The sequence below is a fragment of the Helicoverpa zea genome, unplaced genomic scaffold (genome assembly GCF_022581195.2).
Source record: "Helicoverpa zea isolate HzStark_Cry1AcR unplaced genomic scaffold, ilHelZeax1.1 pri_000117Farrow_1, whole genome shotgun sequence".
NCBI classification, from domain to species: domain Eukaryota; kingdom Metazoa; phylum Arthropoda; class Insecta; order Lepidoptera; family Noctuidae; genus Helicoverpa; species Helicoverpa zea.
Genome location: NW_025899714.1, coordinates 35,564 through 88,156, shown reverse-complemented (window position 1 = coordinate 88,156; position 52,593 = coordinate 35,564). Strand labels below are relative to the sequence as shown.

The window sequence follows — 52,593 nt, the reverse complement described above, 5'->3', positions numbered from 1 at the left end:
CAGGCAATTTTTTGCACTTAGTTTTGATTTCTCGACCAGTTTTATAAATACCTATTATTTTGCTCAATTGGATATCAATTGAAGGTGAACAATCCAGGTACTTAAAAATATATCAATTACTACTTTAAAATTAGTGTTTGAACAGATTCAAAGACAAATAGCATAAGGTCCGGTTCATACGACCGAACATAGCAGTGGCAGTAAATAATATGATAAACTATTGAAGTCGGTACAGGAAACATAGCCTGTGTGATTTGACCAAATACTAGTTGTCTCGCGGTTTCATTTATGTCCCAGGGGAACTTCTTCCCGGAATACTTAGGTGCTTAAGTTCATTGTTCATATATATCGTTGCGCTCACGACTTGCTTTATCGAGTATCATTAATTTTTAACTTGCGTATTTGTTCATTTAGGTTAAGTTTTTTTATTAACATTGTTATTTTATTTTAGTTTCAAAGTTCATATTAGTTTATTTAGTCTAAGTCATGATGTTTTTTGGTAGTCTGTATGGGTTTTAATAGCCTGTAATAAAGAATATTTAATTTAATTTTAATTTAAAAATCGAATCGAGTGGTCGCCGTGTGAACCTGGCTTAAATATACAATACCATTTTTTTATTTATCAAAAACAAGATGTTTACCTAACACCAGTTTTACCGCAACCGAAAATACAAAATTAAATAGGCTTCCCAATTTTTTTCTTCCCATAATATTTTGATGTCCACACATGTTAAATTTCCTTTATTAAATATCGTTCCACGCGCTCGTCCAAGAGTTAGCAAAGCCCAGTGGGGCCCAATAGGGCCAAAGCTTGCTGGGGCTGCGGGATTGTTCCAAAGAGTTAGGCCGGCTATACACTGCTGTCGACCGCCCGAATCAGTTGCAACAGCTCGAGCGGTTCGTGTATGTCTGTTCTGTTACAGCCTTTTTATCGTCCCACTGCTTGGCACAGGCCTTCTCTCACACGGAGAAGGATTGAGCGTTGATCACCACGCTTGCTCAATGCGGGTTGGTGATTTCAGACTTTGTAGTCCAGGTTTCCTCAAGATGTTTTCCTTCACCTTTTTATCAGCAATTGGTGTCCAAGATATACTTAAAAAGTACATACAAACTTAGTTCGTGTATGTGCATTCATAGAACTCTGTAGTTCACTGTGCAGTCGACAGCTTGAAGCTGTCGCCCCTGACTGCTTCAAACGGTCCGTGTATTGCCGGCCTAAGAAGGAGAGTGTGACACTCTCTCACGCTGCACCCACATTGGGAGGGGTCATTAGATGATTTCCTTTTTAAAAAAGATAAAAGCACCTTTCTGTAGTATCACCTGTAAATGTAATTTATATGTATTGTTGAGAAAAACCTTTACATCCTTCAGTCTTCAATTAAAGCAACTTTATTTATTTCACTTAACTGTAAGTTAATTAAGTAAGGGAATTTGAATATAATAGAAAATCTATAACAAGGATTGCGTTACAAATTATAATGTTATTACTATGTGAAAGCTAACCTACAACAATTACATTGTTTGCTCTGATCATTTATTACTCAAAGGACTTCAAGTTTTTTCTTACAAAGTCTAGGAAAACGATAATTATTTTTTATCTGATGACTTGTAAATGAACTGTGCGAAGATTTACTTCCAGGTTTAAGTACATATTTTGCTTTCTTTGTATCAAAATGTTTTTTTTTATACAATTATTATTATAAACAAATCATCGAATAAGTATCTAAAGGGTGTGTTTGAAATGTATAGAAAAACAAAAAAAAAAATGGATCGTAATAAAATTTTAAGTGATTTGACTTTGAGCCTCCGACTTAGGGCTCAATTACTATGCGCGCCGCTGCTCTTTCAATGTGAGTTGAGCCTTCATACGTCATAAAAAGAGATTTTTATTATTTTTTCCCGAAGAAAAAAACAATGTATCCTTTAAATTACCTACTAAAACAGAACACAATCATAAAATACAGGTCAAATAAATGCTATTAAAACATTTTGAGTTTGAGCAAAATTGAGGGGGAGGGGGTCGTTAATGAGAAGCAGGTAGGTACTTCTAAATTTTTTCCTGAATAAGAATCGGTTGAAAGAGGTCTCCAGTGCCTACCCACGATTGTAACATATCGTTTTAGCATAGAAGTAGGTACTTACAATCCATAATACAGCAACAAAAGCAAAGGAAAGTGATGATGTACAGAACTGTCAAATTACTTTAATAAACTTTCAACCTTTATGATAGTAGAAAGTCGATTGGTATTTGACAAATTCGGGAAGGTTGACCTACTGTCTGTGCTGGTCTGTGCTAATCAAAAGTAAGAGACATTTCTTCACACTAAATACTTGAGTTCCTTCTTAGAATAGAGGAAGGTTTTTAAAGATCTTATTGAAACAAAGCCTACTAGATAACACGGATGTTATTTAAATATAATTCTAAAAAGTCAAGGACAGAGGTACCTACAATGTTATGAATATAACCTTAAAAAAATTAAATAAGAAGAAAAATGGTTGTACCATTGAAAATACTGGTTGTATGGGAATAACTACACATAAAACAATGATATGAGACGACGTAGGTAAATGAGTTTTTTTTTAGTTTTAAAGATTATTAAAATAAATAAGTGTTTACAAATAATATACTTAAATGTATTTTAAAGGTTTATATGTATATGTTAAGGGGTCTACACACCAAAGCCGCTGAGCCCGGCGGCACAGCCCGGCGGCCCAACCCTTATTTTGTACAATCATGCCGCCAATACAATCATGCGCCTTATTTTGTACAATCATGCCGCCGGCTTGCGCCCGCGCGGCAAGCCGGCAGGGCAGCATGCCGATGCCGGCGGCATCCCTCTCCACTCACTCAGTCAGTTGCCCGCCGGCTTTCATAGAGTATTTGGCAATTACTAGAACACCACATGCCGCGGCTGTCGAGCCGCCGGCATTGCCGCCGGCAAAGTCGTTCGGCTTGGACATTCTGAAGCCGCCGGGTTAACCCGCCGGCACTAAGCCGCCGGGCTGTGCCGCCGGGTCAGCGGCTTTGGTGTGTAGACCGCTTTAGAACAAAAAGACACTATGTAGGTCCAACGACCGTTTTTTTTTCATTAAGAAATGTCGGTCACTTAAATAAGTTCGTGAGATAGGGTATAAAACAGGAGTTTTTAGTAAAACTAATTAGGTAATCAGATAACTATGTAAGTACATAAATAACATTAAGATTGTAAATTGTGTTTATTTTTAGGGATTTCATTTATTCAAAAAATAAGATAAACGTATTTTTTAACTAGCACTAAGCTAACTATATGTTACAGCCAAAGTGATTAAATATATATTATACATAATGACTGGTCATTGTATATAATACCCAAATTGTGATAGATTAATCACTTTATCTGGATCTAATTCATAGCGGGTCAAAGTTAGCCAATGTAATAAATATGGTATAATCGTCTGACTACTTACTAATTCTTAGAAACGGCTCAAGTTATTATCGACTCTTTTTATGATAAATCATCAAATGATTCCTCCCACTGTGGGAGAGCAGCGTGAGGGACTCAGAGAGCGTGAGGGTGAGCGTGCAGCGTGAGGTCAGACTGTTACTGGGTTAAACCCACGCGTTGCACAACGCGCGCCGCCGAGACGGGTCCGTGTCTCCCAGGAGACGGAAGGCCGATAAGGCACCCGAACTCATTGCACAGGCCCACGTCTACGGTGGTTGGGAGTCGTCTCTCGACCACGCAGAAGGAGACGATGGCATCCCAGTACCTCTCGCCCCAGACCTTGGCTTGAACCAGGGCCGGGCGCGAGAGGTCGCCGCTGCCGACTGCCTCGACGAGGACACGGCGGTGCCCTTCCCGGACAGGGCACACTCCGGGCCGTCCGTACAGTGACCTAGCTTTTTTCGAATTATATTAAGGTCAGCTACCAGGCACTTTAGTTAGTCAAAATGAAATAATAATCTTTACCTACTTGGTTTATTACATTATCTAAGTCTATAGAGATATTATATAAAATTGCTAGTTAATATGATTAATTCTGTGTCAATTATCACTTTATCTAAATTGAGTAAATATTATAAATAATAGCTAGATAATATGTATAATATGCGGACTTATTACTTTGGCTATAACATATATACATTAAAACTTTATTATGTACTTACATTATTTAGCAGTTTGTATTTAGTTAATTAATATAATTATTATAATGACTGATTACATATTGATAGAAAGCATAATTGGAATTGATTAATTAGCTGTTTAATAAGTAAAACAAGAAACTTAAAAAAAAAAACTTAGAACATACAAATGCTCCCAGATCATTCTGACTCCAATTGTACTCATACTACACCAATACTAATACAAAAAACAGGTTATAAATACAAGATCGTCCATAATCAAATTCAGTTGTACTTAAATCTTTCAAGCATAAGGTCTGAACATCTCAAACGAAATAAATATCATAAAAAACCGGATATCTAAGAAAAAAATAATAAAACAATCATTATAATAATTAAACAATAAAATAACGTGTTGTGAGAAAATGGAGATAATGCCTAAGAATCATCTTTTGGAGTTACCTGATGGAGCAATTGAGCATATAAGAAAACTCTATAATTTGGATAAACCGGGCCGCATTGAGGAAGCCATCAAAATTCTGGAAGAGTGGATCCAGAAACAGGATCATATTGTTAAAAAGGATTTTAGTAAGTACAAAAGCAAATTTTTCTAAAAGTTCTCAAAGGGGCTAGTGGGTTAGTAACCAAACGCCGATCGATCTTAAGGTTAAGCAGATGGTCAGTGGATGGGTGACCATCTTGTCATGACAAATTACCCCGTCTTTTCACGAGTCCAGGTTTCCTTAAGATGTTTTCCTTCACTCAATCGTTGGTGTCTAAGATACCTAGGCTAAAAAAGGACTGAAATAGAAAATTTGGTAATTGTCAGACCGGGAATCAAACTTGAGAGGCTGGTGCTTAACTACTAGGTCATTAGGACCTATCAGAAGATATTCTCCATAGTGATATTGCAATTGTAGTACAGTTTTATACTTGGAAGTGTCAAGTTTTTTTTTTCACTGTTTATTTTTAGGACCCCAGCTATGGTCCACTTGGGGTGAACACACTCGTATGGCTGGTTATGTAATATGTAATTATTTCAAAAAAACTCGTTACCAAGAAAATAATCTGGTTTTATTTTGAATAATAATGATTATTTCAAATAATTTACATACAGGATCTATTGAAGTAGGTTTATTTAGAGGTGTAGTTTGTCTGCTAGTCTATATAAAAATTAATCTATTACCTTCCTCAATAAATGCGACTGTTCTATTTATGGGTCAGGCCCAAATCATCTCGAGGGTTTTAGAAACATCACTAAGACACCTGGAGTCTGGAAGTTGGCGGTGTTTTAGCCTGGATAGTTTGTTGTTGTTACAATTTCACTTTGGGTTTAGATTAGGTGATTTATCAACCTCAAATAACTCCGCTGTTGTGGACATGACAAGGTGCTTTGTATTTAGATTTTCTCCTCAAATCATCATCCTCCGAGCCTTTTTCCCTACTATGTCGGGGTCGGCTTCCAGTCTAACCGGATGTAGCTGAATTCCAGTGCATTACAAGGAGTGACTGCCCTATCTGACCTCCTCAAGCCAGTTACCTGGGCAACCCAATACCCCTTAGTTAGACTGGTGTCAGAATTACTGGCTTCTGTCTACCCGTAACGACTGCCAAGGATGTTCAATGACAGCTGGGACCTACAGTTTAACGTGCCATCCGAAACACGGGCATTGGTGTCTAAGATATACTTAGAAAGTACATACAAACTTAGAAAAGATGCATTGGTACATGCTTAACCTGGAATCGAACCCGCGCCCTCATACTCTAGAGGTTAGTTCTTTGCCCACTAGGCCACCACGACTTTTTTCTACGATCTTCTCCTCAGATACTGCCCCACTAATCTTTCGCATGATGATAACCCACATCTTCAATTTTCGTATGACTATTATTGCTTTTAGGTAAAACTTACCTGGAGAAAACATTGATATCGTGCAAGGGTTCCGTAGAGAAGTCTAAGAAGCAAACAGATAGATTGTGTACCCTGAAAACTTTGGTTCCGAAGTTTTTTAACAAATACCATGTCAAGACGGAGTTGCAACATGTTTTGGATTTAGCGTAAGTAATGTCTTTTTTTTTCTTTTAAAATAAAAGTCTGTGCATCAGTTTAGTCATCATCATTCCTTTGTATCTTGCCCTAACTTTATCATTTTCCATACTTTCCTATCTGATGTCATCTCACTAGTAACATTCTTTGCAGCCTTATCGTCTTTTATAGACATCCATACATTGTTTCTAAATCATGAGGTATTGTGCACATCAATATGGTACCTTTTTTTTTCCGACGTCAAAAATCATCAAATGACCCCTCCCGCTGTGGGTTAGCAGCGGAGAGGGAGTGTCAGACTCTTACTGACTAAAAACCGTCGTGTTCCGTCATAGGCCTTTTGTGTACCAGGGCCGCGGTATCTCTTTCGAACAACCCGCAGCCCCGGCAGGCCTTGGCCCTGCTGGGCCCCGCTGGGGTTGCTGACATCTCTTTGAGGAGCGCGTGGAACACGCGCGCCGTCGACACGGGTCTGTCGTCTAAGTAGACAGAGGGACGATGAGCCACCCGAACTAACCGCCCACAGACCCACGCCTACGGTGGCCGGGAGTCATCTCGCGACACCCGGCGCCCATGGTGTCTACCTGGTCCAGCGCGGCGGCCGGGATGAGAGGTGCGAACTCTCTGGCGTTCCGCCTCCTCCTTCTCGAGCATGACCGCTTCGCAGAAGGAGGCGACGGCATCCCATTCCCTCTCGCCCCGGACCATGGCCTGAACCAGGGCTGGACGCGAGAGGTCGCCGCCGCCCAAAGCCTCGACGAGGACCCGGCGGTGCCCCTCCCATGCGGGGCACACCTGGACTGTGTGGTCCACCATGTCCTCGGGGCTGTCCGCACAATGGTGACACCCGAGACATCAATATGGTACCTGCCATGCACATTAAATAAGGCATCGACCGTCTAACAAGTTTGACGGGATTTGTTTACGATCGTCTGATCGGCCAATTCAATGCATGTAATCAAAATACTGATGGAACCAATCATTTCTTCCACAAAATATGTTTTGGTGATGATTTTTTTTGATTATGGAGCCACTGGAAAAGATTTTCACAAGATCAAACCCTAAAGTGTTGTAACAAGATTTCAAAAATTATATGACATTTCAGCTGTTCGTTTGCATTCGTTATTATGAAGTTTCTTTTGGTCTTCCTCACGCCCTGTTCCCAATTTTATTTGGGGTCGGCGCAATATGTCATTCTCTTCCATTTTCCCCTGTCACTCGTCATACTGACACCCACTCCCTTCTATTCATGTCATCTTTCAGGCAATCCATCCATCTTTTCTTAGGTCTTCCTCTTCCTCTCCGTCCATCTACATTCATACTTGAATGAATTTTTAAATTACGAAGTTTCTTTTGATATTAATATTTTATTTATTTTCAGCTCCTTCACACCACTACCAAAAGTAACAAAAGACTTCTACAGGGTTATTATCATCAAAGTCAGTAGCAAGGACTTGACGGCAGAGGCTTTCATGCAGTATTACCAGTACAATATCATCGTGAGTATCATCATCTGCCTAGCCTTTTCCCTACTACGTAGCTTCCAGTTGAACAGAATGCAGTAGAGTACCAGTGTTCTAAATGGAGCTACTACCTTTCTGATCTCCAAAGCCACGTTGCTTCCTAGTCCGACTCTAGCAGACAGAAGGTCTGATAACCAATCTTTCTGGCTTCTTGAGACTGACTTTTAGCAAATGTTGACTTTATCTTGTAACTTCCAATGCATGAACTGATACAGAATGGAGACTGTTTCTAGTCTTAAATATTTTTTTAACGGATTGTGGTCTATCATCAGTATTCTTTCTTTTTCTCTTTTATTTTAAGGATTGCTCTAATGTTTTTAAATATGTTTTCAGCTCACTGAGTACATCAAAGCGCATGATTACGTGAATGGGTTCATAATAATCAGTGACTATAGTCAGGTCAATATATTTGATCTTATGACCAAAATGAATACAGTCGATTTACAGCAGTTTATTACTATTTTGATGGTAAGTATACTTAACTTTATTAAAACTTTATTTAAACCGTATTTTTATTGTTTCTTCAGCGAGAAGACTTTAGGCGTGTTTGACTTCATTGACTTTCCATTTAACTCAAAACTATGAAATATTCATGATATTATTTTGTATTAAAAGTTGATTTCTCTGTAGGCGAAAACAGAGTGAATCGGTTTTCTAATTTTGTCATGACCTACATAAACTTTATACTATGTAGACTGTTAGATAAGTTGGGTATTCCAAAGGAAATGAAAACTATTCAGGTACGTCCTAAATATTAATTATTTATTTTACAGGAAGGATATGGAGCAAGATTGAAGGGCATACACTTACTCACAGAATCAAAAGCTATAGATCTTTTCGTGAAAACCATGAAACAGTTTTTAAGCGAAAAGATTGGAAATAGAATACATGTACATCCAAATATGGATGCTTTACATAAAATAGTACCTAAAGAGATTTTACCCTCTGATTTTGGTGGTGCTGAAAAATCTATTGAAAAGTTGAATGGTAAGAACTATTTGATCATTTATTTTAAGAAATCTAGTAGATTGCGAATTTTATGTCAGCCGATAATTTGATTCAGCTCTTAAACATAATGTATAGCTACCTATCATGCAATATTTTAGGCTCTACATAAGACTTTCTATATAAGACTTTTACAATTCTGCTACCTGTAAGGTATGTAGTATAGTAAATGCCCCTTCATGAGAGTGGTCACCAGAATTTTTCATTTGTTTCTGAGTTCCTGGGTACTGTGTAAATATGGAGGAATGCACTAGCATATCCATGATTCTACCAATTCTGCAAACTTAGATGAGCCAGAGACGCTTTCATCGATTAAACCACGTCGTCGTAGGCATTATGATGATATTAATAATGTGATGATGTGATTAATTATTTTACAGAGGAATGGATACAAGCATTGAGTTCCGAAGAACACGTGGAATATTTGAAGACGATGAGCAAAGCGTGCACGGATGAATCAAGAAGACTTGCAGGGAAATTCAATGAAGAATGTATGGGAATGCCGGGGTCTTTTAGAAATTTAAGTGTAGACTAATTATAAAGAAATTTTATATTAGTAAAATAATTAGAAGTTAAGTTAATTGTGATTTTACATGATGATGATGATGGGGAAGATTAAAATAAAACAGAGATAGGCGATCTGGCATCGGCCATGTTCAAAAGAGTGAACCTTGAAATGAAAAGCGAAATTTAAACCACAAGCATGGATTTATTGTTAAAATTCGTATGATAAAAGTGCTAGAAGTAGTTTTCTTTGAATCCGCAAAAAAGCCTAAAGCTAAAATATTTACCCAGTGGCAACAGATTACTAGTATGCCTAAGAAATCTTTTTTTATACATTTATAAGAACAATGCAATAATTATGAGTTCACACTGTAATATAATGAAATTAAAAATGTCCTTGTATTAACTAGCGTGTTTGTACAATGTCTTTGTGATGGATTAAATTAATTGTGAATAAAGTTTTTTTTTAATATTTGTTTCTCGAACCCACCCAAATTTGAGACTTACAACACTCTACAAGTCCTTTAATAGCTTACTAGAAACTTTTTATTGCCATTCCATAGGTCAACAGTAAATATTAAGAAAGCTGACTAGTTTCCAACTTTATCTATTGCAAATCCAGACGGAATATTTTTTATTTATATATTTGAAATAAACATAACGGGTACTCAGCTGAATCCTGTTAGACTGGAAGCCGACCCCAACGTAGTTAGGAAAAGGCTCGGGAGAGAGAGTGATGATTTGGAATAAACATCTGGAAAGTCTTCTAGACTGCTAAGAAGTCCGACAGTATTTATGTGTCTTCATACTATCTATCCGCACTATCCACCAACTGTATGATTTGCCAGTAGTCAATCTTTTCAACCTTTATGAAATAACAAAATTCTAGTAACCACTGACCCTTGGTGTAATAAATAAAAATAAATAATAGACAAAACAGGTAAAATTTTGGCAGGTAAGAATACGCGCACACTACAAACATTTGGTGGCCCGATAGTTTGTTTGGGCTCATAAATCATTATGGAGATGAATGGTAGTACGCACATTACAAAAAACCGATATCAGACCGACTACAAAAGTTTGAAGATTTTCTTAAAGGGCTTATTACACTTTACTAAATTCAGTCGTCTAAATGATTTAGTCACTAAATTCAGACAAATGTAATCGCATTCAGGAAGATAGGTTTCTAAATTTAGGAAAAAGTACGGCTACTGACTCACTAAATCATTTAGAAATCTAATTAGAGTCGAATTTAGGAAAGTTTGATCGCATTTAGTCGATTTAGTCGGTGTGCAGCACTTTCGGCGAGTGGATGTGTCAATATGTCGCATGCCGTTTGTTATTTGAAAAATTGAGTATTTTGTTTTCTATACTAATATTATAAAGAGGAAAACTTTGTTTGTTTGTTTGTTTGGTTGTAATGAATAGGCTCAAAAACTACTGGACAGTTTTTAAAAATTCTTTCACCATTCGAAAGCTACATTTTACACGAGTAACATAGGCTATATTTTATACGGGCAGTAGTTACCACGGGACGCGGGTGAAACCGCGGGAAAACGGCTAGTTGTATATATGGTGTCACAAGACTTAGTAAAATATCGAACGATCTTGAATCCATTCGAAGATAATTTCTGAAGTCTGCCGGTTCTAAAACACTCATTATATTCATGTTTGTAAATCAAATATTCCTTGACCCACGTCTTTCTTTTCTTTTCCTTTATTTTGATGGACCCAACGGCCACAGCCACGGCGAGGCCAATTTTTTGAATTTTGGAGAGCACTGGAGCCATTTTATTTATAAACGTCCGCCTTTGTTGCGTTTCAGCAGGCAACTGATTTAGTAACTATATTTAGAACAGTGTGATTAGAAGCTTCTAATTTCGTTCTTTTTCTGAATCCTAATTAGGCTACTAAATTTAGTAAAGTGTAATAAGCCCTTAAGAAGAATTATGCCTACCCGAGTCAACTGTCAGCCAACTGTTTAATTTACAGTATGCGGGTACTCTAAATATACAATTAGGTACTAATTTATCAGCTTAATTTTACAGTACCTATATTTTTTTAACTTCTGGTAGAACCCCCAGACTTGTAAAAAATTGTGCAATTAACGTAAACACAGAATAGTCATTTAGCCATTCCACGTATCCTACTCGAAATAATTATGTTTTTAAGGCATTTTAATAATTAATCCATTAATTGTTTTATGATCCTCGTTAAAAAAACGAGATTTTGAAATATCTTAAGAGCATACAGACTAAACAGTCGATCGACAGTTGACCCGATGGTTGGCATATTTTTTGTAAAGAAAATCTTAATTCCATTCCAAGTTTTCAGTCGGTCTGATATCGGTTTTTTGTTACGTGCAGACTACCATTAATTTTTATAATGATTTATGAGACCACCCACTTTAAAATTTTGGCCGACTAAAAGTTGTCAGTGTGCGGGAGCTCTAAATCTACATATGTCTAGACCGGTTTCACAGGACTGCGTATGATAAGTGCAGACACTGGTGCACTTATTATTTTCTCATTCTCAAAGTCCGATGCGACGGCAATCCAAAACGATGGGAGAGAGACCTAGCAACGCAATTAATACTAATGTATTTCTTCTATTTTTTATGTTGTGTATGTTTTGTACTGGGGTTTTTCTTAAGGACAAAATCATGGATAAAAAGTAGGCTAATCAGATTAGCACTTGTTACGCGGCAATATTTACAAAGGACAGCATCCTCAAAACGCCCCCTTGTACCACCAACTTTTCTAACGTGATATGTCCCATTGCTGGGTAAAGGCCTCCTCATTTCCTCTCAACCCTTCGAGTTTTACCACCATCCACATTTTCAGGGACCTATCCCGTAGTCGTTGGCTAGTTTGGGGTATCCATCAGGTGAAAATATTGGCCCAACTCTTTACCAATCTGAATTTTTTAACCGCAATCGAGAGTAGACTAAGAAGTTTCTTACTACTCTACAGTACCTACAAAAATTTTTGGACAGAAACCCACTCAAAACTAGTTCTGAATCATAGATAAGAGACGTTTCGAAAAAAATTTGAATAATTGAAAAAAGGTTATATATACTGGATAATAAATTAATGAGAACTAGTTGAACAAAGAATTTCAATACAAACACAAAACTCTCACGCATTAAGACAAATAAAAAATAAAACTTTAATTAGTGGTGACAAAAATTTGCTTTAAAATGGGATTAAGTACTGAGACAAGTCTTTTAGCATTACCTGATGAGATTATTGAGAAGATAAGAAAGATTTTCAATCTGGATAAACCAGAGAGGCGTGCAGAAGCTGTCAAAATTTTGCAGGAGTGGCTTCAAAAGCAGGATCATATTATCAAGAAGGATTTTAGTAAGTGGTAAATTATTTTAATAGGCTTTTATCTACCTGCATGGATGTTTGTATGATTGTGTGTCTGTATTAAATCTTCGTACTTAGGAACACATAGCTGCCCAAATAGGCTAAATTTTAACACAGGTATTTACGCTTAGAGTATTTTCAAGGCCGTTGATGGTCGGTAGAGTAAATATAACTAGAGGCGTGTCCTAGCTTCAATACTTTCTCATTTCTATTTGGGATAAAAAAAAAATCGATCTCATGACGCTCGGGCTGAGAAAAAGAAGTATGTTCGGTTAGGAGAGAGGATGCAGTTGCTGACTAATTTTAAGTTAATTTTTTTTTTTTTAATATCACTTCACACAAATAACAAAGGTAAGGAAATGGTTGTAGGCTTCTTCTTACCGGGTTGGATATACTACATTCTAAGTACGTTTGATAGTAATAATATATATGATACATTTTAAAGCTAAGCGTCCACTTGTCGGTATCGTACGCAACGGACGTATCGCACGCAACGGATCGTAGTATTATTTATATAGAAACTCAAACAAGTGCGTCCACCTGTCCGCATCGTACGCATCGCACATCTTGTTTGAGTTTCTATATAAATAATACTACGATTCATTGCGTGCGATACGTCCGTTGCGTACGATACCGACAAGTGGACGCTTAGCTTTAAATAATATCTTTCCTGATTTTATTTTCGAGTATAAAGAAAATATAGATGAGTACTTTTTACACAAACTATTTGATATATAAAGGTTTGCTTGTCTTGAAACCAAAATAATGAAGTAAAATGTATACAAAATAAAATAACTACTACTCGTGCATACGTAATTAATTACTATGAATAACACTTACGAAGGTTTGACAAAGCCATACTTTTGATACCGGTCCTCTTAACTTGGTCATTGAATATATTACCATGTTGCTTAACGGGTATCCAACTTTTTGCCAGATTGTATACTCCTAATAAGTAGGTATACAAAACTTGTATATTTCAACTATACATAATTCAAATATACTAGTCTTACCAAGGACTATAGGATTACTAGGGTAACTGCGTTGAAGAGGTCAGCTAGAAAATCGCGCCCTGTAAAAAACTGGTACTCAGGTGCATCCTGTTAGACTCCAACATAGTTGGGAAAAGGCTAGGCAGATGATGATGATTTTGACTATACCGAAAATACTTTGCATTATTTCATCTAATTTAAGTTTTATAAGACAAGTAGATCAGAAAAAGCATTATGTTTTTAACCACTGTTTCTTTGTAATTACAGGTGACGATTATTTAGAAAGAGTGCTAATAACATGCAAGGGTTCCGTAGAAAAGGCGAAAAAGCAGATTGATAGATTGTGTACATTGAAAACTTTTACCGAAGTTCTTTGCTATGACAAATGTCAAGACAGTTTTACCGGAAGATTATTTTGTTGATAAGTAAGTATATATATATATTGTTAAACTAGTTTGTGAAACTTTTATCGTCCCACTGCTGGGCTCCGGCCTCTTCTCACACGGAGAAGGATCAAGCATTAATCACCACGCTTGCTCAATGCGGGTTGGTGATTACAGACTATATGTATAGTCCAGGTTTTCTCAAGATGTTTTCCTTCAACTTTTATCAGCCATTGGTTTTTAAGATATACGTAGGTACTATCTATATTTAAGTACAGGGTGTCTTGTAATCAATTTATACAAAAATGAAACCCGTTTTCCGTTGTCACGGCATAACATGAAAACGGCTTGACCGATTTGGCTGAAAATTAGAGGGGAGGTAACTTAGATCCGGGAGAAGGTTTTAGGATAGTTTTTGTCACTATCCGGCTACAGGACGCGGGTGAAACCGCGGGCGAAAGCTAGTTCGATATATATCCGGAATGAGTTGTCAGAAGGTTCCAAAACCAACAAACTAATATGGATTCAGTAATTTATGAGTTTCTTTTCGATTTTAATTAAATACAATACAATATTTAAATACTACCCGTCTTACCACAAAAACTTTTAAACGTCAGTTTAAGCCTTGTCTAAAAAAATGTCAAATTATGACGTTGACATATGGTTCATTTTGCAGCCACAAAATTTTTAGACAACTGTAAACCAGGCGTTAAAGTTTTTGTAGTAAGGCCATACTAATTTTAAATACACTGTTTTTAATTAGAACCATTTTATGCGATGTGATACCTCACTTATTTAATATGAAGCACATTAATTAAAAGTAAAATTATTATGTTACTATGCAAAATCCATTATTTATTACATTATTCATAATAACAAAGTCACTTTTTCAGAAAAAAAAAAAAAAACAATTTTGTTAGTTTATCATATAGGTACGCATAAGCTCCGAACTGATAAACAGATTTAGATTTTTTTAACTTTTCTTTCAGATTGTTCATCCCCCTACCTCAGCTAACTAAGGATTTGTACAGAGTCATACTTTTAAGCTTTGCTGGAAAACAAATTACTAGCGAAGTACTATGGCATTACTTCCAATTTAGTGTTGTTGTAAGTATATTTTTTTAACCTTTGTCATTAATTTATTTTTGAACATATATTTTACATTTTTAAATATTAAATATAAAAATAAAAAACATTTAAAAATATAAAAAATAGGTTGCCACCGATATCGGGCACGGGGTCCAAGGTACCGGTGGTTAGGGTCCCAGAGACAGAACCTCCTCACAAATTAACCTTAATTTAACCTTATTATTAATCTGTCTTCTATGTCAAAAACTACAGAAACTATTTAAATGATCAGCAGACAGCTATATATTAGTTTGCGTCGTTGGTCTAGTGGTCATAAGCGCGGCTGCTGCGCTTGAGGGCTCGGGTTCGATACCGGGTCGGACCGAAATCGCTTTGTGGGTTTTAGAAACTTTCACAAGCATCCCGTAGTCTGGAAGTTGGTGATTGATACAACCGTGCATCGGAGAGCACGTTAATGTTGGTCCTGCGCTAGATAACTCTCCGGTTTTGTCGGATTTTCTTTCCCATCGGGTTATGAAAATGAAGGAACAGTGAGTGCACTTGTGTCGGCGCCAATGCTTGTGCACTGTAATATGTCTTGCGCAGCTGGCTGATCTCCTTATATGAGAACAACCGCCGTGGCCGAAATCGGCCGTGGACGCCATTATATAGCCTGAGAAAGAACATAGGCTACTTTTTATCCAGGCGCGGGAATTAGTAACCTCACGAGGCAAGTGAAACTGCGGAAAGCAGTCAGTACTATTTAAATCTCAAGGTCACTGCTCGAATTGTTTTGTAAACAAATTAAGCTACCCTTCCGAAATTTAAAGCAACTTTCGCACGGTCGACGGCCATCGGATCTCGACTTCCGCGTGCACCCAATGTCATAATCTGAAAATGATAGAATAATATAAAATAAATGGATGGTTATAAACGTTCGATTAAACAGCTAACCCTTTTAGTGGACAAACGCCATTCAAAAGCCGACTAGTTGAATGTGAATACAGCTAGATTTGTTTGTTCAACAATTACAACTAGGATACTGGTTTACTCCCGCTGTGGATGCAGTGTCTGACATTCCCTGTGTCAGACTCTTACTGACTAAAACCAACCATGTTCCTTCTTAAGACCTTTATGTACCAGGGCCACGGTAACTCTTTCGAACAATCCCGCAGCCCCGGAGTGTGACGTGGTGACGTCGCGGCGCGTCGCTTTGGATCTCTTTGCATTCGCGATTTGCTCATGCAGGACATGCCCTTAGGATTTTTTTTTTACCGTCAATATTTCTCAAGGTGGATGTGTGATTTTAGACTTTCAAATCCAGGTTTCTCAAGATGTTTTCCTTCACTTTTACTCTAATACGACTGGACCGATTTCAAGGTAATTTGTTAGAAGTACGGGATGTATTTATGTTAATGTTATTTCTTCTTCTTTCAGCTTAGCGAATATATGAAACTGAATGATTATTTACATGGTATCATTATAATATATGACTTCAGGCATGTAAATTTATTTGATTTGGTGACCAAACTGAATACAGTGGAGTTGCAACAGTTTGTCAGCATTCTTGTTGTAAGTATTAAAACAATTATATTGTCATAAAAATATTATTTACTTTAATTTCAAAGTTACTAAAATATATTGAAGGCCTACATGCTGTATAGGTTTCCTTATTCCGTCACTGCTTAAAAAAAAAAACAACTTTTGATAATTGCTTTAGCCATTGTTCCAAAAATGATTTTTTTTATTGATAAACTGTAGGTACATTACATTTTAAAATAAATTAAATCTATATTTACATAATTTCTTCCATAGTTCAAAATATACTTGTTTTCTCCATGGATCTTTGTTTTTCCACAAAATTGTACTTTCAACCGACTTCCTAAAAAGGAAATCCTCAATTTAAATCCAATCATCATCATCATATCAGCCAATTGCCGTCTACTGCTGAACATAGGTCTCCCAAAACAATCATCCAATAAAATATCTAATTAAATTCTTTCATATTTTCAGGAAGGATTTGGTGCAAGATTAAAAAGCATACAAGTAATAACCGAATCAAAAGCCATAGAAATATTAATTAACATAGTTAAACAAGTTGTTAGCGAGAAAATCGGTAAACGATTTGTAGTGCAAAACAGCTTAGAAGGACTTTATAAAGTAGTCCCAAAAGAAATTCTACCAGTAGAATATGGTGGCGATGAAAGATCCGCACATAAGTTGCAAGGTAAGAAAGATTGTGTAAAGAGAATTAGAACTTCGAGAAATATTAACAAGCAAAAAAAATATGTTAACTTCACTCCAGAAGTTGTTCTATTAGGTTTCTGCTGTGTTTATTTTACCACCAACTGCCACACACAGATCCCGGCTTTTTTTTTAAAGAAATCGATTAACTACATAAGTAGGATAAAAAATAATTATAGTGCACTCTCTATTACTTCACTCCCATAGTCAAATGTCAATACGGCGAAACCAGAGAAATATCAGAATCTCGTCTCTTCTTTTTTTAAATGGAAAATCATCAGATGGTCAGAGTCAGATGACCACTCTGATTGCAGCGTGAGAGAGTATGAAAATTTTACTGACTAAAACCCACATTTGTTGTAAGTGCCAGAGAATCGGCAACTCTTTGAACAATCCTGACAAAAACTAACAAAGCATCAAATAAATAATTATAATTAAACATTTCTTAATTACAGAGGAAATAATTGAAGAACTATCGATGGAAAGACACGTGAAATACATGGAGATGATGAGCAATGCCTGCACTGATGAAACGAAGCGACACGCCGGGAAGTTCAATGAAGAATATATGGGCATGCCAGGGTCTTTTAGAAATTTAAGTGTAGACTAATTATAGATAAATAATATATAAATTAAATAAGTAATATTCTATGTTATTTGGCATGAAAATGTGAAAATATTCGTTCAATTAAAAATAAGGGCGATGTTAGACTATTTTTTCTACGCGTACATGCGCTCGTCTCGGCTTATTATCACGCTTTGAGCTTAAAATATTAGAGTTACATACGGTTTCTTAAATTAGTTGTGAGAAGTAAATGCTGGCAGTTATAAGCATCAACGCTCGTACGAAATGCAGGTGTGTCAAAAGTGGAGCTATTATGAATTACAAACTTATAAAAACTGATGTATATGGCTTTGTTATATGCATGTCTGAAATTGCTCTTAAATATGATTTTATGCTCAGATAAATGAATGAGATTGTATGCAAGATTTTGACGATAAAGAGGCAAATAGGTTACATATTTAAGATCCTTATCTATTTTATCTTTAATCGTTTATTCTGGACTAGCTTCTGCCCGCGACTTCGTACGCGGATCCTGTCCCTTATGCCAGCGACTACGGGGTCAGCAAAATCAAAGATCTGAATAGTCTGATATTGAATTTTAAGGGCCCGTTGACTTGGAAACAACGGAATACGCATAACCATTGGAAACGTTCCATGTATTTAATTTTTGTACTTTAACGGCAAAAGCACAGCAGACTAAACAAAACGCTGAGAACTGAACCGCAATAGACGTGACCATAGGGATAAAAGTGGTGATTCTAATTAGTCCGCATTTAAGTTGTGAGTGGCAAAAATATTAGGTACACGTATTATTACGTAAAAAAACATTAAATAGATGACAAAGTCGTGGTGACTTAGTGGAAGTCGTGGTGGTTTAGTGGGTAGAGAACCAATCTCTCGAGTATGAGCGTGCGTCTTTGATTCCAGGTCTGGCAAGTGCCTGCCAATGCAACTTTTCTAAGTTCGTATGTACTTTCTACGTATATTTTGGATACCAATGACAGTTATTTGGAGGGGATGTTAAACTGTAGGTTCCGGCTGTCATTGAACATTCTTGGCAGTCGTTATGGGTAGTCAGAAGCCAGTAAGTCTTACCAAGGGGTGTTGGGTTGAGCGGGTAACCGGGTTGTGGAGGTCAGATAGGCAGTCGCTCCTTGTAAAACACTGGTACTCAGTTGCATCGTGACTGGAAGTCGACCCTAACATAATTGGGACAAAGGCTCTTGAGATAATAACGACAATAATAATGAGATACAGGCACCGCAGGACATCTGAGGCTGATGACGGGGAGTAGCGACCCCGCGGGGCTATATATACTGAGTTCTCCAGGGAGAGTATACTGTCCCCCATCTCCGGCCGGTTGGAGTGAACCATGACGGGGGTAGGTCTCACGCCTCTGGCTTGGCTTGGCCATCCAGAGTGGAGTCGCTAGAGCAGGATTAGTAGCCCTGCTCGGAGGGTAGGTGCCTCATGGTAAGCACAGGGAGCGCGTAATCAGCGTTTAAAGTCCACCGAGGTATCCTCACCCTACAGCCGCTCATGTACCTGTTGCCCTCTTGTTGCTATTCAGTGTCTGGTTCCCGGGGGCCCAGTAAGTGAGGTGGCAAGTCTCCACCTGCCATTTTTACATGTAGCTAATACATTGTCATCCACTAACATCCCATCACAATAGCCCAAGTACTTTTCCTCCATAGTTAGCAATAGTTTAGCACAGAACCGGGGATTGTCTTTTTTTAACGACGTCCACCGGGGATTGTCCTTGGGTTCATTTCTATAGTGTATAAAGGGATAATCGTCGGTTTTGTGTCACCATTTCATTAAAGTTGTCTCAAAAGGGCTTCAGCGTGTTGGCTTCGGCCCCACGTTTGCCTCCCAAAAATTCGGAACTCTGTAGTCCCGAGGTCTGGAAGAGACATACAAAATAATAATGAGATATAACGCAACAAAGTCGGAGAGTGGGGGCTCGTGACGCCACGTCTAGGTATGTAAAATTTGTACTAAGCAGTGACTTAACATGAAATTCAAGCGTGTTGTATCTTCGTTATTATTTGTTTGTGAGAGAGAGAAAAGAAAAATACGTGTCCATTATTTTAGGGTTATCTAAAAGACGGACTAATTACTTTTTTTTGATTCGCCATACCTATTTCATAACATTCATTTCTATACATTTCAAGTTTAGTATTGCTCTTGAAGTTCCACATCAGGTGTTCCAGATCTTCGATGTTTATACGTCAATAGAGAGTGCTTATCAGATTGAACCACTTTTGCTAAAACGTCTTATCTTCATATGCTATAGTCTAGCTGGGCCCCTGGAGTTCCACATCAGGTGTTTTAGATCTTCAATTTGTAGAAGTCAATAGAAAGTGCTTATCAAATTGAACAACTTTTGCTAAAACATCATACCTGTATATGGTACAGAGAAGCTGGGCTCTTGGGGTTCCACATCAGGTGTTCCAGATCTTCAAATTTATTATCTCAGCTGAAAATGCTCATCACATGAAACAATTTTTGCCATGGCACCATTTTTGTATCTCTTATAGTTTTGTTGGTCTGTTGGAGTTCTGCATCAGGTCTTCAAGTTTCGAAGATAAATTATAGCCTATATGTTGACCAGGCTTAATACTGATACAACAAAGAAAAAATCATTGAAATCCGTTCAGTAGTTCGGAAGATTAGCGTGTACAAACAAACAGACATACAGACATACAGACAGAATTTTTTTTTTGGATTTGTGCTCTATTACTGTTTCTAAACCCCACCCAATTATTATTTTTTTAATATATTCAATGTACAGACACAGTTTTTTTACAGATTTATTATATGTATAGATATAGATTATTATATGTATAGATTACCCATTAAATTCAATTTTCTTAATAGGCAAAACATAAAATGTACAAAGTACTTATGTATCTAATCGTAGCGAAGATGATAGTTTTATTAAACGAATTAATTGCTGGAAATGAGTCTAAATATTATATTTACATGAAAAATAATACAATTTATCCCGACAATAAATTAAAACAATTTTATTTATTAAATTATTAGATGATTTTGGGTATCGTATTTTAGTTTTCCATTGAACCATTGTTTTTCTTATTGGTTTATTGATTTTATGTAGTTCAATGTAAATGTATAGAATGTATTATGTATTAAAAATATTTTAAGAAAACTGTTCTAGTTGTTATTTAATTTAATTATGAAAAATAATTTGAGGTAAAAACATATCAAGCCATCTAAAGGCATTTTAATAAATTTATGTAATCATAATAATTTTATTTATTTCCACAAATCAAATAATAACTTACCAATTAAGTTTTATTCATCATTTATTACAGAACCCTAAAGTTAATTATAAACCAGGCCTTAAAGCTTATAAATGCAAGTCTGACTCAATAATAACCCAGTTACTTTCCGACGTTCGATAACTGCAGTTACTACAATTATAACAAAAAACATTTAATTTTAAACTTTAATAAATAAATAAATTTAATTATAAAATAAAATAAAAGACAATAATTGATAATAATTTAAAATAAATTCCCATCTATTACAATTTAAAATATTGTAATAGTTTATTTAAATTTAAAAATGGAATCACAACCAGAAAGTCATCTTTTAAAATTACGTAAAGATACCAAGGAGAATGTTAGGAAAATATATAATTTGGACAAGCCTGGCAGACTGGAAGAAGCCATCAAAATATTGCAGCACTGGATTCAGAAGCAAGATCATATCCTCAAGAAGGATTGGAGTAAGTTATTTTTCATATTAAAAATAATTTGGACTAACATTTCTCAATAAAAAAATGAATTATATAGCACGCTTTTTTATCTATGTAGCTATAAACTCTATCCAAATTGATATTACAGTAGCGGTTTTATCGCGGTTTTACTTGATAAAATATAGCTTATGTAGTAGGGAAGAGCTTTCCAACAGTGAAAGATTTTTTTAAACCGATACTAGTACTTTTGGAGCACATAGGTACTAAATCCTCTTTATTTATTTATTTATTTAATATTTCTGCACATTTTGTACAAGGGCGGACTTAACGCCTTAGGCGTTTTCTACCAGTCTACCTTTGAATCCTCTTTATTTTACAAGTATAGATTATATAGATATTCCCAAGGATTCAACATCTTAAGTTATTTCAAACTAGCTTTTGCCCGCAACTTCGTTCGCGTGGAATAGTGACTACCAGCAGATTTTTGATTTGACCAATAGATGGCGCTATATGTCCGGAATATTTTTTTTTTTTTTTGTAATAAAAACTATCCTATGTCCTTTCTCAAGTTTCAAACTATGTCTGTACCAAATTTCACACAAATCGGTTCAGTAGTTTAGGCGTGAAGAAAAGACAGACAGACAGACAGACAGAAAGACAGACAGACAGACAGACAGAGTTACTTTCGCATTTATAATATTAGTTTGGATGACCTCAGAAGTTCCTGTCTAAAAGGGCAACTTCTAAAGACAAAATAATTATAAACGTAGGTTGTAGGCGAGTAACTGGGTTGACGAGGTCAGATAAACAGGTGTTCCATGTTAAACACTAGTACTCAGTTGCATCTACGGCAGATTTCAATAAGCTATCTATCTTTTGATTTTCTAACTGGAGATTTTAATTTGACATTACTTTTATGTAAGAATTCTATCTTCGGCTGTTATTTGAAAATTTTGCCAGTGGTAACGGGTGGTCAGAAGCCAGTAGGTTTGACAAACAGTCATTCCTAGGGGTATTGAGTTGCCCGGGTAACTGAGGAGGTCAGATAAGCAGTCGCTCCTTGTAAAACACTGGTACTCAGCTGCATCCGATTAGACTGGAAGCCGACCCAAAAATAGTTGACAAAAGGCTTGGCATATGATAAAGAATTATATCTCTAGTAAGCGCAACCACCATTAGATATGCTATTGGAAGCCACTGTTGCACTGAGAGCCGATTAAAACGTAGAAATTGGTTAAGCAGACAATAGGGTACCCTATTGTCTGCTTAACCAATTTACCAATTTACTACCTTGTTACTAAGGGAGAAGATGCAATGATTTTAATCAATTTGCACCTAGCAGCCTCGTGTATCATATCAGATAAAATTGCTCAGATTATAATCACTACGAACATGTCGAACAAGATTATAATAATTACAGTTACGTCACATCAATGACGATTGGACCGTTAACTCTTGCAAAGAAGTTTTTCCTTTTAGAAAATAATTACCGGTCGTGTTAACTAGGAGGTCGTAGTTATTTTCGCATTTACCTCGCTTTATTTAACTGTGATAAATAGTTTAGCTGGAAAATGCTATTGAGTGGTTTTTATGTGATTTTCTTCGATTATTAACGGCGCTTTCACACTAGTAGTAATTTTCCTTGTAGTCGTATAAGCGCATTTACGCGGGACATGTAGGTACCGATCGCGAGAAAAAATTCGTTCGTACTTACAATAAAAAAGTGCTCGAATGATTTTTATTTCTAGACTTCAGCTGATAAGTCTAGAGTCACCAAAAGTGACTCTTAGGTAGGGCTGCCATCTCGAATTTCGCCAAACCCGGACAAACATTTAAAAAACCCGGACATTTGGCGTAAATCACATTTTTCCCCCGAACGAGTACGATTTTGTTTAAACAAAATAATACCTAATTTGTAATCCATTTACTATTAACATATACTTAAATTCAATGAGGTGCTTCCTTACATGAAAAGTGTCCGGTTTTCCCGGGACACTTCATGAAACCCCGCCCGGACGGCCCCCGGACGGCCTCCAAAAGAGGACAAATCCGGGGAAACCCGGACGGATGGCAGCCCTACTCTTAGGTATAATGATGGGTCCATGCGATACCAAGTTCGCACAGAATTTTCTAGAATTTTGTCTGCGCAACAATTTTTGTATACAAATGCCTGAGCCAGTGATAAGTTTGCACATACATACATCTTGACATCATACTTTCACTCAGACCTCAGATTTTTGCTCTGTATCCTGTGGACCTAGCATTACTCAAGATCGGACTTCATCATCATCATTATCATCATCTCAGCCATAGGACGTCTACTGGTGAACATAGGCCTTCCCCTTAGATCTCCACAGATACCTGTTGGAGGCGACCTGCATCCAGCGTCTTCCGGCGACCTTTATAAGATCGTCTGTCCGCCTTGTTGGTGGACGATTTTACCTTTTTTACTGGTATTAATTACCTTATCACAATGATGAATGATGATACAAGGATGTATGGCGTTAGTCCTACATTGCACGAGTGGCTTCCCTGGCGACTGGCAGGCTGTCTAAGAATATCTCTGTTCTCATTAATGTTCTTGCTCTATCATGTTGTTATCATTATTATTTCTTTTTTCTTTTGCTTTGTATAACTTGGTTTGTTTAATTTATTAACTTCTTAAAATAGTTTGTATAATAATTTTCTCTTATAACTTCCTAATTCAACTTGCATTGTATAACTTTCTCAGAGTCAACCCAAAAAATATTGTAAGCATTTCTTTTTCACGTTATTATCGTATGTATCAATACATACAAATTGTAACACCTATTATGTTTTTAAAAAGAGTAACCATGGAGTTTCTTGCCCGTTCTTCTCCATAGGAAGCTACTTTTGGAATGGGCAACTAGAATCAAACTTATCTATAATTTTGACGTTCATAAGTGCTTGTAAAAGCCCACATGAAATAAATGATTTGATTTGATTTGATTTGATATCAATTGTTCTCCAGATGCAGATTATTTGGACAAAACGTTAATAGCCAGTAAAGGTTCCGTGGAAAAGGCTAAGAAGCAGATAGACAGGTTATGTACCATGAAGACATTGATACCTAAGTTCTTTGAAGTAATCAATGTCAAGAAGGAATTGCCGACCATTTTGGATTTGGCGTAAGTTAACTAGTACTAATTTTGGTTTTATATTTAGGGTATTCATTTATAACATACTCATTGTCAAAATGACTTAAAAATATAAGCAACTATATAAAATCAGATACTTATTCAACGTCAGAAGCCGTCATTCGGATTTGATAAAACTCTGACAGACAGGTGACAAGGCTTGTTTGGTAATTATTTTCTTCTCGAATGAACTGCAGGTTCACAGTTTCTTCTTAGTTCTTACTTTGCCTATTGCATGATAATTTCGGCGAATGGATGCCAAACTGGCATCATCCTCCTGCCCTTATCCCAATTTTATTTGGGGACAGCATAACATGTTATTTTCTTCCAAGATCTTCTATTTGCCATCATCTCACGATTAACATTCTTTCTAACCATATCGACACATAATCCATTTATTGTTTACTAGCTTTCCGCCCGCGGCTTCGCCCGCGTGGAATAAAACAAATTGTACGTCATCCCTCGGGAATTCCTCATTTTCGAGGATCCATTATCGTATCATTTAGCTTCTAAATTTATATGTTCATATTCGTTTGCAATATATAAGTAGATGTAAAAAAAAACAGTTTAGACGATTAAACAAATTGTACATCATCCCTCGGGAATTCCTCTTTTTCGGGGATTCATTATAGTATCATTTAGCTTCTAAATTTACATGTTTATATTCGTTTGCATGTTTATATTACCTTGTTTTAAACGACACACAGCGCCATCTACAATCCATCCATCAAGCAAACAATATTTTTGTTTTCCCTCGGGAATATCTATTTTTTCGGGATAAAAAGTACCCTATTATTTAATCCGGACTTCTAACTTTACGTCTGCAAAATTTCAAAGCAATCGGTTCAGTAGTTACGGCGTGAAAGCGGAACAAACAAACAAACAAACAAACAAACTCACTTTCCGATTTATAATATTAGTAAGGATAAGGATTTCTTTGGTCATCCCTTACCAAATTATTTATCTACAAGTAATTTATACGTATTTTGCATCTTCATATATTTTTTATAACAATTTACAGGATGGTGATGCCGCTCCCGACACAAACAGAGGAATATTACAGGGTGATTTTAGTGAAAATTGACACTAAAGAAATAAAACCTGAGTTCTTCATGATGTACTTTCAGTACTGTTTAAGTGTAAGTATATGGTACATAATTATTAAAGTACTATTAAACTATTCATATATATTAAACTATCAAACATATTTTTCTATTTCCTGCAGTTTCACACGTGTCATTGGAAACTACTTTTAGTACAAGGATAGCCTATGCACACCCAGACAATATTGCATCTTCAAAAACAGTGTACAAGTTTTTTAAATTTGATGTGTTGTAGTTTTCCTATTTAATGGCAACTCCCCCAAAAAATACAAGTGATATATGAGACGGACAATTAAACGTGCTCTCCGTATCTAAGGGAAACTCATTACCACATAGATGGTCATTCATCCATGGACCGCATATACCAAGCATTGGTTAGCCTTAACTGTAGCAGTAGGCACGAGCACCAGCTAATCTTAAAAACTTTGTATTTTCAGGTAGCCGAATACATAAAGACACACGACTATGCGAATGGATTCATTTTAGTCTACGACTGCAGGGAACTGAATTTAGCAGAAGTGATAACAAAAATCAGTACTGTGGAACTACAGCAGTTTATAACCCTTTTAATTGTAAGTATAAATATTTATCCCATAATTTCATTTGCATCCTGGCGTTTGACATCCACTGAGGATGCATAAAATACTTTAAAGACTATGTACAATATTTGACCTTACAAAATAGCTTCAAAATTTGACTTATTTGAAGTGAAAATTAACTTTACCGACCGTTAACTAAACTTCAAGTTATGGTTTTACCAAATTTAACTACATAGTTCAGCCATTTTACTTTTGACCTGATTTACTCCCATTTATCTATTTGTCAATCTCAATTTCAAATAGTTTTTAAATGGAAATAATTGTTAATTTTTTCTATATTTTATACTTACAGGAAGGTTACGGAGCAAGACTGAAAGGCATACACATAGTATCAGAATCAAAAGCGATAGAAATGCTAATTAATATAGTGAAACAATTTCTAAGCGAGAAGGTTGGTAACAGAATACATGTGCAAAGAAGCATAGAAGACTTACCTAAAGTTGTGCCGAAAGGAATACTGCCTGTGGAGTATGGAGGCAATGAGAAATCTATTAAAAAATTGCAAGGTAAGAATATTAATTACTTAATATAATACATAACTAACAAAACTGTCGGTGTTTGAACCAGTCTGAGACAAGAAAACATTTTGAATAATCTTTCTCAAATATAACAAAAGAGTTAAATCGACATCTGACATGTGTTTAAGAAAAAACACATAGATACAACATTTTCTTAATCACGAGACCGACGATTGACGTCTGTTCAACTTTTTTAAAATAATGAACAAAACTGTGTACCTATGCTTAGCGTGGTCAGTCCCAGGATCAACGATCATTATTTGAGGTCCAACAGGAAACTCTATTACCATTTGTTTTCGATAAGAAATCATCAAATAACTCCTCCTACGTCTCAAGGAACTGAACCCTATCTGTCCAGGGGCTACTATTAAATAAATCTCCATCTTACTTTCATTCCATATATTATGTAAGTATTTAATAAGTATTCGGGACAACTTTAATAAATACTGGTCTCTTCCGAATCCCCAAAAAGCAAGAATTTATTATTTATTATTATTTAATTTAGAATGTATTATTTTTTTTTATTATTTTATGAATATGCAATACACATACCTTTATCATTATTTTATTTTTTACAGAGGAATGGCTGGAAGCAATAACTTCGGAAAAACACATGGAACACCTGAAAGTCATGTACAAAGCCTGCACGGATGAAACGAGGAGAAATGCTGGGAAGTTCAATGAAGAATACATGGGCATGCCCGGATCTTTTAGAAATTTAAGCGTAGATTAAGACATTTTTGACACATTAAAATTTTGTGTAGAATACCTAATATTGTTAAGAATTATATACTACTACTTAAGTTTTAAGATTAGTCCTAAATAGCCTTTATATTTCGTATCCATTATCGTTGTTTTGATGACTTTAATAATACTGTCAGTCCACAAAGCAGTGCTATTTAATAAAACAAATTATTTTTTAATATTTTTTGGCAAAAGATAAATAAAAAGTCCAAGAAAACATACCTGTACCTCCTCAAAAATTCAAAATAGGTTCTGATAAACCAGTACATAGATTGTAATAGTTGTTTTCCTTTGTTTCACCCATAACATCCTTCCTTCCCGTGGGATTCTTCCTTCCTGTACCAAGATAAAATATAAAAAATGACAACGTGGCTTTGTATGGGCAATAGAATTTTCAAAATCAGCCCCTAATCTAGAGATTGTCTGTAGGTCCTAACCTTACTGTTGTAAGTATGCTATAAATAAAAAGTAATATTTGCTAATTTCTAATAGTATAATAGTCAGCTACGAATTTAAGGAGCCAAAACACACCATTTGATTATAAAATGAATACCACTGACCTGAGGGCAGAATGCGATCCGTATGGATATCGATACTCAATGAGGATGGTCACGGTATTTGTGAACCGTGCGTGCTTCAGGCAATACCAATGATAATGCAATCTGATTCCAGTGGGGAAGGACAGTCTGTGTTGTGTGTAGGTCCTCTTTCTAACACTGCTGAATACTGGTGACATTATAATAATATAACTGGCCACATAAATATGATTTTGTTGTAAATTAAAGAAAGAAAGAGAAACCTTAATTGTCACAACAAAGGACAACCAAAGAGAGGATAAATGAGAAAAAACAATACACGATTGATCAAGTAGATGTAAAGAAAACGTAGGTTCCAAATTAAACTATCAGCCATCTGAATTAGATTTAGGTTGACGGTACTTTATCAATCATTTTTTTACAGCCAGTTTCTTCATCAAAAGTTAAAGCCAAAGTAAAAGTCAAAGTAATGTCTAAAGTAAAAGTAACGGTCAAATTCAATTTTTCTATTAGTTTTGCTGTCTCTTTAGCCTTGAAAAAACGAATTTGACCGTTACTTTTACTTTAGACATTACTTTAACTTTAACTTTTGATGAAGAAACTGGCCGTTAGTTGGCTAGATGTTATTGTGCATGCCACATAGATGTTACTTCAAGGATGAATACGAAAGCAAGATTTGTTTTTGTTTTAGCTAGTTATCATACTCGTGGATATAGGAATGAAAATAGTCGACGCAAATACCGCGTGTGCAGCTTATTGCTTTTAAAATAGTTGAGGCACTACATATCGAAATAATAAAATTCTTGCAGGGGCAAGAGGGGGAATAAATACTCAAAATATTTAGGTATATCAAAATTTATGCAATTCAGTTAATTATGAAATAATAGTGAAAATTATTGATTCGGTTTACTAAGAGAGTTACTACTTACGAGAAAAAAGTATTTAAGTAACAGCAACTTAGATAAGAGAAAATACTTACACAAAGATTTGTTCAAGAAATTATACATTTATGAAATAGTTTTCAACCTTACTAGTAACTGAACCATTATCCTTACTAACTTTGAAAATGAGACAGTAGCTTTGTCACTTTGTCTTTATAACAACTACTGAGACAGTCTAGCTAGATAATGAGAAGGGACATAATGACTTGGACGCTAATTGAAACGATCCTAAAATAGATAAATAAGTAATAACAAATATATATCATAAGCATCATCTAAGCAAGAAGCTCAATTACAGGACATAAAAGTAGACATTTATAGTGGTACCAAGCTTTAGAATAGAAGAACATTAAAACGGTTGCACAAGACGAAATTTATTGCAGCTACTCTGGATAGACTTTGAACTTAAGCCAAGGTTGCACGTGACTGTTTACATGTCTTAAGTTTATTATAGTCCACTGTGAAGTAAGTATTAAGTGCTCAGATGATCTGGTTACTACAGTTGATGAACATGTGATACATGGTTTCGACCTGTAGCTAGTTCTAGTAGATCAAACAACACGGGTTGTTTTTTTATGGGAGATCTCCAAATGACCCTAGCTGTGGGTGCAGCGTGAGGGAGTGTCAGACTCTTGCTGACTAAAACCCACCATGTTCTTTCTGGAACCTTTTATGTACCAGAGCCGCAGTATCTCATTCAATAATCCATGAAGAGTTACCGTGCTACTGCTACACAAAGGGCTACAGTAGAAACAAAGGTGGATTTTAGTCTCTATAAGTCTGACACTCCCTCACGCTGCACACACAGCGTGAGGTCATCTGCTGATTTCCCATCAAAAAAAAGAAACCCGTACTATTTGGTCTACCAGAATTAGTGGTCTAGTTAAAAAAAATTGTGATAGTGATTCATGATAAAGAAAAGTGGCGCCACAATTTCATCTTTCTTTGTATATGTGTCAAACGATAGTAGACAGATATATTATTTGTTAGACTAGCTGTTGCCCGCAACTTCGTCTGCGTGGGCAATATAGAATCGTCAAAATACTACTTATCCCGTAGGTGCATTCTTTCACGTGACAGTATAATTAGGATTAGCACTTAGCAGTCGCATAGATTCATTGATCAAGGTTGTGTTGTGGATGTGACCATTTATCTAAACAAAAGAAGTAAAGTTTGTGACGTTGTTCAGCCAATTTGGAAAATTATTACGTATGGTGCGTAAATAATTTTCACAGGAAACAGCTATAATCTATGTCTACATGCTCTGAGTCTGACAAAGCTGTCATTTGTACATTTTCTGCAGCTGCTGCGACTAATCAGAAGCCTGAAAGTCTGTCAGTCTTACCATAATATGGATATCGTCTTGTATAGTTGACTGGATTGTAGGTAGGTAGTCGCTCCAAGCAAAATATTGGTACTCAAACAGATTCGGTGACTGGAAGCCAACACCAACATAGTTGGGGAATAGCTGGATGGATGATAAAATGAGTCATCATCATCAGCAGGCGCATAGGGTAGGATAGTTTTTTGAGCACGCGGCGCTCGAGTTGCGTTCTTACCTCTTCGCTTGCTATCCCCGCCGCCCGCTAAACGCCTTAGCAGTTAAACGTCAAGGAGAGCGGCGCGTGCGCGCCGCGAGCGCGCTGCAAATGCCGCAGGGCAGCAAAACGCGACGCTCACGCAACGCAACGTGGGGGAGGCCTAAGCCGGGACTCCACCGAAATGTTTGCATTAGTTCACGAATAGGCAAAATGTACGTATCTGTGAGAGTCCACTTCATGTGTTCGTACTTGAAACCTGTAGTTTTGCCAAGATTTTCAGAATGTACGCTCGCAATTTGTCATTTCTTGGTGGAGCCAGCAAATCAAAAGAAACATAAGTGTTGTATACTGTGCGTCACTACCGCACACCGGGAAAAATTTCGCTCTTGCGGAGGACGTTTATATACCATATTTTGTGTCACACATAAACAGGACGACAGTAAGTATCCACCGAAACACTTTCAAAGATCTGATGAACGAACAAATCGGACCTGACTTGGTCACCTGGGGCCAATCAGAGCTCTATGAAGTGATAATACGCTTTGGCTCCTACTGTTATTGTGGTTTCTGAAAATTTATTCACCTCATTCAACGATGAATGTAATTCTGATGGTACTATTAAGAACACTTGCTTAGCGCAGAAGCTGACGTTGGCAGGTCAACTCTTTTGACTTCTCGAATAGGATACCATTGGTTTTTGTGCAATGCACACCTGCAATGCATTCTGGATCAGGATAGGATATAGGTGGATAGGATTTGCAACAGAGAACAATTCTGTCTTTGTGATTAAATGACATCAAACGTAGTTTTATATAAAAGGTGTTTTTTAGGGTTTTGAGACTTGGCTGGGGTCTTACTGAGACTGTTCGTATCGTGAACAGTGTATTTGCGATCAGAAGTTGAAAGTAAGCATGTCTCTGGTATGCGGCGCGTAATTTGTACGTTTTCAGACGCATAAAGCATTTTACGTGTGTATGGTATTAAATAGAGAGAGCTCCCATTTCTTATCTGCACTTTGTATCTGGGCTTGTTTTTAAAGCTACAGAATCCTACATACCTTCCTCACGCTTAGCAGCGCTTGCGAGAGATAGATCCTCATTTCTTCTAGGATTAAGTTTACATATTTTGCATCAGAAAAATAATTAAGGTCTACTTAATACTACTCACTCAAAGTAATTTGTTTTAAGGCCACCACATTAGTGGAAGATAAGCTAAACTATGTTTATGAAAAAATCCTGATATGAACTCCATCTGTAACTTTAAATGATAATTAATTGTTCCACTAAAGTCATCATTTTTGACATAATGTTCAAAAAATAATTTAGATGGCACCGTTTTAAATTTGGCTGAGAACTATTATTTTCTTTTCATCAAGGTAATAATTATAGTTGGATTTTGATGTGGCACGGCAAACTGACAAACATTATTGAAATGTCTATCGAAAATTACACTACGTGTTAAAATATGGTGAATTACGGAAATACACAACTCCATCTGTTGAAATAATACTCCTCTATAAAGAATGTATGGTAATATTGTAATTTACCACCTCGCTCCTTTGACCACAGATGGAGCTACTTTAACCTTGGCTAAACAAAATTTTCATTTTTTTTTTTTCTTCCGAAGTTACTTATAAAGGTGTGATTTTCTGTGTAAAGATTAATGATAGGCCGATCAACTAATATAAGTACAACATTCAAATGTAGAGTTTTGACAAATAGATTGCGTGTCGTTATATTTTACATCTTGAATTCACAAAATTAATCATATCTTTTGATAGAGTGAATCGATTTCGATGAAACAAAAACTAAGTAATACCCCAAGTTACGTAAAATTTTTGTATATAAGCATTGTCTGCATTTAATTCGTAGATTTTACGTGAATCCCGAACAAACAAACAGATAAACAGACAAACAGACAAACAGATAAACAGACAAACAGACAAAAATGACAAAAATGATGGAAATGGGTTCTGTTAGTTATCCTTTAACATGCTGGCTATTTTTTTGTCAATTTCTTCAATGTACAAAAATTACTTTTCTACAGATTTATTATATGTATAGATTATATACTCAATCAGATTGTGAGAGTGAAATAGATAAGGCACCTGTGTCTAAATCAAGGCCACAGATTGGAGAATGTTAAGAGAGCATTTTATTTTTGATTACCTTCGTCACTGTCACTGAACATCCTTGGCAGTCGTTACGGGTAGTCAGAAGCCAGTAAGTCTGACACCAGTCTAACCGAGGGGTATCAGGTTGCCCGGGGTAACTGGGTTGAGGAGGTCAGATAGGCATTCGCTTCTTGTAAACATGTTTGGGAAAAAGGCTCGGAGGATGATGATGACCTTCCTCATGGAATTCAGCTAGCCGATTAACAGCTTCAGCTGCTGTTCTTATATAAGGAGACTAAACAACTGCGCAGGACATAATTATTATAGTGCACAAGCATTACTCTCATAGCTCGATGGGACGGCAATCCGACCCAACCGGAAAGAGATCAGGTGCAGGACCGACATTTACGTGCTATTGTTTTACATATTATTGCATTGCCTATGTAAAATCTGGCAATACTAATGCATAGCCAGCATTTCTAATCAGTGTAACCAGAAATATAATATTTCAAGTTCAAAATAGAACTTTGGCTAAGTCCAACGTCTCGGTTCATTTGTGATTAACCCATAATTACTAGGCGACAATGATGATGAAAACTCATTTGTCTAAACTGATAATAACACTGTTTATTACAGGATTATCATGCAATTACATTGTCACTAATTGTTTTCAATCAATCTTAACTTACAGGGTACCATCAGTATTAATAATCATCTGTTCAGCGTTTTCTTGTGTTGGGTTCAGCTTTCAGTGTTACCAGGTGCAGCTAAAAACTAGAGTTTTATATGGATGACTTTACCCAGGGAACCTGATACCCTTTGTGAAACTTTTTGGTTTCTGACTACTTATTATAATTCTTGCTAAAGAAGTTTAAATGACAGCTGGGACCCACAAATTATTTTTCCATGCGAACCAGAGAACTCCGTTAAGATATGATTGGTCTACCTCGGACCAACAATAGAAGCCGTATGGCTGTCACTTAGCCACGAGACCCTCTCGAACTCTAGAGTAAATCGGTCTAGCGTTTTCCCACCTATGTTGGGGTCGGCTTCCAGTCTCAACCAGATGCAGTTGGGACCAGTGCGATCCTAATAGACCTTGGTAAGACTGATTGTCAGACTTACTTGCTACTAACTACCCTTAACGACTATCAAAGATGTTCAAATGCTGTCATTTGCGGTCGGGGCCCATCAGTTTATCGTACCTTCAGAGTGTAGAAAAAAAAACCTAAATTAACCTACGGAACCCCCATACAAAAGACGAAATAACCTCAAACCTTCAAACAATTTCCGTAAATATCGTAACACTACGTTTATGAAGAAACATGTAATAACGACAATCAACATAATGAACACTTGTCGAGATAATATTACAGGCAGATAGCTAATATAAACAAGTGGCTAGGCCGATTGTATCTGACTACCGAGTTTGTTTTTGTAAGACAAAATGTTGTGTATGTTAGCTGTTCTTTGTGAAGTGAAATAGGATTTTTTTTTTTTGTTTTATTTTTGGATCAAGATAATACTGTAAGTAAGTAGTGTATGTCAACTTCATAGTATGTGAATTCGTATTCAAATTAAAGTATCCAACTCCAAAAATATTTGAGTCTTGAGGATAGTCAGAAGCCAGTAAGTCTGACAACCAGTCTTACCTGGGGGTATTGGGTGGCTTGCGTATCTGGTTTGAGAAGATTAGATAGGTAGGCAAACCGTCGCTCCTTTTAAAACTCTGGTACTCAGCTGCATCCGTTTAACCCCGTGAGACTGGAAGCCGACCCCAACATAGTCGGGAAAAGGCTAGGCAGATGAAATCCAACCGCTCTAAGTATGTAAACTTATTCTATGAACAAATGAATACCTTTATCATGATAATGTTTATTAATAGACGCCAACATTACACTTGTTTTTTACGTACCAAATAGCAAAAACTAAAGACAAAGATATTTATTTGATTGACGGCTTGAAAACTTCAAGTTCATTGCCCTCCGACACTGTCAAATAGGGCAATATACTCGTAATACATGAACATATGATTTAAAAAACAATATAAACGATTAGCTAAAAGTTAAAAAAAGATTGACATAAGTTTAACAATGTTTCTAAAAATAACTGATTCTAATTCACTGCAAAAACTACTATTTTGATTAATAGTATTTCTGAAAACAAAATGACATAGTTTAAATTTTAATACGTTTTATACTTTCAATAGATGTAAATATTTTCTACCCAATGTTCCACATATGAACTTGAAGAAGCCATTGTGATGTCATTCTGTTATCAGATAACACCGGTGATCTGATAACAATGCTTCTGGTTTTAGTCTAGTCTAAGATCAGGTAGGTATCAGTGAGTAGTATCAGTGAAATTGAGGTAGAATAATTTATATAACCCAGATATTTTCAAAAAATATTCGGACTGTAAAATATGTAGTGTGAATTTGTGAAGTGTTTGTGAAGAAAATTATTATAGTGACGGATACCATATTCCAATGTGAATGGAATAGAAGAACCACTTGACTTAAATAATTCCTAAGTTAGTACCACGGCTCTGGTACACTACAGGCTCCAGAAGGATTACAAACAGGTTTTATTGAGTAAATTTTTGCCACTTTTTCTCTGACCCTTATCTCAATTTTCATAGGAGTGGGCGCAGCATGTTTTCTGCTTCCACACTCCTACACTATTCTCTCTGCCGTCATCTCACAAATGACATTCTTCATCGTTCAATATTCTCATACTTTTTTGATGATGTCCAAAAAAACAAAAGAATAAATGTTGGCTCCGTCAGTTCTTTTGTGTATCTCAGTATTTTATGAACAGCCATTTTCTCATTAAGAGTTTATCCTCTTTTGAAGTATAAGTTCAATCTGTCTAGCCTTTTCCAACTATGTCGGGGTCAGTGTCTAGTTTAACCAGATTTAGTTAAGTGCAGCTGTGGTACTTTTCATAATTAGACTGGTGTAATTATCGACTGTTAGTACCTATAGCTTCCGTTTTACCGTCCTGAGTAAAATCCAAATCCAAACTAATATTATAAATGCGAAAGTAACTCTGTCTGTCTGTCTGTCTGTCTGTCTGTCTTTTCTTCACGCCTAAACTACTAAACCGATTTGTATGAAATTTGGTACAGACATAGTTTGAAACTTGAGAAAGGACATAGGATAGTTTTTTATTACAAAAAAAAAAAAAATATATTCCGGACATATAGCGCCATCTATTGGTCAAATCAAAAAATCTGCTGGTAGTCACTATTCCACGCGAACGAAGTTGCGGGGCAAAAGCTGTAAGTACTTCATAATTTACTCTACATTAATAACATTAGGTGTAAAGAAGAAAGATTTGATGGTACATTTTTTTGACATGAATAGGCTCCAAAACTACTTGACCGAATTGAAAAATATCACAATCCGCCCATTGCACATTAAACTCATTTATTTCAAAAAGTTTAACTGATTTATATGAATATCTTTTTTTTGGATCTCGCCAAGCTAGAAATAATGGCGTCCCACGGCCGATTTCGGCCACGGCGGCTGTTCTCACTTAAGGAGATCAGCCAGCTGCGCAGGACATATTATAGTGCACGAGCATTTGCGCAGACACAGGTGCACTCCTATTCCTTCACTCTCATAACCCGATGGGACGGCATCCGACACGACCGGAAAGAGATCAGGCGCAGGACCGACATTTACGTGCTCTCCGATGCACGGGTGAATCAATCACCAACTTCCAGACTACGGGCTGCTTTGTGAAAGTTAAGAAAACCCACAAAGCGATTTCGGCCCGACCCGGGAATCGAACCCGAGACCCCTCGAGCACGAGCAGCCGCGCTTGCGACCACTAGACCAACGAGGCAGTCAAAGCTAAAAATAGTAAAAGCTAAAAGTAGTAAAAAGCTAGAAATAGTAGACACATGAATACCTAGAAATAGGTTAGCCCAAAAATGACCTTCTATTATAACTTGTTATATATAATAATGGTTTCTGTTGTATATGGATATAAACTTGACAATCACATAACACATACTTATTACTACTTACGTCAATAATAATACCTTAGTCAAGTATTTAGAAATCTAAGGTTGTTTACAAACGAGTCATTTTTGATTACCTGTATTATTTTATTTTAGTACCTCTTGACGTAAATTCGTGTAATTATAGGAAAAATATTTTTTTAAATGTCTTTGATATGACATTGTTTTGGTAACTTAATTTAAAGAACCGAAATAAAACAAAAAATCATAAAAAAAAAAAACAAAGTTCACAAAAACCCAAACATGCAAAAAAATATATACCTTTCGGTATGTTGAATGTACTTATATTTGAAGTAAAAATCTAATTCCTATACATGGGAAAGCTTGTTATATTAATTGGGGTTCAAGAACTGTATTTCTTAAAAGAACATAGGTAATTGTGTGCAAAAAAGTACTACTATTTATTTTTGGGATTCGATATGTTCGTAGATTGGCAAAATGTGACTGACCAATGACAAATGTTTGACTAAACTGTTGAGAATAACTAAAGTACATAATATAGTATTAATATAAGTCCAATAAAGTATTTAGAAGTGGATCATTTGCAAACAGCCAAAGAAGCCAATTAGATCTCTACTCAGATATTATGAATGTACTTATGAATTCTTATCCAAAGAAATTATCACAAAGGTAATTAATCTTTGAAAAAAAAAAAATATTATGTCCCACTAAGTTTAGCAACTTCGGTTTATTTTCACATACAAAGTGGGCAACTGTAAGCGACTTTTGTGTCGCCGAAATAAAAAATCCAAATGAATTTATTAAGTTTTTAAATCTCGATAATGAGTATGTGATATGGACCATGTGATTAATTCGGGCATTATCAATAATGCCCGAGCATTATGAATTAATGTCTAGCTTTATCGGGCCAAGTGATTATAACTATCTTAACTTCATTATTTATCACATTGCACGGGCATTATTATATTGCTACATGACAGTTGGGCAATTTGATATAAAGCAAAAAATTGAAGTTAGTTACTAAAACGTATCCAACGTAACGGTTGCCCGGGTAACAGGGTTGAGGAGGTCAGATAGGGCAGTCGCTCCTTGTAAAGCACTGGTACTCAGCTACATCGGTTAGACTGGAAGCCGACCCCCAACATAGTTTGGGAAAAAAGGCTCGGAGGATGATGTGACGAAAACGTATCGCTGCAAAACCGACTCCACGTAGTCTTGTCTGTCCTACCCCTAGAGTGCAATTCAAAACCGCGTAAGTGTGGAGGGGCGAGGCGGCCTGCGAGCTGAGGCGCAGGTAGTTTTAACGCTCGCCGACGCGGCTGAGGCTGGCCGGCTGAGCCGGCCAGCAAGCCGAAGCTGCGGCGGTGAGCGTGAAAACCATCTGCGACGATAAGCTCGCATGGGACCGCGGAGCCCCGCAGCACCGGAGCCGTGACAGAAGCCATGCTTGCTGCATGTTGCTTGCTTACATTTTAAACGTACTGAGTTAAAAAATTAGAAGCTAAATAAATAAATTTTATGATGTCATTTAATAGTATTTTAGAAGTTTCCTGTTAGAATGCATGCTACAAATTTAGATGCTAAAAAATAACCATCATGCGGAGTTGTATTTAGAGGTGGTTTACTTAGAAGATAACGAGTGGCTGAGATAGTATTATTTAGATGCTCGTTAATTGTGGCTGACTTAGTAATTAAGAAGGCAACATACATTATTCGGGGGCGAATAATTATATAAAAAGGAGCCTGTTTAATTAGCACCCTTTAAATATGACTTTCCTTAACTTTTAAATGCAAAACTAGTGGATTTTTAAGGCAGAAGTCCTTCATAATTATCCAAATCATGAGGCTGATTATTTAAGTGGTTTAATATTTAGTTAATTTTAAATTAAATGGCAATAACAATAAAAAATTGAATATAAATATGTTATTACGTTGCTTGTATTACTTTGCCCAAAAGGTCATGGGCAATATGTATAGTGCCCGGTCAATTTGATTAATTGATAATTATTATCAAATTGCACTCTCATATTGGGCATTTTTCTTAATGACCGGGCATTATGTATACTGCTCAATTTATCACTTGGTCCATAACATGTATAAAACAACATCAACATAGTAAAATAAAAATAGATATAAAGTTATTTCTGAGTTTAATGCAACTTGGTACCCAAAAATTCTTTGTTAGTCGCGAATCTCCAACGAGCTGTATTGTGTATCATTAATCAGTCTGCACCGTGTATGTAGTGTCTACCGTCTCACAATATGTACCGACGAATTTTAAGAAGGCATCTACATAGGCGTTAAAAGCGCATTTCTATTGTTGTTTTTTTATTGTATGCCATTAAACCTATACTCTATTGTATGCCTTAAATCTATATCTCATGTGCCTAGCCTTTTCCGAACACTATTTGCCACGACCTCTTCATGAAACTATGGCGACATAAAATTAAGAATGTACAGAAAATTAATTTTTACGATGAATCGCATTTTACGCAATAGATCTCCATTTTTTAACGTTATTTGTAAGCCATTCTATTACTTTACAGAATTAGTAATGTCGTGTAAGGCTAATATTATTTCCCGGGCTGCAGGATTTTCCGAAAGATTGACAGACCCTGGTATTTAAAGGGCTTAAGAAGGAACATGATGAGTTTTAGTTAGTAAGAGTCTGACGCCTATCTCACGCTGCACCCACCTCGGAATTGACACCAAAAAAATTGGCCTGTATTATTTTTGAGTTTGTGAAATTGCTTCCTCAAAAATAAAATTACAAATTATATTTAAGTTTACAATAAACGACTGACTGTCGTAATTTAACATTTGCTACTTAAGACGACAAAAAGTTGCGTCAAGTCAGTTTCAAAATCTCTTAGTTTGTAGCAAACCTTATTTTACCTTATAATCGTTGTGGTACATGGTTAAACGTTGTATAATGTAGTCAGTCTCAAATGAACCGATCATAAGACAGAACGTTGGTTAAGGTTAGTGAATTAATTATTTTCTATTCTTACTGTGTTAAAAGTCTTTAAATTAAAACAATGACTTAATAATAAAAAAGATTTTGTCATGAATCAATAGCAGAAAAAAAAACAGTATTTGTGTATCTTGGATTTGAACAAGTTCAATTTAAAATGTTAATCTGTGAGCCTCCAATTAACACCAATTTGTAACAGAAAAAATATATACCGCACTCCTTAAAGTAGTACAAATAGATACCTGTGTATTTTAAATGAATAATGTGTTCTAAAATCTGAGAAAATTGTATCGAAATTGTTAACGAGTTTTTTTTTTATTATGATGACAAATTAATCTTACAACCAACTTTTACCCAGCAGTAGTCATCATACCTCTAATATTACACTAATTTTCATTGCAGAGCCAGTACCTCAAAAAACTGAAGACCAAATTAAGAAGCTTACCACCAATACCACCATTTCTTCAAACATGGATGATATAATAGAACCAGAAAGCCAACTAGTCAGATACGGACCACAAGTAGTAGCAGATATAAGAAAGGAAAATAATCTAGATAATAAACAAAATAGAGAGCAAGCTATCGCTATTATAGATAAATGGTTGCAGACACAGGAACCTTTAATTAAGAAAGATTATAGTGAGTATAACAGTTATCATTATTTTTATATCAGCAGCTGAGCTGCTTGGTTTCGGAGACCCAGGGCTGACTGTGACTTATGCAGATCGGTGTTCGATTCCAATATCGGGCAAAATCTGATGGTTCAGAACTGTCACAAAGCCATTCCCATGCCCTTAAGGGTACGTAAAGCTGGGCATTGTAATATATGTATCGAATTTGGCCCGAAATGGTTCGTGTAATATAACCCACGGCCGGTGTGTCGCTTTTTTTGCTCGAACTTGGCGGACACACTGCCGTGTGTCTAGATTAGTCTTCGATTGTTACACAGTCGCAGTCGTTGATACATTCCATACCAGCGACTTTCAGGTGGATTTGACCAAAAGTATGGCACTGGCTTGTTTGGTGATTAAACCTGCAAGTTGCCTAGTTAGTTTTATAGTTTTCCACGATTTTATTGTATTGATTGACCTATTGTTGGAATAAATAAAAATGGGAGAATTGAGGAATACCTTCATGACAATCTAATTCGCAAATCTCTTGTCAGGTTGGCATATAGGAGTGCTAGAAAAGAATAAAGCCATATTATTTCTTTGACCATTCGTGATTCTAAAGTATAATTATACCGTTATTTCATTCTTATGTGTCATTTACTGTGTTAGGGTCAACTAATTGTTATACTTTGACTTTTTTCCTCAAAACTTGACTTCAGCGTGTTCTTTAAACGTTTATGTAGTTTATGTTGAAGATAATTAGTATGTGGTTAGGACAATTATCAAGTATTTATGTATTTTGCACGTAACAGGCTGTTTCTAGTATATGGTTTACTAGCCATTTTCGCGCGGTTTCACCCGCGCCCTGTGGGTACTACTGCCCGTGTAGGGATAAAATGTAGCCTATGTTACTCGTGAAGAGTATAGCTGTCCAACAGTGAAAACATTTTTAAATCGGTTCACAACTTTTGGAGCACTACAAACAAACAAAAAAAAATTTCTTCACTAAATCACTATTGGAGTATTGATAACCATAATTTAACTAATTTAGTAGTCCAGATTTTATTCAAGTTTCATGGAATTCTGCTCATTTATTTACTAAAAAAAGATTGACAGACAGGCAGATTGCATTTTAGTCAGATGTGGATTACAAAATTGAAGTCTACAGAACCCTAACTATTGTCTGACATTACAAACAGTTTTTTGTACAAAACTACAATTTACGTGTCACAACGTGTTATTACTTAGTTTACGTAAAAAAAAAACTTGTTTTTCAAGGCTTGCAAAAGTATTATGAAGTTAGTTGCCAACGTAATTAAATATGCTTGTACTTTACAATTTCTCATTTATGTTGTTACCAAGTGTTTCATGAAAATAAAAAATATTTATAATTTATCTTTTAATCTCATGTCATTTAATTTGGACACATAACATAGAGGCTTTCTGCATGAAATTTACAATCTATTTACTAGCAAACTGCCAGTGGTCCTGTTACTCTGAGTGCGGTTTTGATTCTATGTATTTACCAAGGTTGCTTTCTCAATTAATACTTGCCATGTGTAGCTATTCCCAATAATCCATACGTTGTTTTACTTACTAGAGACAATAATTTGTGTGGGCCTAATAAAATTTACTATAGTTCGGCCATTCAGAGAATGCGTTCCTGACACGTCGCGAATGAACTGACGACGTAACTTTTCAATGGCGTTTCAGTTACGATAAAAATATTTTTGCTGTTGTTTACCGTTTTAACAATTGAGGAGCATTAAAACAACATTATTATATCAATAATCAATGAATGTTATACGTCGTCAGTTCAATCGCGACGTGTCAGGAACGCATTCTCTGAATGGCCGAACTATACTAGGGCCCATGCTTGCCGATGAGGGCGAGCGCGAGATACAGGAACGGAGCCCTTGAATTAAACAGTCTGAAATCGCCAACCCTTGCTTTCTCAACGCAATCCTGCAGCCTGCAATGGGATAGTAAGATTTTAAAGGCATATAGTGATGATTATTCTTTTACTATTTCCAGATAAAGCCTACATAGAAAGGTGTATAGTAACGAGCAAAGGATCCCTAGAACGGGCGAAGACACAAATAGACAAAATGTGCACCTTTAGAACATTGATGCCGAAGTATTTTGATACCACCAAACCTCATGGAGAGCGAGATAGCTAGAATGTTGGATAGAGGGTAAGTTCACCGCCTATTTTTAACCTTTACATACATAACTAAACCAATATTATACTCTATGTCTTGAATAATAAAATCGCCGGTCAATGAAAACCAATTTTAGACCGATTAGTTTTGATTTGACAAGGATCCCGAATGCCTTGTTAGTTCTAGTCACGCCTACCGTACGTTACCTTATCTACAAGAATACGATTGACCTACAAGAAGACGATTGACCTATATCTTCTTATGGCTTTTCCGGTCATCTTTCCTTTCTCGGTTATGTAGTTTATCTACATATGATAAACGTAGCTGCACGTAGGCCAGTACTTGAGGCAATGTGCGGTGTGGTATTTTGCTGAAAATATTGTGCAGGCGCCCTCAAAGCTTAAAACTTTGGTAGATTCTCTTTCGAATATGATTATATTCCACAATAGCACATTCCGTTTTTTTTTGAGTCTACGTTTCTGGACTGTGAGAGATGCAGAAATATTCTTGAAAATAATTTTATATTTTTTTTCTTTTCCAGTTACTTTGCTCTCGTGCCGACTCTAACAGAAGAATACCACAGGGTAGTCATCGTGAAAGTGAGAGCGGACTCTGACATTAGCCAAACTGACTACAATTTGCTATTCAAATTCTTTGTCATTGTAAGTATTTTTAACCGACTTCCCAAAACGGAGGAGGTTCTCAATTCGTCGGGATCTGTTTTTTTTTTTTTTTTATTTTTTATGTATGTTCACCGATTACTCAGAGACGCCTCGACCGATTTGCAAAATTTTTTTTTTGTTTGATAGGGTTTACCTCCCAGGTGGTCCCATAGTCACCAGGTCAGGATCTGATGATGGAAACCCTGAGAAATCGAGGGCAAACTTTCGAAAATCGTAGGCATACGTAGGGTAAAACTTGACACTAAGGCGCATGTCTGATAACACTCTGCAATGGTGAAGGCTTGGTGCTGACCTGATGATGAAGACCAGAGAAGGTCGAGGGAACTTGAACAATGAATGTGTAAAAAACTAACTCGTGTTTGGGCTTATTTTGTTCATATTGACGAGACCTTTGCAACAGTGAAGGTTTGAAGCTGACCTGATGATGGAGACCAGCGAAGGTCGAGGGAACTCGACAATTGAATATGTAAACTACCTCGTGCTTGGGCTTATATTGTTCGTATTGATGAGAACTTTCCACTGCGGATATGACATGCGGATAGTGACAACTATGCTTGTCACTGAAAAGCTAAAAATAAAAAACTTTTTACAAAAAAATAAAAACCGACTCCCAAAAACACTGAAAAGCAAAAAAAAAAACTATTCTTAGGTGCATCGGCCTAGAAGTCGGTGGCGTTTATAAACTTAGTTACATCCATTAGACACCGACTTCTAGGCCGATGCACCTAAGAATAGTTTTTTTTGCTTTTCAGTGTTTTTGGGAGTCGGTTTTTATTTTTACTTCTAATTATTTTGTTTGCCCTACTGAGTTTGTAAATCGTGATACCCTCCTAAACCGAAATCCCAAGGATAAGTTTACTGGTTTGATAAAAAGCCAGACCAACCAATATCACGGATACCAATTATTTGCGGGGAGTGTTTTGCGCCATTTCTTCTTCCCTGCGAAAATACATGAGGTGAAGAGTATACGTTTCGGGAAATCTCTTTAATAATGACGTTCAAAAAGTGCCGTTTAGTAGCCAAGGTTGAATAATTGATTTTGAGTTTAGAAACCTAGACTTTAGAGTATGAAATTACCAATCCACAACAAAAAAGTACTAAGAAATGGCATATGTTCATATAACCTTTAATATTCGATAATTATTAATGATTTATCTTATAAAACTGTTTCAGACAGCAGAATACCTGAAGTCAAATGACTACTGCAGAGGATTTACCTTAATTGGAGATATTTTCGATACCAGTGCAGCCGATGTTCTGTCGAAACTCAATTTGGTTGATTTGCAGCAGTTCATACCAATCATAACGGTAAGTGGGAAGGAATAAGTATCAATACTCAACTCAATGTTTAGTCTACTTCTAGTTCGTGAACACATATATTCCCAATCCAAATAATACTGATTTCATTATAAACACTAAATATATCAATCATATCGGCCTATTGCTGTCCATTTGGGAACAGAAGCCTCTCTCAGCGAACACCAATCCAGGAGGCTTGGCATTATACCATTTAAATATAACAAAATCCACGTTAGTCTCAAAGCCTAGCTGCGGGTTGTTCGAAAGCTGCGGGTTGTTCGAAAGAGATATCGCGGCCCTGGTACATAAAAGGCCTATGACGGAACACGACGGTTTTTAGTCAGTAAGAGTCTGACACTCCCTCACCGCTGCTAACCCACAGCGGGAGGGGTCATTTGATGATTTTTTACGTCGTCGAAAAAAAAAAGTCTCAGAGCCTTTGCATAAAAAGTCTTTGCAAAAATATCATTGTGTACTTATATTTTTTTTACCTTTACAGGAAGGCTATGGCACAAAAATAAAAGGCATAATATTCCTAACCGGGTCCAAGTTTATTGATGGCTTCGTGAAGATCGTGAAGCCGTTCTTCTCAGAGAAGATAGCAAGCAGGATCCATGTGGCTTCTACCGTAGAAGGATTGAAAGAGTTCCTGCCAGTGGATATTCTGCCTGAAGTATAAGAACAGTCGATCAAGATTTTGCATGGTGAGTTTGTTGTTTCAGAAGAAGTAAGTTTGAGTATTATTTTAAGAGCACCATGCAGAATTATTGACGGAGCTAAAATAAACAATTGGTTGACAGATTTATTTAGAACATTCAAACTTTTTAGTTTAAATTTTTTGGCCGTGTACCATTCTTCACCACATTGACTTATGAGTTCAATCAAACAAAAGGTTTGCAGTGCGCGGGGTCTCTAAATTCTCTATTGCTAAAAACTTAAAGTAAATAGTCTATAGTGATATCCATGTTCAATAGAAAAGGCTAACAAGTAGCATGCCTAATTGATGCAGCCAAGATTAAAGATATCAATCATAATTTGTATGAGGCAACACCAAAACAATTATCATAATGTAAACAATTCTGGTGTTAACTTTTTCATTGCTACCTAATTTTGACACATAATTTTCAATAAATTGAAATCTTATCTGCTTCCAGCAAATCTAGTCAAGTGCCTATCATCAGAAGCTCACCAGGAACTCCTAAAGGAGATGCATAAAGCCCGCACAGACGAGTCGAAGAGACAGCGTGACAAATTCAACGACCAATACATGGGGATGCCGGGGACCTTTAGGACATTATCTTTAGATTAAATTTATTTTTAAAATATGAGGCTGTTTTATTTTTATGTATGACGATTATCACTTGACATTGCAAACCACAATTTTCCTAGCCTTTTCGAAACTATGTTTTAATACACACAATACGGGGAGGTTATGTACAAGGGCGAGCTTAACGCAAAGTTGGGTACTCAAACAGCAAACCTTAGAGCGATATAGAGATGAGATAGAGAGAAGCAAAGTATGTTGTGGTGAGCTTCCAGTCTAATTGGATGTAGTTGAGAACTAGTGCTTTACATGGAATGACTACCTATTGCGTATCTGACGGTAATCGTATGAAAAGATTTCGTGGATTTTATGGAGGCGAATGTAATAAAAAAAAGAGACGTAGATCCGCATCATCAATACGTGACCATCCTTATGCCAAAAATGCCTGAGTTGGTTTTCACCACTATTTAATATAAATAAGTGTTTACCTAACATTTCAAGGTTCAAGTTCCAAGTAAAATATTTTTTTTAAAGCTTGAAGCAGGATGGAACCGATACTATATCATCATCTGCCTAGCTTTTTCCCATCTATGTTCTGGTCGGCTTCCAGTCTCACTGAATGCAGCTGAGTACCAGTGGTTTACATGCAGCAACTGCCTATCTAACCTAAACCCTGACCTGGGCAACCAATACCCCTTGTTAAGACTGGTAGCAAGACTTTCTGGCTTCTACCCGTGTCGACTGCCAAATGACACCCGGAATACCCTACAGGTTGTCGTGCTTTCCGAAACACGCAAAGGATACTATAAATCAACAATAATTGTATAGTAGTAAATCTTCAAAGATATTTTCATGACTGAGTCATAGATACACGTGTCGATTGGTAGCAATACTCCTTCCTTCGTCTTCCTCTGTCTTCCTCCTATTGAGCAACGCTTGCTCGTGGTTCTAGGTGACCATCTTGGCATGACGAGTTTTTCGGGAGGCACATAAAATTTTGTGGGTACCGTCTGTCATTTGTATGTCTTTGGCAGTTCTCACGGGTAGTGAGTAGCCAAAAAGTCTGACAACCAGTCTCGTCAAGGCGTATCGTATTGCTCGAAGTTAACGATGACAGGTCTTATTCATGTTTTTATATATTATGTTTCCTTAAGATCAGCTCAGTTATCAAACACAGTTATGCTAGCCGTTTTTGAAAGCGTAACCAGCGTCTCGTGGAAACTACTGCTTGTACCGGGGTAAAATATACAGCCTATGTTACTCGGGAAGAGAGTAGCCTCTCAACAGTGAAAGTATTTTGAAAATTGTTTCATTAGTTTCGGAGTCATTATGATACAAACAAACAAACAAAAAAATATTTCCTCTTTATAATTTTAGTATAGTACAGATAATTGTAGTGGTTGAGAAATAGGCTAGATGATACGTGGTAATAAAAGTTTTAATTAATATTATAATTATGCACGCTTTTGTAATAGTTATAAAAAAACATTTTATTGCTCAATAAATCTTATTTAAACCGTTATATATAAAGATTATTAGAGGCGATAATCGATAATAAACAATGAGTTATTAATCATTTTGAACTGTTAACTAGATAAATATTATTTGTATTAAGTCTTGTAAAGAGGTTTTTTAGAGTTACATGTGTAAGCTATTTTGGAGGATAATATAATCTATACTAATATTATAAAGAAAAAACATTTTTACATTTGTTGGTTTGTATTCTAATGACTCCAAAAATACTAAATAGTAAAATTTTTTCACTATTGTAAAGCCACACTATTCTCTAGTACCTTTTATTGCTTTTATTTTATACCAGCACGGGCAGTAATTAATTACAGTAAAAACCTACGTGAAAACGGTGAGTTAATGATAAAAAATGCCCAAAACCAAAGACAATAAACTATTGTTGTTGTAAAATATAGTTATAATGTTCAGCCACTACTAAACCTTGCAATTTCTTTAAGCTGTGCCCTATAGGGTCCATATTAATTCTAGACTATAAAATGTAGGTACCACCATTATAGTGTATGGAATGCTAATATAGAATTGAGTATTGAGTATTTTCCATTTATTTAATGCAATATTAAATATTCTTATAAAATTCTATTTTTAAGCCGTACATAATTAGGAAGTAGGAAAGTAAGAAGAAATAATTTATTTTTCATTTATATTTAATTGAAGCCTAGTCGTTTCGAATCGCAATCAACAAATACCAGTGAAACTAATTAAAAATATTGCTCTAAAATAACTTTTAAGATGAAAGGCTGTAATATTCATATACAATGCTATTTATTTACTTTTATCCGACTTCAAAAAAGGAGGAGGTTCTCAAGTTGTGTTTTTTTGTCCTTGTTACTGTTTTTGTCGAAAATGCATGGAAACGTTCTTTCTTTATAATGAAAGAGTATAGTTGCAGTTGGGTCCCATTATTACTAAGTCGGTTCTGATGATAAAAACCCTGAGAAATTGGAAGTAACTCTTGATTAATATCACGAAAGATTGTGAACATAAATAAAATAAATAAATAAATAAATAATGCCGGGACATTTTTCACACACGGTCGGTTAGCCCCACGGTAAGTTATTAATTAACTTGTGTTATGGGTGCTAACACAACTGATAAACTACATATAACTACATATATATATTTATAAATACATATTATAACACCCAGACCACGGCCAACAAGCATGCTCATCACACAAATGTCGACCGAACTGAGAATCGAACCCGGGACCTCAGGTTCGGCAGTCCGGCATGGTGACCATTGCGTCATCGAGGTCGTACACATAGTATAATATTTGAACTATGCCTACTGATTATTTTCTATAAAACCTTTTATTATTAGGTACTATCAAAAAATCACTTGTTACTCTGTTGACTACAATTTATTATCCTGCATTGTCGATTTTAATTAAAAACAAAAATTAACAGTTATTTATAGTATTGTGATTGAATAATTTTCAAATACAATCGACGTTCCAAGCGAGTGCATAAATTATTTTTTCTCTATGTACGTAATATTAGGTGAGTATTTATATAAATGCGTCGCCTATTTGCTTGAAATTCACTCTTAGTGGAAACTCCCGCGCATCAATATCAAATTATTATCGAATAAAAAAATATCTCATTTAACAATAAAATAATTGAAAATTAATAGATAAAATTAAAAATAGGATTTATTAATTTAGAAAAAAAGTTTAAAAAAATATAAAAAATTGGAAATTCTAAAAAAAAAATGGAGTCAATTAAACCGTGTCCAATTTTCGAATTCAATGACAACCAATTGATGAACGTTCGGAAATGTTTCGGTTATGACGATATCAATAGGTTGAAACAAGACATAGATCAGTTGGAAGATTGGATCAAAAAGCAGCCCCACTTCAGGGTCAAAGAATTTGGTGAGTAAATTAAAAATATTCTAACTTTTACGTCGTACCATTTCTCATATCTTCATCTGCCTAGTCTTTTCCCAACTATGTTGAGGTCGACTTCCAGTCTAAACAGTTGAGTACCAATGTTTTAGGAGGGGCGACTATCCTATCCTATCGTCTACCAGTCTATCCAGAGGCAGCTGTGTACAAGGAGCGACTGCCTGTCTGACCTCCTCAACTCAGTTACCCGGACAACCCAATGCTCCTGGGTAAGACTTGTTAGACTTACTGGTTTCTTGTCTCATATTTAAAATTTGAATAATTCCGTGCGTGAAATTAAGCTAATTTGTAATGAAAATAAAGTATCCCACCCAAAACAAAAATGTGAAAGACTGCCAAGTTCGATAATATGGGTATGCTTCGCCTATAAAAGAAGTGAGATCTGAATAAGTACCAAGTTCCATACACATACCTCAGTTAAAAATAGTTACTTTTTAATGATGTTACTTGGCAAGTTTTAATAGAAAATTAAATACTTGATTCATTGCGTTTATTAGGTTTATAAAATGTGAAAACTTGTCAAGTAACATCATTAAAAAGTAACTATTTTTAACTGAGGTATGTGTATGGAACTTGGTACTTATTCAGATCTCACTTCTTTTATAGGCGAAGCATACCCATATTATCGAACTTGGCAGTCTTTCACATTTTTGTTTTGGGTGGGATACTTTATTTTCATTACAAATTAGCTTAATTTCACGCACGGAATTATTCAAATTTTAAATATGAGACAAGAAACCAGTAAGTCTAACAAGTCTTACCCAGGAGCATTGGGTTGTCCGGGTAACTGAGTTGAGGAGGTCAGACAGGCAGTCGCTCCTTGTACACAGCTGCCTCTGGATAGACTGGTAGACGATAGGATAGGATAGTCGCCCCTCCTAAAACATTGGTACTCAACTGTTTAGACTGGAAGTCGACCTCAACATAGTTGGGAAAAGACTAGGCAGATGAAGATATGAGAAATGGTACGACGTAAAAGTTAGAATATTTTTAATTTACTCACCAAATTCTTTGACCCTGAAGTGGGGCTGCTTTTTGATCCAATCTTCCAACTGATCTATGTCTTGTTTCAACCTATTGATATCGTCATAACCGAAACATTTCCGAACGTTCATCAATTGGTTGTCATTGAATTCGAAAATTGGACACGGTTTAATTGACTCCATTTTTTTTTTCAGAAAACTTTCCATTTTTTATATTTTTTTAAACTTTTTTTCTAAATTAATAAATCCTATTTTTAATTTTATCTATTAATTTTCAATTATTTTATTGTTAAATGAGATATTTTTTTATTCGATAATAATTTGATATTGATGCGCGGGAGTTTCCACTAAGAGTGAATTTCAAGCAAATAGGCGACGCATTTATATAAATACTCACCTAATATTACGTACATAGAGAAAAAATAATTTATGCACTCGCTTGGAACGTCGATTGTATTTGAAAATTATTCAATCACAATACTATAAATAACTGTTAATTTTTGTTTTTAATTAAAATCGACAATGCAGGATAATAAATTGTAGTCAACAGAGTAACAAGTGATTTTTTTGATAGTACCTAATAATTAAAAGGTTTTTATAGAAATAATCAGTAGGCATAGTTCAAATATTATACTATGTGTACGACCTCGATGACGCAATGGTCACCATGCCGGACTGCCGAACCTGAGGTCCCGGGTTCGATTCTCAGTTCGGTCGACATTTGTGTGATGAGCATGCTTGTTGGCCGTGGTCTGGGTGTTATAATATGTATTTAAATATGTATATATGTAGTTATATGTAGTTTATCAGTTGTGTTAGCACCCATAACACAAGTTAATTAATAACTTACCGTGGGGCTAACCGACCGTGTGTGAAAAATGTCCCGGCATTATTTATTTATTTATTTATTTTATTTATGTTCACAATCTTTCGTGATATTAATCAAGAGTTACTTCCAATTTCTCAGGGTTTTTATCATCAGAACCGACTTAGTAATAATGGGACCCAACTGCAACTATACTCTTTCATTATAAAGAAAGAACGTTTCCATGCATTTTCGACAAAAACAGTAACAAGGACAAAAAACACAACTTGAGAACCTCCTCCTTTTTTGAAGTCGGATAAAAGTAAATAAATAGCATTGTATATGAATATTACAGCCTTTCATCTTAAAAGTTATTTTAGAGCAATATTTTTAATTAGTTTCACTGGTATTTGTTGATTGCGATTCGAAACGACTAGGCTTCAATTAAATATAAATGAAAAATAAATTATTTCTTCTTACTTTCCTACTTCCTAATTATGTACGGCTTAAAAATAGAATTTTATAAGAATATTTAATATTGCATTAAATAAATGGAAAATACTCAATACTCAATTCTATATTAGCATTCCATACACTATAATGGTGGTACCTACATTTTATAGTCTAGAATTAATATGGACCCTATAGGGCACAGCTTAAAGAAATTGCAAGGTTTAGTAGTGGCTGAACATTATAACTATATTTTACAACAACAATAGTTTATTGTCTTTGGTTTTGGGCATTTTTTATCATTAACTCACCGTTTTCACGTAGGTTTTTACTGTAATTAATTACTGCCCGTGCTGGTATAAAATAAAAGCAATAAAAGGTACTAGAGAATAGTGTGGCTTTACAATAGTGAAAAAATTTTACTATTTAGTATTTTTGGAGTCATTAGAATACAAACCAACAAATGTAAAAATGTTTTTTCTTTATAATATTAGTATAGATTATATTATCCTCCAAAATAGCTTACACATGTAACTCTAAAAAACCTCTTTACAAGACTTAATACAAATAATATTTATCTAGGTTAACAGTTCAAAATGATTAATAACTCATTGTTTATTATCGATTATCGCCTCTAATAATCTTTATATATATAACGGTTTAAATAAGATTTATTGAGCAATAAAATGTTTTTTTATAACTATTACAAAAGCGTGCATAATTATAATATTAATTAAAACTTTTATTACCACGTATCATCTAGCCTATTTCTCAACCACTACAATTATCTGTACTATACTAAAATTATAAAGAGGAAATATTTTTTTGTTTGTTTGTTTGTATCATAATGACTCCGAAACTAATGAAACAATTTTCAAAATACTTTCACTGTTGAGAGGCTACTCTCTTCCCGAGTAACATAGGCTGTATATTTTACCCCGGTACAAGCAGTAGTTTCCACGAGACGCTGGTTACGCTTTCAAAAACGGCTAGCATAACTGTGTTTGATAACTGAGCTGATCTTAAGGAAACATAATATATAAAAACATGAATAAGACCTGTCATCGTTAACTTCGAGCAATACGATACGCCTTGACGAGACTGGTTGTCAGACTTTTTGGCTACTCACTACCCGTGAGAACTGCCAAAGACATACAA

At 35.8% G+C, this 52,593-nt stretch overlaps 2 protein-coding genes, 1 long non-coding RNA gene and 2 pseudogenes across 3 annotated transcripts; 4 read left to right on the top strand and 1 right to left on the bottom strand.

The window, feature by feature from the left end:
- The first annotated feature begins 4,377 nt into the window (after nt 1–4,377).
- Nucleotides 4,378–9,636, top strand: LOC124645578 (alpha-tocopherol transfer protein-like). Its single transcript, XM_047185379.1, has 6 exons — nt 4,378–4,690; nt 6,001–6,157; nt 7,528–7,645; nt 8,003–8,137; nt 8,443–8,656; nt 9,055–9,636. Exons 1-6 carry the CDS (start codon nt 4,528–4,530, stop codon nt 9,207–9,209), a joined length of 942 nt encoding a protein of 313 aa, XP_047041335.1. The 5' UTR covers nt 4,378–4,527; the 3' UTR covers nt 9,210–9,636.
- Nucleotides 9,637–12,377: 2,741 nt separating this feature from the next.
- LOC124645573 lies at nt 12,378–18,297 on the top strand (annotated as a pseudogene).
- Nucleotides 18,298–21,193: 2,896 nt separating this feature from the next.
- LOC124645576 (alpha-tocopherol transfer protein-like) lies at nt 21,194–27,925 on the top strand. Its single transcript, XM_047185376.1, has 6 exons — nt 21,194–21,555; nt 24,518–24,674; nt 25,705–25,822; nt 26,224–26,358; nt 26,678–26,891; nt 27,482–27,925. The coding sequence occupies exons 1-6, from the start codon at nt 21,393–21,395 to the stop codon at nt 27,634–27,636; spliced, it is 942 nt and encodes a 313-aa protein (XP_047041332.1). The 5' UTR covers nt 21,194–21,392; the 3' UTR covers nt 27,637–27,925.
- LOC124645577 lies at nt 27,712–29,244 on the bottom strand. The gene is made up of 3 exons (XR_006986254.1): nt 29,163–29,244; nt 28,208–28,373; nt 27,712–27,983 (listed from the first exon to the last, which is right to left on the bottom strand). It is a non-coding gene; the product is annotated as an uncharacterized LOC124645577 (long non-coding RNA).
- Nucleotides 29,245–39,322: 10,078 nt separating this feature from the next.
- LOC124645571 lies at nt 39,323–45,822 on the top strand (annotated as a pseudogene).
- The last annotated feature ends 6,771 nt before the right edge of the window (nt 45,823–52,593 follow it).

What these genes read in the sequence shown, in the direction of transcription:
- LOC124645578 (XM_047185379.1), top strand. Translation starts at nt 4,528, where the DNA reads ATGGAGATAATGCCTAAGAATCATCTTTTGGAGTTACCTGATGGAGCA. An exon ending in TATTGTTAAAAAGGATTTTA is followed by an intron (nt 4,691 to 6,000) that starts GTAAGTACAAAA and finishes TATTGCTTTTAG; the next exon opens with GTAAAACTTACCTGGAGAAA. An exon ending in AGTTTATTACTATTTTGATG is followed by an intron (nt 8,138 to 8,442) that starts GTAAGTATACTT and finishes TTTATTTTACAG; the next exon opens with GAAGGATATGGAGCAAGATT.
- LOC124645576 (XM_047185376.1), top strand. Translation starts at nt 21,393, where the DNA reads ATGGAATCACAACCAGAAAGTCATCTTTTAAAATTACGTAAAGATACC. An exon ending in CCGACCATTTTGGATTTGGC is followed by an intron (nt 24,675 to 25,704) that starts GTAAGTTAACTA and finishes AACAATTTACAG; the next exon opens with GATGGTGATGCCGCTCCCGA. An exon ending in ACTTTCAGTACTGTTTAAGT is followed by an intron (nt 25,823 to 26,223) that starts GTAAGTATATGG and finishes TTGTATTTTCAG; the next exon opens with GTAGCCGAATACATAAAGAC.